Below are 63,540 nucleotides of genomic sequence, written 5' to 3'. Positions count from 1 at the left end.
GAAATTCTTTTGGTGTTGCTTGCTTTTATCTTACTTATGCATATTGTCAATCTGTTTAGCCCAAAAATAAAATTACACTCTACTTCTATTCCTCTTTGTTTTCTGTCCCACTTGCAACTGAAGAGAAGTTGTTGTAATGAGAAATCTATAGTTTTTTTTTCTTTTACATTTAAAATAGCTGTTTCTTACAAAGTTAGAACAGGAGTTTAAAAATTTAGGATCAAGTGCTAAAATATCAGACAGAAAAGTACAAATGAAGTGAGTTAAAGAATTTTAATTGTTTTAGAGTACTTGAAAATAATTAGTAAGTCTTTGAAAATCCAAAGCAAAGTTGGGCTCCAATTTTATTTCTTATCAAGTGCATACATTAGGAATTGTTCAAATAGGCAGTATGTTACTGTCTTGTTACCTATTTTCTAAATCTGTACACCATATGTTTTAAAGCATTTTTTACAATTGATCATTTTATATTTAACTCGTTGTATTTGTTGGTGGGTTGGAATGATAATTAAAAACTAACTGTATCGAAAGCCAATGTATTGTCTTTTCTCTTCCCACACTCTTTTTCTCTGTCAACATCTGTCATTGATTCGTCAAATCAAAAACAATTTCTACTGTACATTATCTTAATTTGCATATTATCTTAATTACAGTATATAACTTTAAAAAAGTTTTGTTTGCCTATTTCTGTCCTGATATTTTTGTAGTTCCAACTACATCTTATAAGGCTTCAAAATGCAGAACTTAATATCTATTTTTCAAACTTTCCTCCAGGGGAGAAACACCCGCACCCCCTACAATTGGGGATATTCTATACTCAACTTAAAGAGGAGTCCTGGGTCTCCAGCTCTTGAAATCATTCCCCCTCTTAAGGCCAATCGCAAAAGGACACCAGGGAAAAGCAATCAAAAAAGCAAAAGTATTGCTGTATGTAGCAGATGAAAGAGACAAACATAGTAAAGGAGAAAAAAATTAAAAAATTGTATCTTACACCACTGAGAGAAACATTGTCCAAACTACAACAGGTGACCCCATACCTGAAACAGCTTAGGGCCCCGCTAAGTCTAAATCCGGCCCAGGTTATTTGTATAAACTAAAGCAAAGCATTGCTTAGGTTTAGACTAATACAGTGTGTGAACTTCTGATTTCAGTGATGTTAAAGGGATGAAAGTCCATTCACAAAACCAATATTTAGTGTCAACGAAGCCTACGCAGCTCCTTTTAAAAAAATTTCATGTTGCAGGCAAGCAATTTGCGTCAGCAATAAAAAAATTCATTACTTTGGAAAAAACTCGCCTTATAGTCATTTTGCGAAAGTCGGATGGCGTTGTTGCGGGATCCGACTGCATATATGTGTTGCAATCAGGGTTGGGTTTTGGACTGTCCAAAACTGGTTTAGGACAGGACAAGTGGTTTTTATTGTCCAAAACTGTTTAAAACTGTCCGAAAGTGTCTTACTGCCCAAAAGTATGCTAAAACTAAAGTGTAATCTAATCAATTTGTATTTACTGCAATATTCGTGATGCATAAATATAAATATTAATTAGTTTTAATTAATGAGTATTTGATAATATTTTTCTTCAAAATGTTCACTTACGAAATATTTCACTTAAAAAAATTTTGCAAATAACGCTTTACATAAAAACTTTCTTATGTAACAGTTAGTAGAGTAATGAAAGGAAATTCACAACAGTATCAAGATAACTAATTTCAGTTCCATTAAAACTCGAAAGAATGTTACTAAATGTGTGAAGTAAAGTGTACAAAGAAAAATCTGATTTTTTAAAATAGTTTTTGCACTTAAGTTTTATATGAAGTTTTAATGAAAATTCTTTTTTCAATCATACATTAACGAACAAGACATTGATCATTAAATATATGCACTTGAGTGGCCCTTAGCTATAGGACATTTTTCAGAAGTTAAAATTGCATTGATACCCACCCTCTTATTTTGTTCCAATGGACAAAAGAACAGCCTGTGCAAAATTTCCCTTCAATTGGACAATTTCTAGGGGCACCTCAAATGCCTTGTTTTTGATATTTTCTCACAAAATACAGTTTCACTAAAAATGCAGTTTTGGACAGAATGGTAAAAACCATGGTATTTACCGTAGTGTCAAAAACCTCGCCAACCTTGGTGACAATGTTATTAAAGTAAGTAGTAGATTTTAACTTTCAGCTCAAAAGTCAGGACTTAGCAAAAAGGTCAATTGGACCAGAATTGAATTAGAAAAAAAAAAAGCTGTTTTCAATGTTAAGGCAATAAAAACTACACTTACACCTTTCTTGAGTGTGAGACCTCTTTACAAGTATTCACAGCAGTAGATTCCTCTAGTAGAGATATCTGACTGTCGCAGGAAATTACAAGAACCAGTTTTATTTTTCTACAATTAAAGTAAAGAGTGAATATTTAATTTAAATACAATCATAGATATAAATATGTTAGTAAGGAAATAAATCTGGCATACACTTACACTGACAGAATTTATTCTTAAATTGTTTCATGGTAGCACATAGTTTAAATTATCTCCTTCAGACCCAAGCAAAGAATGAAAGCTTAATATTTTGTACAATGAACTTGAATAATTGTTTTGATTAGTACAAAGTAAAAAAGAGTAATGTTTTTTTTTTCTATTTGAGGGTGGGCTTAGGGGGGATGTATCACATGTGATATAGTAAGAACTAGACACTACAATCAGGAGTGTTTTATTTCTGAATAAGATTTGACTAGTTTGTTTAGTTATAGTGCTAACGACACAATATATGCACAGCATAAATACTAGATGAAAATAAGCTTTATTTTTATGTTGTGGTAACGTTACATGATTCTTTTTACTTTCATGAAATGGCTTAGAACAACTTCTTTTTGCAATGAGACAAGTCAAGGAAAAAAAAAAAAAAAACTTGCAGTCTCTACAATGGGTACAGTGGCGGATTGGTTGAAAAAATCGGCCCTGGCATTAGGAGATGTCGCGGCCCCATAGTTCTTATAGATATATTAAATTTTACTTAACGATTGGGCTATCACTCAAATATGAGGAAATTATACTTAACAACTAAATATATTTAAACAAAATTTAACAAATAGGAACACTTCTACGCTTTAATGGTGAACAAACTGATACAGTATTAGATAAACACCTTATTTTGGGGGGAAATGTCATTGTAATTGTCCATTTATTTATTTTTATAGATCCCGGAACTTGATTGAATATTTTCGTAATGATAACACTGCTTGGCTAGTATGTCCTTTTCTGCAGTCATAATAAGTAACTTAATTAATCTGTTTTATGAAACTGATCTAGCAATGTTCATGGGTGAAGGACTAGGGCCGTCTTAGAACGTGATGTGTCGACACAAACATACATTACTGGGCCTTGTCATAAACCTTGCCTTTTTTATACTGCCATACCCTGACAACACCCAGACTCAATGCGAGGTCAAAAACCTGGTGTGAGGTGTCGGGTACGAGTTTGGTAGCCCCTTATTAACACGCTTTTATTAGCTTCACCTGTATGTATGTATGTATGTATCTTTAACGGAATCTTACAGCTCAAATTTTGCCCACTTCCTGCGATCGGATTCTTTTGAAATTTGGCACGCGACCTCAGACCCGATGACAATGCAATATTCTATAATAAAATTAATTAATTAACTCTTTTAATTGTTAGTTTCCTCCCATTTTAATCAATATTTTGGCATAAATCCAACAATGTGAAAAAGGAAAAATTTAAAAAAATACATTAAAAAATGCTCGCAAAAAGTATTTCAAAATATCTACAAAAACCTTTAAATTTTCTGCATCAGACAAAATTTGTTCCAATGTTCCAAGGTAATTAGAACATGAAATATAATCGTTTTTAACTAATTTCATGCCAAAATTTAGGTGAGCCTTCAATTGGAAATTCATTGCTGATCAGACCATTGCTGAACAAACTTTTATTCAAATGCATCTCAAATTTTCAAAGTAATATAAATATGATTTCCGCAAACATACATCGATGACTCACAGTAGCTTCCCATCGGGGTGTCCTTGTCTTAACTTTAAGATATTACCTCGCACTCGTTTTATAAATAATTTCGTCGCCTGAAAATTCTCCAACATAAGAGTAAAAAACAGAAAAATAAAATAATAGTTTAAAAAACTAAAAAAACACGCTTTTGTAGCAAAATGAACTAAAAAGTGAAAAATAATCTTTGGATGATAGTAGTTGACCAATCACTTAATTTTAATGTAATACAAAAAAGCGTGGGGGGCTTCTTATCAGTTGTCTTGAATTTCTTCCATTTGTTGTCCAAGCAAAAATGTAAATAGACAGCACCCCACGCTTTTTTTGTATTACATTAAAATTAAGCGATTGGTCAACTACTATCATCCAAAGATTATTTTTTACTTTTTAGTTCATTTTTCTACAAAAGCGTGTTTTTTTTAGTTTTTTAAACTATTATTTTACTATTATTTTTTTCAAACGGATGTATCAATACAAAGACATAAAGTGGACTTAAAGAGCTTTCTGGCTTCTGGGAGTCATTAAAGTATTTGCAATATGAACTTAATGGAAAGATTAACATTGAGTCTGAAATGGGAGGTCCGGGGGTCCTCTCCCCCGGAAACTTTTTTTTAAATTGTAGTCTTAAAAACCCAATTTTAGACAATATTTGGAAATGTCAGGGAGCATAGGTTCGGGGTTTCTCCGGCTGCAATATTTCGGAAGTCGAAATCCAAAAAAAAAAAAAAAAATATTTTAAATTATCTTCGAGTATATGGTATAAAGAGCGGTTCCGGGGGCTCTTCTCTGAAGTTTTTTTTTTTAAATATTAGCTCTGAAAATGCAGTTTTAGAAGATCTTTTGTGATTTTAAGTCGAGATAGATCCCAAGGACATTCATCAGAAAATTTTCAAATTTAATTTTTGCTTACCTTCAGTGATGTTAGGAAAAGGAGTTTTCAGGAGGCTGATCCAGGAAAATTTTCGAAATTGAAGCACTAAAAACGATATTTAAAACGTTCTTCATTGATGATGCCGAGAGAGAGAAGGGGACAGAGCACTTTCAAGAAAATTTTTGATACTGTTAATTTAAAAACACAGTTTTAGACTATCTTTGGGAATGTTAAAAAAAATGGGAGAGGTTTGAGTACGTACCTCCAGCAAATTTTCGAAACTGGAATTTCATGTTATGGCGGGAGTGGATTCGACTGTTCTCTTATGAAGTTATTCAAAATTAAAGCCCAAAAAATTAAATTTTACACGATCTTCGATGATATTAGGAGGGGGGGGGGGAGGTTCTGGGGACCACCGGAATTCTTTCGACATTGGTTTCTAACAACTTATTTTCTTTTTAAACTGAGGGGTCCGAAACCGCGAGTTTGTACAGCGTACAGAATACTTTGTTTCGTTAAGAAATGTATGAAACTCACATTTTGGCGGCCTTTAGCCTTTGATTTGATAATCTTAATAATGTAGAGTCTTTCATGCTCCTCAATGGTATTTTAAGATTGCATTTTTTTAAAATAATTTATGGAAAAAAATATTTTGTCACTTTTATTCCAATTGCTATAAACAGGGTTGCCGAGAGCAAAAGCGGATCCTGGAAAAAAATGACATAGGTCAATTTTTTTACAGGCCCCCTTCTACACCTTTCACCATTAGGATATTTTACTCTCTGCACAAGTTCAATTCCTAGCCGGGCCCCTATTCTTTAACTAAGCGGACATGACCTCACGTCGGTCCTTGTTTTAAGTTGCATTTTATAGCAATTGTGAATAATCATTTATAAATAAAAGTATCAAAGAGACCAAAAGTATTTTAGCTTTTTACGACCGCTAAGGGTTCCTTGTTTTTTTTTTTTTTAATTCATTTATTTTTTATTATACCACTAAAAACATATTGGTAGCTTCAGGGTCCGAACAACTAGAAGTGAGGCCCTAGGCCCACATTAATTTGGAGGCCCCATGAAGGCTATGCAATGTTTATTTACATTTTTAAAGCATGAATGCACTTTTTGGAGGCCTCTTTGTCTAATCACACAACTATGCATAAATCACTTATGTGCATTTATGAATCCCCTTTGGGCCCCTTCATAATCTTGACCAAGTAAATTCGTTACTGGCAGAATGATTAAAAATTCCCCTTTAAGTTTTTTCTAAATAATAAGTCATAATTTTTTATTTAAAAAAATACATGTATTTTTCATATCGTTGCAATGCTATGCATAATTATTTAAAAAAATTGAGGCCCCTTAGGAACATGGGGCCCCAGGCCTAGGCCGACAGCCTGTGCGGTAATCAGGCCCTGGGTAGCCCCATTTCAGGAACCCTCCCCCTCTCTTGGTGACTGCCCTGCTGCCTCCCTCCACCCGCAAGCTTTAGCGTAAAGAGGAGCTGAGGTTGTGTTTTGCGAATTTGCGTTATTTTAAACACAGCGCACTAAATTTACATTTTGCTGTTAGCAGACAGGCCCGAAAGACTTTGCTGTAAGTTGATCGGCCTGAATCATGACCGGCCCACCGGGCAAATGCCCGGTTGCCCGCCGGCTGTATCCGCCACTGAATGGGTATAGTACTTTGTCAATTATCTGCAACTGAATGAGCTCCAATTAGAATCATAGTGACTAATGAAATCTAAAATTTCGACCAGTATTAAAATTTTACTGAGTAAAAAGTGGAAATTAAAGAAAAGGGCATAACAACATATATAGCAAACAATTCCAGTAAAAAATTAAAATGAATTGAAGGATTCGGAGGGGAGGGAGTTGGTTTTACTAACCTTAATTGCTTACATCAATACACCTCTCCCCCCCCCCCAAAAAAAAACTGAAACTGACATAAAAGTTATTTCCAATAGCCATCAAGTCCCATTGCGTCATAAATATACAAATAAATTGTACAAGCTACTGTGTGGTAATATTTCAGAGAAATTTTTTTTCTTTGGCTTTAAATTGTGCAGAGTACCAGGCCCGTGTCCAGGTTTTCATAAAGGGAGGGGTTTTAAAGTTTCTACGTCCTTACCCGAGGGGTAGGTGGTGGTGGTAGGGGGTTGAATTCCACGGAAACTTGAGTTTTACGCTGAATTGCCGATCTCAGTATGGCGTTTCTACACCTTTACAGACTGCTGTAACCCCTGCCCACCCTGGAAGGATAATTCTGGCTGCACAAGAGACTGCAGTGTACCTTAATTTTACAGACTTTTTAATTGAATCTTGTTTGTTTCTTTAAAAAACATCTGCTGCTTTTTAATCAAATATTTTCACAATGTGGTATATTGCAATAAGTATTAATAAACTAGAAAATCGCCCGTAAAGGTATGACGGGTGAAAATTGCTTCTACATTTAAACGAAGCCATTGCCTGTTTGGTGATATTTTGATAGTTGAAATTGTAACTCTAACGCCAGTGAATGAACCCTAAACACCAGTAGGTAGCGTTCATTGTAGACCATTTCTTCTTTCCCGTGAAATGACACAGTCTCACCAGTAAAATAGTTAAGTTACCGGATTGAGTTCAGCCTTGTCACAATAAAGCCTTACCCTGCATGTTAAACATTACCAAAACATATTATCAAATTATATTGGCATAACGCGAGTTTCATTGTTGAAACTCGCGGGTTACTCGATCATTGGATATTATATATATGAGGATGTCCACAGATTCTTCAAATCTAAATATATAAAGGTGACGGTGTTTCTTTCTTTCTTTGTTTGTATTGTATGTACCCGATGGCCAGAAGACCCCATAGCACCTACAGCCCTGAAACTTGGCACAAAATTCGAATGTACCGGGGGTCTGCACACGAAGCCCGAATTCTACATTTCGAATTAGTTATTTTCTAATTAATTAATTAAGCTAAAAATTCACATGTTTTGCCAAATTGGTGGTTGAAAAAATCCCCCCACCCCCTAACATTATATATCGTTGTAAAGGGGTTTTTTTCTGTTTAAGAATGTGTTTGTTTCATTTCTCTCACTTAATTAGAACCGGAGATATAAGCGATTCTAATTGAGCCAATTTTCAAGGCTTCTCTTTCGAGAAAAAGCTATAACACTAGCTCCACTTTCCAGACAATTTTCAACTATAACACTAGGTTCATTTTCCAGACAATTTTCAATTACTTTCTTTTTGAACATTTTGGGGAAAGTTGCCTTTTTTGCTTATGAATAATTTACTGTTATTGCTTTATCTTAAATTCATTTTGCGTATGTTAATCGATTTTCTTTTAAATTAGAAAGTCGCTTGGCGAATTTGGCGATGAATTTTGAGTTGCAAACTATTTTACTGCAAATGTAATTTTGATGGAATTTTTATTTATTTGGTAAACTATTTTAAATTTCAAAGAATTGTACTTTTAAAAAGGTGTACGCATTTTGTTAAAGAGAAATGATGATTTCACATCAGGGCAGGGGCGGATCTAGAGGGGGCCATGGGGGCCATGGCCCCTCCCAAAGCCTTGTGATTGTAGGATTTTTTTTTAAAGAAAAAAAAGATCGAAAATATTATGAGAAAATAATAAAATTTAACACATGTTTTTTACATTAAAAGAAATTTAAGCCTTAATTGGGAGAGAAATTATATCTCTCTCCTCGAAAAAGAATTATTATTTCCAAAATTTTACTCCTTCGTTTGCATCATATCTAGATTCCAACTTTAGACACTTGGACGCTCTCTAAATGCTGTTGTATTGCTCACGAGACCAAAGAGAGCCTAAATTTGCGTATTTATGGCTTTAATTTCGAAATTTTTCGGAGGGAGAGCTCACAAATCCTCCATCGCTTTCTCTAATACGTGCAAAAGTAGCTTAAAATTAGATTTTTAGATCGTTTAAGGTAAAATATTAAGGAAGGGGGTTTTCCAAACACCCTCACTCTCTCTTTAGAATCATTCATTTTAATAATGTTTCTCGAGAGTTTGTTCAAAAATTTTGGATAGCCCCTCCCAAAATGATCGGCTAGATCCGCCACTGCATCGGGGGGGGGGGGGGGGGGGATCGTCGATTATTTTTTTATTCAACGGACTTCCCTTAATTTTTTAGCGCGGGCATCGCTGTGCGGGTACTGCTAGTTCTTAATAAACTAAAGAATAAAGAGCTTATTGCAGATGCAAATTACGTTTCCAAACTCAATCACTAATGGACTTTCATAGCTGCAACATAAGCCAAACTCATCATTACATCATCCTTTAGCAATATTAACGCAGTTAAGGCTTTGTCTTGACAAATCACTGAGGGGTTCTTCCACCATAGTGTAAAAATATTCTTCTAGTTGGTAAAGCTCTAACACTCGCAAATATCAGAAAAACTTCAGTATGAATTATAAAGAAGCGGTGCACACTAATTTTCACAGAAAAATTAAATAAAAGTCAAACATACATATTCTTCATTTGATTTATTATTTTTCTCCAATGGGAGGGGTTTAACCCCTAAAACCCTCCCCTTGGACACGGCTCTGCAGAGTACATATGAAAAGGAGGTCCCCCCTCAAACATGTTTCTCTCAACTACAGCATTGATTATGCTTAAAAAATTTATTTTTCTAGTGCTTACTAAATAATTTTATTCTTGAAATCTTCATAACCTTTATCCTTGCACTATAAATAACTCAACGAAATACATATTTGACCTTTGATACAGCATACAAATTTAGCATAGTGAGTATTAGAAATAATAACCACACATTGATATTCATCGAAATAATTTGAACGAATGTAATTGTAGAACTAATACTTCTTAATTCCTTACTTCTGAAATGCTTACTAATTTGGAGCAAGGACCCATTGAGATTAAATCTCTCATCCCTCTTATATGATAAAGATCTGTTAAGAAAACAATTAAGCCATGGTTGTCAGCTTTGGTACTAAAAATGCCAGTGTTTAAACCGAAATTACTAATATACACCAGCAGGCTGAATTTGCAAAACTTGTAACTGAATAATTACTAAATTCCGCATCTAATGTAAACTCCGTCCAAGTAGCAAGTTTCCAGACTTTACCGCTCAGTGGATTTCCAGTTTTGGTTTCAAGAATGAGCGGGGGGGGGGGGGGGGGGGGGGGGGGCTCTGGTCACAAGTCAGAAGTTTCACCAATCAGGCCACCACAGTCCCTAAATAACAGGTTGATGGCATCCCTCCCTCCTGCAGAAACAACTTAAGAATTCAATTCATCCCTCTCCCCCAAGGTAATCGCAAACCCTCTCAAATGTTACAGATTATTCATTTAGAAAGAGACTGATCTCGCACTCAAAAATAAGACAAAACAACCCTCTCAAAAAACTGCCCCTTTAAATTTTAGTGGTGCTGTTTGTGCTATAGACCCCCCCCCCTCCTCTTTTTAGTGGGCACCTCTATCGAAGTCAACTCAATTTTGAAAAACTTGAGTTTTAATTACTCAAAAACGCAGTTTAAACATTTCAAGATCTCAATTTGAAACATTGTGAGATATGAATTCAAAATACCCCAGCAGTCAATCACTCGAGTTCCCGATTTCAAAAGTTCTGTCATGAATCACTCGAGTTCTCGTTTTCAAAAAGTCTCAATTATCAGAAGTACTTGATTCCCGAGATCTTGATTATACCCATCACTAGTCTTTATGGTTAACTTAACAAAAGAGCTTGATAGGCCGCAAGCAGCCTATCAGCTACTGATCCGGTACTGCTGGTTTAGTCACCTGCAAGATTTTGAATGCATACAATGAGGATTAAAAATTTTTCAGCAAAAATTATAATTGACTGGCAAGGCCGCTTAAAAAACTTGTCGCTTTATGCTAAAATTATTGCTAATTCATTCGAAAAACATTCAGCATAACATGTATAATTGCTTTAATTCCTTTTCTGCAATGGAAATTGGATAATTTCTCATGCTCCTTCTTTATGAGGTTTTTTTTTTGTGACCCTCTTTTAAAACAAGCCTGGTTTTTCATAACCCCTTTGAATAACACCACTCCCTAGCACCAACAAATGACCACTTCTTTATACACATACATTTTCCAGATGTGCTAACTGAAATAGTTTGTCAAATGGTTAGTATCATAAAAAAATTAAGATTAAGTCAGTAAACATGATAGTAAGATCATGGGTTATCAGTCAATGGTAACTGTAGGTTATTGCCATGGATAGATCCAGATGATTACCTTTCAATAAATTCCAAAACCTCCGCCCTTTAACATCACCGATGATCGTCACAAATTAAGTTTCTTTTGCTTTATTTCTTTTTGTTGGGAGTGGATTGGGACGTCCTGAACCCTTTCCTTTAACTAAACGTCATCAAAGGTGTCCTAAAATTGCTTTTTTGAATTTCAATTTATACTTTCTGGGGGTGATCTCCTGAACTCCATAATGTCATCTAGAATAGAGTTTTTGGAACTTTGAAAAACTACCTGTGTTCCGATTAATATTACTAAAGTGTTAAGCAACATTCTACGATTGCATTTTCAAGACAACAATTCTAAAAAAATTCCCATAGAGAGCCCACTTTTTCACAACATTATAGATCATCTAAAATTACATTTTTGGAACTCGAGAAACAAAAATAGGTTGAGGGACAGTTCCTGCATCTCGGCTCAAGGAGGAGCCGATCGTTCCTCCCTTGCATCCGTCCTTGGTTATTATAGAACCATATCATAAAAATCGGCACTAAATAGGTAATGTAAGGCTTACTTATGGCCAAATATCTGTTCAAACAGGAGAGTATAGCACAGCAAGACTCGGGAAAGCCCCGACTATTGTGGCAATTACGTAGTGAATTTCTGTTCTTTAATCCATGACTGAGGAGAGAAATCTTGAAATGTCTCTGAGACTTTGTAGTGGCTTTTAAAAAAAAAAAAAAAAAAAAAATCAGGACACAAAATTACAAAAAATCAGAACACTTAACATTTTTTAAAGAGTAGTGCACATATATCTTATTGCACTCAGTAGCAAAATGAAATGTATATCATCAGATATTGCAAAAAAGTTTAGTACACATGTTTTTCATTTATTATTATTATTTTTTGCACTGGAAATTTGTCATAAAAAGACCAATGCAAATTGTAGGGCTCACAACTGGACACTGTTGCAAGTTTCTAAAAGTCCATTTTTTTTTCAAAATCAGGTCCTTGTTAGCTTTAAAATATTGGTTCCATTTCGAGTTTTACTCAGTGATTCCTCTGTCCCCTTCTATTTTTTTCTCAAACAAAGTATTTACAGTGGCAGATACAAGGGGAGAGTCATGGAGGCTGGAGGGTCATACCCCCCCTAAACAATCGAGAACTTTATGCATAAAATGTAGATGATTACAGTATCTTAACATTTCATTTATTATTTTTAAAAGTAAACATTTGAACTACTTCATCTCATTCCTCATGAAATCAATTTGCAATGTTTTTCCCCAGTTAGGTGTCTTATTCCAGGCTGATTTGATGCTTTTTATTTACCCGCAAGCAGTTTTTGAAATTTTTCGTACCTAAAACCATAGGTTCATTCACGGGGGTCGTCATTCTTCAGCTAACCCTCCCCCTCAAAATAGTTTTCTGTATCAGCCCCTGAGTATCAATATGTTGTTATTAACATTACCATACTTGACAGTTATGAATCAAATGGTGAGAGAACAGCTTGATGCAATATACCAACTGGAGTTCAAAACTATTGGTTAGGTGTAAATAATTCATTCAGCATAATTCAATAAGCATTGTTACATCCTCTATGCGATAATACTTTTAACCAGTCATGTTTTTTCTTTAGGGGTATATATACTCCCAGTAATCCATTACGCACAATGTGTATGCAATCATATACATAATATATCACAGTATGAAAATTTTTGAAGCTTGAGGGTAAACGCTATATGTCTAAAAAATGCTTGAGAGTATATAGCGTATATGGAGAACACTGCTTTTAACATGAAAATGTTTGTACTGATTAATCAGTTTCCAATGGCGGGTAGGTAAATCAGAAAAGCAGTGGATTACCAATTACTGCCGGAGTCTACTAATTACTGCTGGTTAACTAGGGAATTGCTAATTTTAACCTTTTGAAGTTCAGATTAAGGACCATGAAGAAATTAGGTACTTTTCCCAAGGAACAAACTGAAAACCTGTTGGGATCATCAGGACCAAAAGTTAATACTCATGACAAAATATTTTTTATCAGGATAATCAGGACAATTAAGAAGACTGCTGTAAGCAATTCAAGTAAACAAATGGAAAGCCTCATTTTAGTGTCATTCCAGCACTAATAAAAGGAATTGAAAAAAAATAGGCTTCATTCAGAAGTTTCAAGTTTATAGACTCGTTCGTTCACAAACAAAAGAACAAATTTGACGGTAGCAGTAGGTAATCACAGAGTACAAACCTGTATCGGTTCAAACTATCATGAACTTGTCGATATTTTTATTAAAAAAGTAACATCGAATTATATATACGAATTGATACGTAGCGACAATACGACTTCCAATCTGTAAACAAACATCTGTTCGGTTTCCGCTGCCGTACAGTGACGTGAAAAACCCGTCAAACAGGTCACGTGAACCAGCCGGCATCCTAGCTGTGGAGACTAGGCTGCCAGCCAGCCGGCAGCCAAGTCTCGGCCTATCGCGATCGCGATTTTGTTGATAAACAATGAAGTTTAGAAGAAGAAGTGTTAGTTTTCTCAGTTCACCACATTTTAAAAGGAAATGAATTTAAAAAAAACTCACCTCAAATCAACAAAACTTTAAATTAAAAGAATTTTGCCACAGAGACCTGAATATAAACAAATCAAGTAATATCCAAAAGTCAAATATCTAGCAGATATCCATAAATGAGACTTAGATGGATATTTTTTTTAAACATTCAGGTTATTGAACAGCCATCCACAAGCTATCCAAATATCTATATCCAAAACATGTAGAAATCTGGATAGCTAGACGACTTGCGAAAATCCATATCCAAAACCTGGATATCCATAAGCTATCCGAATATCCACATCCAAAACATGTAACCGTTTGGATGTCTTGAAGATATACCAGAAATCCATATCCATAGACATAACCAGATATGGATATCCATCAGCTGTATGGCAAATCCAATGGATATTTGGATATGTCATGGACCTTTTTGGATGTCTAAGAGACATTTGTGGTTGTCTGGGTTAGACCACTCGGCCACGAACACTCATAAAGTGGTGGAATGTACTAACAGTAATAAGCCACCAGCTCTTAGTCCAAAGGAGAGTTACTCACAAACATAAAAGTGGAGCTAATAAAAGCGTGTTAAAAAGAATAGTGTTTATCCAACTATTTTTTCCTGATTACAGCACTTCATTTAAGGGTGACTAATTGATTTTTAAAACAAAGGAATAAATTCGAGGCCAAGGGTTAGGAGGGGTCAAGGACCATACATGTGGGTACCAGAGCAATAAGGTCTAGACTGAGAAAGGACCCAAAGTGACCAAGATAGCCAAAAGCTCCCTCCTCCCATAAAATTTATAGTACTCCGATTCCTCGTTTATTGATTTGCAAATTAAATACCTCATATGTTTGATGAGGCAGAAAATTTTTCTTTTTATGCATGTCTTTAAAAACTACACCAGTAAACTCATTTTCTATAACTTTTTCTTACTAAAGCATTTTAGCAAATGCTCTACTTCTAATAAGGCAGAGTTATTGCTGTGGAGCAATGGCGCACACAGGAATTTTGCAAAGGGAGGGTCCAAGGCCGAGAGCCTCACTCTCATATCATAGCGCAAAATGCATCGTCAAATATACTGACTTGATTTTATCGATTGGCAAGAACGAAAAACAGGAAAAAATAAACTATTGGATAAATAATTAGCATTATGTAGTAAAATATACTTAAATAAATAAACAGAAAGCAAAATAATTTACTCTTTTACTTTTCTCATAATCAAAAAAATGGATCCAAATTCATAGAATCTCATTTTAATATGTAATTACAAAACTAAAAACATGATTATTTACTTTGCAATCATTTATAATCGACATTCTGCTTCTTATAGGCAATTTGTCATAGGAAAAGTGCACAATATTTTAAACTCTTTTAACCTGAGGATTTTATTTTTTCACCTATTATAACTGAAATTATTGTTACCTTTGTTTGAAATTACTCTACGTACAAAATACATTTTAACGTAATCGATCGGGGGAAAATGCAAGACCTATGGGAGGGGTCCGGACCCCTCCCTTGTGTGCGCCATTGCTGTGGAGTCATGGAATTGGGCTGAATTTGGAGTAAAGGAATCACAGTCAGTCATTTTCCCTCTGACTACACTCCCATGCAGAGAAGGCATCTGCCCCAAGTGGCTAATTTTTCTTGTAAGGGGTTTAGTTCGGCTGTCAAAGATGGACTTCTATGGAGATTGATCAGAGAGAGTGGAGCAATCTTCAGGTCAGAAGCGGTACTGGATTAGAGGGGGGAGGGGCACGAATTGGAAAAGCCCCCCCCTCCCAAATTCTGTAATTTTTTTAAAACCAAATGTGAGGACAAACTATTTCCCCACTCAATTTTTTTTTCTCCCTGCGACACTGATCGACTTCTCGCCTCTTGGTAGACACTCCAATTTCGTCCTATAATCTAGGTTTCTCTTCTTGTTTATAACGAAATTACAAGGGAAATTTCAATACATCTTTCTGAGAAATAGCTTAAATTGCATGGAACTTGAAAATTTTAATATTAAAAAATATCTGTTTGTTAAACTATAAAACTGTGATTGCGATTTTTATTTGCTAAATTTACATTTAACTTAGAACAAAGCAGCAAAGATTTAAAAAATCTCAAAAAAATATTGAGAGACTTCTTTCATTATGACAATTTCTGACCCACCTGGAAAAAAATGCACTGCTCTGATCTTCAAACTTTTTATTAAAGTATTCATTCTGATACATAGGCTTTGAATAAATGCAGGGAAAAACCTACAGCAGATAAAGCTCCTTGAATATTATTCAAGCAAAAAATAACACTTAGTGAAAATGTGAAACTAGTCACACTCCAAGCAACCTATGCATTGCACAAATAAGAAATTAAATAATTTTCAGGAGAATTTTTAGATCACCCTTTCCAGATAGTATCATTGGAATTCAACAAAGAAGATTGTTACACTGTTAACAGTATGAAGATGTTGACAGGGGAAGAGAGCAAACTCTGGGTCCATTCGTCACCTATCCTAGAATTATAGAAATTCGGCTCATTAGATCGCTGATAACTTTTTAAAATTTAAAGAAATTGCGGTGGAATTTTTTTCATGGATTGTAGGATGTATCTGAGCTTTGAATTATGAACGTTATAAATTGCTATCTTTCGTGCATGCGCAGTGAAAAATTAATAGCATTAATTGTTCATATTTCAGAAAAATTTTCAATATTTTAACTTCAAATTTTATTATTATGTTTCTCTAAAATGCTGTCAAATATTCTAAAAGTTTAGTAACGTCTGACGAAATACTCTGCGTAATATGAGGCGAAAACCGTCAAAATTTTTTTTGCATTTTCGGAAGAAATGCTTATATTTCCATGGGTATAAGAGATATTTTCACAAAAATATAAAAATAAGTTTTTGATAGATTTTTAACTCATTTCTGAAAATTATAGCTTATTCCCAGCAATTTGCAATGAAAAATGCTCAAAAAACTTTTTTCCTCAATTTGTTGTCGGTCCCCTAAATGAATAGCAGACTTAATTTTTATTGGAAAATGACAACTAGAGTATACATTTTATGCGAAACAAATTATAGAGCAATTGGTCTATTATTTCTCGAGAAATCCCTAAAAATGTGAATTTTTGAAAGTGTCCCAATGCTTTAGGTCATATAGTGTATATAGTGCTTCTACTTCAACACATTGAGTTTTTATTAAAATTTCCTAATAAGTCTTGTGAGTGTCTGATCCTCGTTAGTTGTCATAATAAATATTAAGGGTTGTCCTTTTTCTCAGGAGGCAGGAAAATATTACCTACATGTATATCTGCCTGAAAAAAAAAAAAAAAAAAACCCTCGAAATACTTAGGTGAAAAAAAAATCTCCACGCCTCGCTCTGCCAGATTTTAAAGTTTTTATCGCTCTGCCTCGTTTTTATGCATCTTGCATTTAATGAATCAATAATGAAAAATAAAAAAAAAAGGCAAGAAACAGATTTGCAGGAAATACATAAAGTTAAAACAAAAATGAAAATGAACAGCTTACATTTAGGAAAGCAATTATAAGTGCAAGTAAGGGTTCACAATTTAAAAAGAAAAAAAAATCAAGACAAACTTTTTCTTTTTAAGTTCTGTGTTACGCACTTCTGTGCCGAAAAATTATCGTATCGTGTCTTCAGTCACAGAATAAAATGAATGTTCTAATCAAATGATTATCAAGTAATTTTCATTCGTATAGAACAAAAATCTTTTTTGAGATCCCACGATTTTCTATTCTATTGACTCCTAATTCCTAATAATATGTAAATACAGCGAGAGAAAGGATTTAGCTTCTTGTTTAGGAGAGGGAACCATTTCTATATATAATTAACATGATCTTTATCGTAAGCATACTATTTACTCAGAAATACTCCCTATTTTCCCAAGCACTCTGTTTGGGGGCTATGCCATTTAATTTTCACGAAAATAAAATTTTCAAAATGCACTTTTAGACGAACTTTGGTAGTATTTGGAAGTAAGTAAGAGGTCCTGTGATCTTCCACCAGCAAATTTTTAAACTTGAAACGCCAAAAACACAATTTCAGGTTCTTCAATTATGTTAGGAAACGGGGAGTTCGGAAGCTTTCCCCGAAATTTTTCGAAATAGTCTAAAAACGCAGTCTTAGTGTGATGTTGGGGGGAGGCAAAATTTTCAAAGTGTTATAAACATGATTGTAGGCCATTTTTAGTAACGTTGGGGACATTCAGGTTTTTGAAATCAAAGTTCCAAAAATGCAATTTTAGACGACTTTTTTTTTATGGTCAAAGAAGGACTTTTCAGAAACTCCTTTCCCGAAATTTTTTGAAATTAAAGCCATAAAAACGAAATTTAAGACGATCTTTAATGATGTTTTTTGAAGGGAGGGGGGGGGGGGGGGATGTGCTTATGTGACCTGAAAACCTTTATGCCTGTAATTAATTTTTTCTACATTGCATTAAAATGCTGATCTAACTTCTGAGAATGAAAATAGAAAACAGTGAAAACTTGTAACCTTCATTGTATATTGTTCACATCTTAGTTAGCTTTGTCAGCAACATAAGGCTGAAAACATCATTAAAACTAATACATACAATGCTTAGTAATTCTACCACGGTGCGTTTTTTATATTAACCGAATCATATTAAATTGCTAATATGTTTTTCATGATTTTCTATGTATTTAATGAGTATGTTGATGTACGGAATGTTTTCCGCAACTGAATAAATGTTTTTGAAAAGTATTTTTATTCTCCAAAAATACAGCTTCCAAATTCTTATAAAGATTAAAAAAAAAAAAAAAAAAAACTATTTCTATTGTGAAAACTTTCTGAAGACATCAGAAAGCCTTCTGTATTTTTGTTTTCTTGTCAGTCTTGAATGTCGGTATTAGTAATCTGGAAATTTTGTATTTGGATGAAATTTTGCTTTTTAATTTCATCCACATTGATGTTTTTTTCCTGAAATGTAATTTTACACCCACCCCCCTTTTAAAAGTAAAATCTACTTAAGTTAAACATTGAATGAACACAAACGATTAGTAACCATGGCGACGAAAATTTGACTTCTTAGTAAATATTAAAACAACGAGCTAGAGTTATTCTTGTCATCATGACAATCTGAAAAATCAGAGCAACATCAGCTTTGTTCAAGTAAGGATAATAAGCATTCGCAATTGCTCAAAAAAAAAAAAAAAAAAAAAAAAAAAAACTTATTTTTTTCTGGAAGAATAAATATTGTCCTGAATTTTAGTAGTTTTCCAAAAATGATAGCACTGTTGGAGAAATAATATTTAAGCAACGTACTTCAAAAAATATAAAACATGTTTTTAAATTGTAAATACTATTTGTGCAAGCTTGATTCGCTCTGAAAAGTATGGAATAACACAAGTACATGATTGCTTGATTAAAACATTCAAAACCTGCAGTTAATCACAATATCCATATATTTAAGCTATTTCCAAAACAGCTAATTAAAAATAAGTGTTTTAACTTTTTTTTTCATTGTTTCTGGCAATAAATAAAAACTTGGGGTAAAACGCAGGAATTATGACACAAAATGTGAGCTAGGAAATAGTCTTTAATAAAAATAAAATTAACCACGGTTCGCATTGCTGCGCTGGAAAATAAAAATTATCCTATTTTGTTTCTCACGTAATGTTTTAAAAACGGTATAATATCGTACATGTCTTAAAAGAAGGAGTAATATTGCGACCCCATAAGAAACGTTTCACGATTCTATTTGGGATCAAATTATGCATCGTTTTCCTCCTTAGGAATTTTCTAATGAGAAATACAGTAAAATCCTATTACAACGCATACTAATGCAACGAAATACTTGTTTCAACCAAATAAATTTCCAATCCCGATTCCGAAATTCGATGGATTTTACTGTATATTATGAATTACATGTTCAATGTGTATCTACCTTCTAAAGAAATTTGACGAGTCTGGCTTTTAAAGACACAAATAATTTTCAAAAACGTTTGTTGAGCTGTGGAAAGCACTTTATGTGTGTACCATTTGTAGTAACATAAAACACATGTAAAAACGATGCAAAATACCTAGTATCTGGAATACGATTTAATCTATATATAAAAATATTTTTCTACTGGAAGGGAAAAATGTCAACTTTTCGCATTCGACAGCATTGTAACAATATTCATTATATTGTAAATAAACAATTTGACTCAGAAATATTCCTTTCAAATCTATTTCTTTTCAAACCACAAATTTGAAAAAAAGCAAATGTTGCTAATTTAACAGCTAATAGCACGCATCTACATGGATTCACTTTCAAAAGCACTTGATTCTTCACGAAAGCCTTAGGAAAAGAGGAAAGAAGAAAGGACGTCCAGCTAAGGTCATTGAGGGGAACTAATGAGAGGGTAAAAAATCTTACACCCCATTAGCGTTTACCCCTCAAAAAGGGGAGGTTACTATTCTAAGGCGGGGCAAATGCAAAAAGTGAACGTATTTTGAAATTTTTTTCAATAGTTAGAACATGATATTTGTTTAAAAAATGGTCGCATTATTTCAAACAAGATCTCAAAAAAGAGCTGGAAATATTTTGCGTGTCAGGGCGTTCTTAAAATTTCGATAGCACGAGTTGCAGATGTTTTACAGAGCGAAATGTCCAACAGTACCTCGTTTTCGAAGAAATTCATTTTTTCTCGAATTTTAAAAAATCGGAGAATGGACACATCAAAAAAGTAAAAACTAAAAGAAACAGACATGGTCTTGAAAAATACTCAGAAAAAAAAAACGGATCCGAAAACTTTACAGGAATTTGTAAAACAAGCTCCAACTTTCCCCGTAGGTTAACATTAGATCCGAATCTTTCAGACTCTCAGTGAAGAGCACCCTTAAATAAGTTTTATGCTATGTTATATGCAAATACTTTGTTCAAATAAATAATTATTCAATATGTTTAAGCAATTTAAAAAATATACATCTCCTACTACAATTTCAATCAAAGTGGAAGGTCGCACCTTATTAATTCCATAGTGGGATGCCTGATTAGCCTTATTAATATATTTTTGAATGTCATTAGTTGCTTGAAAGTTTAAAAAGCAATCTTTCTTTTAGTGTGTAGAAAAGTAGTAGTAGTTGTTCTATTCTTGGAAAAAAATTTCTACTCCTTCTACATATCTTTCGATGCATGGTATTTCTCCGAAGTAAATCATTCATATCAAGTTTTTCGGCAAAGAAAAAAAAAAGACCTGCTGTAATTTCAGAAAACTGCCCTCCAAGTCTGTTCAAGAAAAAACCAATCAAGCATGATTCTCGCCTTTGGATTTTCACACTTGCTGAACAATACTTGAAACATCGTAAATAATACTGGCTGATAATATTTGGAGCAGACAAAGTAGTTACAAGACAAAACAGACAAATAGAATCATAGAAAATAACTTTATTATATTCCATATTTCCAGCATTGTATAATACAAAGATCCCAGTACTTGAGGTTTTTTTTTTTTTGGTGATTTACAAAATGCACATTTTCAATCCGATTGCTCTTTTAATCTTAATAACATCCCCCCCCCCCCTGAAACGAACATTTATTAGCACATTCAAGATCCCTAAAATTGATATAAATATTGCTTTTAACAAAGATGAGAGATATTCACAGCAAAATCTTTAATTGGATACTCTGTTTGAAGGCAAAGCCATAAAAGAACCTTATAGTATAATCTTTTCCATAACACAATTATAATTTACAAAACTTGAAAATCTTTTAAATTTTTAGTGTCATTATATACAATAGAAAATATGCTCAGGCTTCAATAAATTAGTCAGTACATTAAGAAATTTTCTTCCAATAAAAATATTTTATACAGTCCAAACATAAAAGCCTCCAAATGTGAGTTATATGATGTTCTCTTTCAGGAAAACAAATCCAAATTTAGTATTTTCGCTCCTTTAATTCTCGGGCTGCCCAGCAAGTCCCGAGCTCATTATTATGAATTTGTTTTATAAAAGAAGGTTAAGCTTCCAGCGCTCATCACTCATCATCTAAGTCATCGTCTGAGGCAAGATCGGAGTCTTCTACAGCGCTCTCTTCTTCATCCTTCTCCTCCTCTTCTTCGGAGACATCCCACTGTACTTTTGTCAGATCGATTTCCTTCGCTTCCTTCACATCCAGCTAAATAAGAGGGGTGAAATAGGAGTGTACAATTTTTAAAACTTGAGCAGGAATTAATAATTAAAATGAGCAAGCCTGATCATTGGTTTAGGAAAGGCTGAGGCAAAGATCCCGAGTCACATGGATCAACTGTGACAAATGGGAGACACATTTTGCTTGAAACTAGTAAAAGAAACTAGATTTCATCCAATACTTTGAGATCATTGCTTCAAGATTTGAAGGCATACCTGCCAACCTCCGAGAAAAAAAATCCGTAAGATTTTTTTATTTTTATACGCAAGATTTTAACGCAAAATAAAATCAAACAGGACAATTACCCTCTTTACATTTAACAATATGATATTAGTTATGAATTTCATATCAATTGAACTTACTTCCGTTTAGTAAATATTACTTTTATTGCTTTCTTTAAAAGTTTTGAAATAACATTTACTCATCCTTATCTTAAAAAAAGAACGAAGCAAAAACAGCTCGAACGAGAAGATAATTGGCGCCGAAATTGTGTCCCTAGTTGCCCGCCGCGACGCTTGCTTTGATTGGATCCCGATGAAATCATGCGCTGTATCACTCGGTGACGTCATAATCTTGTCTCACTTCTTCTCGTGCCATTCTCCTATGGCAATCTTTCCTTGGCTACTTGGCCTAAAACGCAGTGCCGTGTTCCACAAAAGTATCGTAGCGCCAAAATTGGCGAAATACATTTTTTTCCTACAAAAAGGTGAAAAATCCGGAAAATTTTGCTCATAACCGGAAAAAGACATGAAAATCCGTAAAAATTCCGGGCAATCCGGAAGGGTTGGCAGGTATGTGAAGGTTACAATTTCTCTAGCTTTTAGCCATTCTTAATGGCTAAACACCCAACAGAAAATGAAAATCTTCAACAAATTAGAGCAAAATGTTAACATTGAATAAGGTCTTGATGTGTAAAAAAACATGCCTACATGAGTCTAACATGAGGGGTTGTTAACACAAGTGGTTGATTTTAAGCCAAAACAGACACAGAAAACAATGTAATTTGCTTGAGCCTTAAATATGTCCTTTGGCTTTTATATCTTGCTTAAATCTTGGGGGAAATGCTTAAAAATCACAATTAAATTTTAAGAAAAATAGTTCTGCCAACCTACAATATTTTTGTTGAAACAATGGGATTGTTCAAAAAAAAAAAAAAAAAAAAAAAAAAAAGAAAGAAAGAAAGAAAGAAAAAGAAAAAAAAAAAAGCTTTTCAGAAGAGTCACTGAAGACTTTTTAAAAATGAGAGAGCAGAGAATAACAATCAAATCACCAAAATCTGAAAAACTGAGAAATCAAAAGCATATAGAAAAAAAAGGCTGCTTACTTTTATCGTTTTGATGACATCAAAATCAATGTAAGAGTCACTCCTGACGATGACAGAATAAGTATACATCCCTGGTCGAGGAGGAGCAGTGAACTTGAGTTCTACCTAGAGGTGAAAAGATTCACTCCATGTTAATTCAAGACTGAAAATAAAACTTGACAATAAAATAAATGCTCTTCATAGGATTCTCAAATATGCATTTTAAGGTAAATTCAGAAAAAATTAAAATTAATTATTTAAAAGCTGATACTGCAATCTCGTGCAGCAATAAATCGAATTAGGGCTTCTTTTTATAAATTATAAAATTTTAGGTTGAAGTAACAGTTAAAAGATACAAACCCAAATTTTCAAGTCATTTACTTAATTAAGAGTAAGTTATATGCAGAAGAGAATACATTAAAATAAACTGGTTTTAAATGTTTTTTGTAAATTCCTTTATGTAAGTTAAAAAATATTTGAAACATATGTTCTCACTCAATCAAAACAAATGCTACCCAATACGTTTTTCTAGTTTCTTAAGCTTGAGATGAATCTGGTTGAACATTCTCAGACATTAATAAAGTCACTTCTATTGATTTTAATGCAAAACTGCATTGTTTATATGTCCTAAAATATTGGTTAAATGTCATTTTCATTTCCTTAAAAAACAAAAACCTGCTTTTGTGTAACTTTTTCGGTTTCTATCGAGCGGTTTATGCTCTCAGATAAGGAAGGTTGAACAAGGAGGGGGGAAAAAGCTTATTTGGTTTGTCAAAGCACTAGTGGAAAAATATTTAATAAACGTAAATAAATTCCTAATGCTATGACCAGAGTGCAAAGGCTATTATCATGTCAGTTTTAAATTAAATGCCTGCATGTACATTTAAACATATCCAGGGGTGCCCACCGAGAGGAGAGGGAGTTATAGCACAGACTGCAGCATTGAAATTTTTAGGGGGAGGGGGTTAAGGGATATTTTTCACTTTTAAGGGGGATCTCTTGCTAGGGGGATGATTTATGGTGTTTGTAGGAAGGTGCATTGCTCTTGGGGAGGCTGTGGGGCACCCGACATATCGGTGATATATTTGCATTAATAACTAGATATATGCTAGTTATTAAAATACAGTACAATGACGGTGTTTATTTCACATAAAACTTTTACCTAAGACTTGAATTAATGTCGTAAGTATAAAATTACTGCAGACTAGTTACATGAAAAACTTCATTAGAACTTAACTGTACAATTTGCACAAAATTTAAATTAGTAGAGCTAAACTTGTCAAAATCAAAGCAATTTGCAAATGTTTTGATTTTGTTGTCACGTCAGTCAGCTGAAAGACCTACAAACGATTTTTACTGTATAAAAACTAAAACTGCAAAGATAATTCGAGTTTTCTTAAATTATTTGAAACCAAAATGAATGCTTTGCAATTTGTTCAGTTTCAAAGCTTTAAAACTAGACCACTCATTTTACTTTATCTAAAGTTAAAATGTAATTGTGAGAGAAATAGCACATGGTGAATCCATTAAAAAAAATACTGAATATTTGTTTTAAAAAACTGCATGCATATTTTGGGCAATTATTTATACTTCATCCTTTATTTACTGTCACACTTCTAGACTTCTTCTACATAAAATAATAACAAAGAAATCTTTCCAGGCTTAGCAAATTGAACTTACTGCAGTCCATTTTCTTTAGTTGCACATTTTTGAATTTAAATATCAGTTCATGAAGCAATTATAAAAAACAAAAATTGGATGTAGCAAAGCTTTGAAGTAATTTACACTTTCATAATAAACATACAATATACGGACAGCCTGGTTACAATTAGGGCTCGACCGATGGCATTTTTTGGCCAATTGTTCAAAGATGGCCGATGGCCGATGGTTTTCCTCCAAATGGCCGATTGCCGATGGCCGATGCCGTTGGCCGATGGCAAAAAAAAAAAAAAAAAAAAAATCTAACGGAAATAAATTGATAAGATTGTCAGAGATTTGAAGGATCATTTATTCATTTCACTTTACTTCCTTTCTACAAATAACTTGTAATCAAATAAAAAAAATTTGAAAAAAAAAAAAAATAGAACCGACTTCAAAATTGCTCTAAAAAGTGAAAAATAATTTTATTCTTTAAACACCATCGATAATACTTTTAAACATAATTTTTGAAGTTGGCGCAAAAACGATCGATAAAATCATTCACAGTCATAACTCAACTACAAGTATAAATTTAACCAGGTCTAGTTTCTTCACTACCACATGCATTACGCATTGATGACAGCATATTTGAGTAACGATATAAATGTTTCGTTCCTAACTTTGGATGATTTTTTGATAAAAATATGAACGAAGCATGGTTACAATGGATTTTACTTTTTGTTTTTGCGCCAACTTCAAAAATTATGTTTAAAAGTATTATCGGTGGTGTTTAAAGAATAAAATTATTTTTCACTTTTTAGAGCAATTTTGAAGTCGGTTCTTTTTTTTTTTTTTTTTTCAAAATTTTTTTATTTCATTCTTTTTAGTGCAAATGCAGATATTTCAGTAAAAGTAAGAAGTTCGGCTCTATATCACTGTATTGCTTTAGAAAAGACTTTATTAAAAATTATCATTACAATTACTATTAATGTTACTGTTATATAACAATGAGTTTCATATTGTCGCGTAGATGAAGATAGCGAAGACATTGTGAAAGCCAAATGAAGAGAATACTCGTTAGTCTCACCTCGAGATCTTTATTCAGAACCACGAATGAACGTTACATCTCCTTATATACAACTTGAGAAAGTGCTGGAACTTTCCAGACTTGGAAAGATACAGAAATTAATAGAAGATTCGAGAAAATACGGGAAACAGTAGAAACGAAATTTTAGTAAAATTCACTTTGTCCTAGTCGGGATTTGAACCCGGGTCGCTCGTGTGGGAGGCGAGAATTCTACTATTGAGCCACCGTTATCCATGGATGAAAAGTGCGAACTTCGCTACAATATCATTTTAATCATTTAATAGGGAAATTGCATAAAATTTACTGTTTTTTTGCCCATAACTTTTTTTTCTAAAGAACAAATATGGTCAAACAAAGTAATGGGACCTAAGTTGAGCCATTCCTTATCCATTAAAAAAAGAATCATCAAAATCGGTTCACTAGGTGAGACGCTATGAGTGGACAAACAAAAAAACAAACATACATATGGTATGAATTGATAACCGCCTCCTTTTTGAAGTCGGTTAAAAAAAAAATCTAATTTCGACCCAGTTTCTATTTTACGATCACCCAATTTAAACTTCACAAGGTCACCTGCTGATTTTGGAGTAACTCACAACATTAAACTTCGCTCCCAACTTCGGCCTCATTTGTTTAGTACAGAACCGCTACCACCAACGCCTCGGAAGAGTTTCTGAGTCGACTTCAGCACTTCCGAAGAAAAAAATTCATAAGTGCCTTTGATTTCCGAATTATTTCATCATTCAAAACGTCTTAAATCAATTTCTTACATTAATGCTCTAAATTCTTCCTAAACAATAGATTAAGTTTGAAAAAAAAATCTCTAATTTTATGAATGGTGTTAGTTTTAAACAACTCGGAAGTGCAACTAGAGTTTAGTTTCCGAAATACAGGGAGAGGGAGGGGGGGCACTCAAGTGTTTTAAAAATTACCGTCGTTTCAACGGGACTCTAACAAAATGACACAAAAACCGGTTTCGCCATGTCATATTTGTTTCCATGGTCTCCAATTCGGCAATATACACTCTATAACAAAAAAATCGACGCATCAAGAAGCAATCATCCGATTGTTTTAAAATTTTGTATGCATGATTGTTTTGACCAGATGTGCAATGAATAAAATTTGATGTCCAATAAATGAATAGTTTGATCTCCAGCGCATCCAGCAGATGTATATAATGAGCAGTTCTTCAACAGTTGTTAAAACTTACGGTTTGATTGCGGTTCAGATTACCTTTCAACAACTTAAAAATGCCTCACCGCATGGTTCGTTCATTAGATTGAAAGAGGCCGCTTCATCAAATCGGAGAATCGCTCGTCATTTGAGTCGAAGCAGCGATGCGAAGATGCTGGCAAGGATGAGTGGAAAATGGCAGAGTTCAGCGTCAGGATGTTAGCGGTCGACCTAGGGTCACAACAGATTGTGATGACAGAGTGATTGTCCGATCAGCTGTCACAGCGCTTTCTTCATCTCTATGAACCATCAGACGTTCAACCCAAACACTAGTGATTATCATGACCATTTACGGACGGTTGGGACAACGAAATCTACACTCGCGCCGACCGTTATGCCACTGACGCCTGCACACTGCCGAGCCAGATTACAGTGGTGCATGGCTCGATCAGGTTGGAATGGTGCCGATTGGGGATGTATAGTCTTTAGCGACGAATCCCGCTTCCAACTGTGTCATGAAGATCGTCGAAGACGGTTTGGAGACACCCAGGGCAGAGGAGGGATCCTGGTTTCACTTTTGCACGCCACACTGGCCCTCAGCAAGGTATTATGGTCTGGGGTGCCATTTCTTTTGATAACTGGACCCCTTTGGTCGTAAGTAGAGGTACATTTACTGCACAGTGGTACGTCGACGACATCCTAAGACCTGTTTTGTTGCCGTTCCTTTTGCAGTACCCTCGGCTGGTTTTCTGCAGGACAATGCCAGAGCATGTGTTGCTATGAACTGTCTGCAGGCTTGTCAAACTCTTCCGTGGCCTGCCAGATCGTCCGATCTCTCTCCCATCGAGCATGTCTGGGATATGATGGGATGGCGAGTGTATCTGGCAAGGAATGTTGATAACCTCGTCCGACAATTAGAGCGAATTTGGCCGGAAATACCACAGGACAACCTCCGGGAGCTTTATCGGTGTTTCTTACGTCGTGCTTCAGCTTGTATCTAGGCTAGAGGCGAGTCAATACCTTATTGAACTTGTTACTGTAACTCTGACATAAATTAATATTTCTAAGAATTTAATCATTTACTATTCTGTCATTTACTATTCTTCCAGCCACCAATTTTCGTCTCAATCGGATCACTCCTTCTTGGTGCGTCTTTTTTTTTTTTTTTTTTGTTATAGAGTGTATCACCAAAAATGATCTTCAGTCTGAGACACTATATTAGTTTTGTATTGAAATAAGTAATCAACAGCCACAAAAAAAAAAAAGAGTAAATAAGCTTTTTAGAACTCCCGATCGAAAACAAAAAGAATGCACAACAGGAACGTACGCACACCCCACATGTCTGGGGGCCACAACCTTTCTACAGCTTACCATTTTTGAGTTATTACTTATGAGAGATACATACGTACATCCAGCCGCAAGAAACAAAGCAATAACTAAATTGTTTGGTACCTGAATGCAGTATTAAAAACTCTTTCAGAGGTGACTAAAATAGAAATTCATACTGAAGTTTAAGTAAAAAATTTTATATGAAAACAATAACTCCCTTTACTTTGCATTAAAAAGTAAAACAGCAAAGGTCTTTTTTTTTCTTCGAAAACATCGGCCAATTCCATCGGCTTTTCGATGTTTTTAAGGCCGATGGGCCGATGTTTCCTGCAAGTTAGCATCGGAAGCCAATGCCGATGCCTAAATTGTTGAACCATCGCCGCCGATGTATTGGCCAGGCTGATGCATCGGTCGAGTCCTAGTTACAATATCCAGAGATTTGTTTCATCCTTGTTATAGACTCATCAGTTTGGAGTACTCGTAATGGAATTAGAAGCAGCTGTCTGCTCATTGAAGCTAAGATATCCTTCAAACTGGTGGCGGAAATTACTTTGGTACACCATGGAGCTATTAATTTTAATTTCAGCTACCAGTTTGAAGGTAATCTCAGTTTTATTGAAAGGCATCTGCCTCTAGCTCAATTATGACTGATCCAGACTGATGAGTCCATAATAATAACAAAACATTGTAACCAGACTGTATGCCAGGTTTATTCTTGCTGTTCTGCCATAGCCCTGGTTTGAGTGTGGTAACTTACAGTTTAATACATTGGAAAGTTCTAATGCACAAAAAGCTGACAGCATCATACAGTTTTTATTTTATTACTTTAACACATGAGCTCTTTATCATCGTATAACTTGTTATGAACTGTTTCTTCTTTTTTATTTTTTTAAATTGCTGGCTGTTTAAATCATTTGGTAGAATTTTAAGGTACCTATAGAGTATATATTTTAAAACTAAAATTCAATGAAAATGAAAAGAAATTCAATTTAGGTACTTCATAAAAAAATTCGTTTTTTTTTTACAAAAGTAGGTTTTTTGTAAAAATTCTTGAATTTTTCTTCTCAACTTCTTCAAAAAAAAGAAAGAAAAAAAAAAAGACTGGGGTGACTACAAAAGCAGAATTTTGTGAATCTAAAGATTGAATTTGACAGAATTCTACATATCAGTGGCAAAAAACATACATATAAATAATGGTTTTATGAAGAAATTCCAAGTAGACAATAGAACAATTAGAATTAGAGCATTAGAAACTTATACCTCCTCAGTATCAACTAGATTCGTAACCAAATATGGAATGGTGATGAGGGCATGCCTCTTCTTGTCAGCCAAATAGCACCACCAATACTCCTGCTTATCCTAGAGGAGGTGAAAAAAGATCCGACTTTTTACATCACGCATTTATTTCATCAAAGTACATCAACATAGTAAAAAATACAAAAATAAAATATTATTTAATATTTAATATTAGTCAAATATATACAGTTAATTAATCTTTATTCAAAATTGTATGTTAGCTATAACTAGACATGCATGAAAGTATTATTTTAAAAATTTTAACTCATATATTAATTCTTCTAGTATGGCCATTTTTATATTGTGGATCGCAACACTAATTTTTTAAACAAGAATATTTCTTTAGTACAAGAGCGCATTAAAACAAATCTAAATGTTTCGTGTCTTCAACACCTTAAACCTTGTAATAACACTGATTCTGTTTTGAATTTTAGATTACATGAAAAGTGACATAAAACTCTATATACCCATATTTTACTAAGTTTAACTTAAGCAATGTTTTTTAAAGTTATTGAAACATCCTTTTAAAATAAGGCACCCATTCCCTTCAACGTGCATATTATCTCGCATTGAATAAGTATTTTTTATTTTTGGCAGTAAGTTTGTGCCTCCAAAAAAAAGGTGATAATTTTTCATCTTTTCTTTTTCCATGGGGCAAAGTGAAAAAATTTTTTCTAATGAAAGTTTTTAAATTCTATCATTAAAGGTATCTTTTGTGAAAAAAATTTAAATAAAAGAATGAATGAGTAAGTGAAAAGAAAATGAAGGAATAAATGAAAATAAATTAATCAGTGAATAAAATAGCGAATTATTAGGAAAATAAGTAAATAAATAAGAGAAGTATTGTAGAAGGAATGTAAACGAACTAATTAATAAAAGAATACATAAGTGATTTGATCAAAGACTGAATATGATACGAAATATTTCACTTTGCCCCGCATGGACATGCTTAATTATTCAAGCATTTATAATACAAATAAGCTTAATACTAAGCAAATAAACACTGCACTGAATATTAGTAAGTCTCAATCAATATTTCAAATGTTAAGGTGGCGCTAAAAGTAGAGTAAATATTTCACCATTTCACTTTTTCTCACATTCTCCTACATTTTAAGTATTTTTAAATGGTAAGTACTGGATCTACCCATCAGTTTGAATTTAAGTTAAGTACAGCTTCAATGCTATGATTTTTAAAATGAATTTTCACGTAATTTTTTGAAGGAAAATATTTACTATAACTGTTCAAGTATCATAATTGTAACATTTATGTAAAACAATTTTCAAAAACCTAATGAAAAAAAACACCAATACAAATTAAGAAATCCATAAAATTTGCACTGATGTTAACTAGTTTTTTTTAAAGTGTAATTGAAAATTTTTGAAACAAAATAAATAGAACAATGAAAAGGAATTCCCATATTTCTGTCGCCACGATTGCAAATGTATTTACAGTGACGAAGCCTGACGTCACGAAATTGCAGCTCCCTCATTGGTTCTTCTGTAACTTGCCTAAAATTAGCGGCAATTTTTTTCTAGCGGAGAAAAAAATTTGCCCCTATAGGAGCAACTGCAAATTTCAATAGCAAATGAGTATTTTCGAGCAGTCGTTGGGGAACTGAGTAGAAACCAGTTCCAGATAGCGTTGACAGCTGCTATTGCGGTTGCGATGTCCTGAAATTTCTCTCGTGTGATATCCCCTTACTGGATTACTGGGAGTATACCCTCAGAAAAATTGATGGGAACATCACAGTATTAGAATATATATTTATCGAAAACTGATTGCCGGTGCAAAACTGTCTGCATAATGTTCTAACACTGAAACAAAACTAATCTTATCCAACTTTGTTATAATGAATACAGCAAGTTTTGAAAAGTCACTACTCAAATGAGAGTGCAGGTACTATTTTTAGGAATATCTTATTCTGATTCAAAGTTTAAGAATATATATTTATTTTCATTACCTACCACCAGTCGTAGGATAATTTTTTAGAGATTTTTCTCTACTATTTTTGTCATTTTATTTATCTTCCTTATTGCAATGATATTTACAATTAGAATAAATTAACATAACCAGATTAAATTGCTTAATCAACTCACATTTTTGATTTTACAGGCTAATGCATGTCATGGTATTAAAAAGGTCATTTAATTGTGATGATTAGAAAAATGTGTAAAAACAGATTCTGCTGGTTTTGATACTACCAATGCTCGAAAAACTCTGTCAAGTACATTCACACAACTTACCTCTGGAAAATAAGGGCAATGCACAGTGTGTGATCTCTTCGATTTGGTCTCCAGGACTTTCTCCTTCTTGGTCACCCGATCTTGGAAGCGCTCCCACTCCGCATCCTCTCCATCCTCCTCCACTCTGTCATTCCTCTCCTCTTCTCGACTCCTCTCCTCCCTCCTTTCTTCCGATCCTGAGCGACTAGATCCATTATCTGACTCTGAATCGCTCTCGCCCACTGCGCTCTCGTCAGAATCCCTGGCCACTTCCTTGCCAGGCTTAGACTTCTCTTCCTATGAAACACATACATTACTTAAGGGAATACTTAAACAGGCTTAAAAGTACCACTTTGATTTAAAAAAAAGTAGAACTTCGTCGATCAAAAGGTGTTGCAATAAGAACGCCTATAATTAGATACATTTTTTGGGACATTATTAAATGCATTTAAAAATATTTTAATATTCATAACGTGTTTCGTACGCATACCAATATATTGCTGTAAGCTTCTAACTCACTGGACCCCGGATCGAGTCCCGGCCAAGACATTTTAGGCATATTCACAGAAAATTTATATTTTAATAAAGAAAATAAATTACAAACAATGACAAAGCTAAACAGTACTCGAAATGCGTTGGATGATCACCATGCCACTGAGCACATGCATAACCTTTCATTACACAAAACAACTGTCACTTCCATCATAAAAAAAGCTTGCCGATCAGAATTTCAAAGTCTTCGCCTAAAACGTTTCACTTCAAACATCACATTCAGAACCAAAACAATATCATCTTAAGCAAAAATGACTCACTACTTTGACTTGAGGTAAAATTCCATTGTTTGGAGGGACACCGTTCGCAGTCTTTTTGGTGGGTATAGTTGCCTTGGACATAGTAGAAGCTGTAGCTTTCTTTTTCACTTTGCCACCTTTACCTTTCTTTTTCTTCTGCTTCTCCCATACTTTTGGCTTTTTAGTTTTCGGAGAAGCCTCGCTCGTCAACGCCGTGGTAAGCTGAAACAGATTCTTTATCAGTGAAATTTAGGATTTATTTTAGATATCTTACTGTTGCTCGGAGACGCGGATGTGCTCAACAATACTCCATGTTTTTACAGGACCCTTAACAAATTTTTCTTCCAAAGAAAAGGAGGGAGGACCATTTATAACTAAAAAGAGGGTGTCGGAAAACTCTTTATAATTAACAAAAAATATATTTTATCTTATATCTCATTTTTACTGTAAGATATTAATTTTCTTTTAAATTAATATCTTATTGTAAATGTTATAGTCTGCAATCTTTGCAAAAAAAGTCCCTAAAAATTCAGTCCAACAGATATTATTTAGATGTGACTAAGATAGAAAAAATAAATCTTATTACAGGGTCACTCTCACTCAAGAAAAAATATTCAATGACTTTTTGTTATAAAATTCAAGGACCATAATTTACATATTTGACACAAAAAACATGACGGGGGAAGAAAAAAAAACCAGATTGCACAGTAAATCTCACTGGGTGGTTATTGTAACCAAAATTTTTTCAAACTATTTTTTACCACTTTAAAGGAGGCTAAACAGATCAAGACATTTAAAAGTGGACTAAAACAGACTTGAGAAAAAAAAAGAGGACACTATAAGTAAAATAATCATCTGAAAAGAATGTTGGTTTACTGTAGCAACTAACACTACTGTTCTGCATTCAGCATTTTTCAGTTTTATAAGTTTAATTTCCACACGCTTTGTACTATGTAGTAAGTTGAAAACTTTCAGATATTCTATCGCGCACAAATGATTAGAAGTTATGGAAAAAAAAAGAAGTATGCAATTTCAACAAAATTTATGGTCTTTTAAAAAGTGAAGATTACTTTACAACAAACAAAAAAATATATACATTTTGTACAATTTAAAATCAAGAAAATTCATAACAATTACCTCATCTTCAATAGTTTCTTCAGATGCCTCAACTTCGTGACTGGGCTCTTGATCGAACAGGGATGACATGTTCCGCCGATAGAGAGTGGCAGTCACCGTGACGATCGCACATGCAGTAATTGTACAGGAATCTTCGTCATCCAGCACTTAAAAGAAATTAATAAATAATTTTCAAATAGTGCATAAGGTTTACCATAACAATCACAAATTGAATCCATAAAATAAAAAAAAAATCTTTGAGGCATTAAAAAATCAAATGCCTCATTTTCTAATACATGAAAACTGTTTATTTGACTGACAAACACATAACATTTAAAGACAAAATTTTTAAGCTTTAAAAATGATTTTAAACAAAAAATGAGATTGAATAAAAAATTACCCCCCCCCCTCTCCCGATCTCATATAAAGAAGTTTATAAGGCAGAACACACACACAATTTAAATATATCTTCATTTTTTCTAAATGAGATGGGGAAAACATGGAAAAAGAAAGGTAATCAACGTTATTAAGTTTTGCTAGCATCAAAAGCAAGATCAAGAAGAAAATATAAAATCTTTTTACAAGCCTTAATACTAAAATAATTGCAAAATTCCTATTAGTATGAAGGTTTTTAAATAGACCGTTCACTGGCAACCAGATCAAAATTTTAAATCATTGAGCTTTCCCTTTTTATTTCCCAACAATGAAATAATTACAAATCTTGTGAAAAAAGCCTTGGTTTTATAGTTAAAATGTAATAAAAGCAGCTATAATTCAAGTACTATATAAGTTGAATGTTTCAAATACATTTCTTCAGCTGAAGGAAAATTTGTTTTTTCAGCTGGTGCTAATATTTTAAATGTGCGAGTAAGTTTTAAACTACCAAAATTGTTAAACATGCAAATTTTTATAGTTGGTAATATCCTTGGTAATGAAAGTGCTACAAAGAAAAGACCAAGCTAGAACAATCTCGATCAAGTCCTTTCAAACAAAAAATAATTATCAACGGGGGTTAAAAACAACCTTTCTTTAACATTCTTAACTTTTCTTATTCCTTTTTACTGTGAAAATTAAATATGATCTGTAACTGAAATTTATAGTAATATTTTTCCACAAAAAACTTCTTTGCACTCCTTTTTACAAGTAAATTCCATTAATTTTCAAGGAATTTTTAAGGAACTAAAAACAAATTTTTAGGAATCATTAAACTGATTCTCATTGCAGTTAAGTGTTGAAGAATTGCTTAGCACAATCCTATTTTATCACGAGATTTTAACCTAATTGTCCAAAAGAGAAAGTAAACAAAATACATTATTCCGGCTTAGGTGTTTATCATCTAATTCCGACATATTAGCAGCAAACTGACTCTACAAAAGAAAAGAAATTAGTCAATGGTAGCAAGCAATTTAATTCTAAATTAAATAGAATTATGTAGGGGAAATTTTTTAAAGATACAGTGGAGAAGGTACAGAGGAATTTAAATTCTTTTGCTTGTCGGCATTCTCCCACTAATGATCGCTCATGCTTGTCATGATGTGTCGCGTTAATTTTAGAAGATTTATATAGAATTCAGCAAAAGGAAAGTGTGGAAAACGCCCAAGAACTGAACTGAACTGAGTAGTTAAGTTTCGATAAATTAGCCGGACTCGCGCACCTCGTGGCAGTTCTTATCGCAGTATGTAATAGTTCACATTTCGCGCGAGTTCGTTACAGATATCTTCATTATGTTGTGTTTATTAATTAACAAGTTTTTATTTGCAACTAACATTGTAGTTTATTGTGCTATAATTAAATTTTTCTAAGTTAAAAAGTTCAAGTGTTTGTGTCACAATTTCTACACGAAGGAATATCTGAAGACTTCAGTACAAATGATTTCATTGCCCCGCGACTTTTGGAAGCGTTGAAGAAGTTAAATATATGGTAAGAGTTTTTGAATTTAGAAACTTACTTTGACGCACAACATGGCATCCCTGCCGGGACTGCAGTGAAGTTATTTGATTTGTGTTTAAAAGTTAAGAACTTTGTTGAAATGTCTAAAACAAATGAAGATATTCAATCTAAAATGTCAAAAGCAAGTGTAGAAAATTTACGTAAAAAGCGTGCTGTAATGCGAGCTGCTGTAACAAAAGCAGTAAATAAGCTAGAAACAGAATTGGCAAAGAGTGAGGTGGATGCAAACATCGTGGAAGAACTTGTAGAAATATTAACTTTAAAATTTGAAATGCTAAGCGCTGTAGATATACAATTAGAAGATAATTTGGAACCGGACGAACTCGAAAAAGAATATGAAATTTCGGAAGAATATTGCGAGAAAGTGACTGTTTGGAAATTTCGAGCTACTAAACGAATTAATGAAATGCGTCAGAATTCGTTAGAAGTGAGTCGCATCAGCGAAAATCAAAATAGAAGCTTTGAAACAACCAGCAACAGTACTATACGAGTTAAACTTCCGAAATTGACTATCGCGAAGTTTTACGGAGATGTGAGCCAATGGTTAACATTCTGGAACAGTTTTGAATCTGCAATACATAAAAATGAACTTTTGAATAATGTTGACAAATTCAACTACCTAAAGGCATATTTAGGTGGAACTGCCATGAACACAGTTGAAGGATTTCCAATTACAGCTGAAAACTATGAAAACGCGATAAAAGCAATGAAGGACCGATATGCTCAAACTGACTTATTAATTAGTGCTCATATGAATAATATCATCAATATGCAACCTCTTAGAGACTCTAATGATGTTCGTGCATTTCGAAGATTTTATGACAACTGTACAACGCAAATACGGTGTTTAGAAGCATTAGGTTTGTCATCGGAAAATTATACTAGTGTATTATGCCCCCTGCTATTAAAAATCCTTCCTGCGGATTTAGTTTTAGAATATAACAAATTAGAAAGCAATACCCATTCAAATCTGACAAACTTACTTGATTTTCTGTCAAAATCTTTGATGTCGCGAGAAAGAGCAATGCATATTATGTCAGTTAACATAAATCAAATTTCTCCCAGCGAGATTTTCCCGTCACATAGGCGAAGCACTGGCAAAAACCGGGTTAGAAATGATTCAAGGAAGAAAAGGAAACAAATCGCTACCGCGTCTGAACTGATTTCTACCGATGAGATAGAAAAAACCAGAAAAATTAAATGCGTATTCTGTGATTCATTTACCCATTTTAGTTCTGAATGTGAATCCGCTAGTAATTTGTTGCTAGAAGAACGGAAAAATATCCTGATGAAAAAGGGAGCGTGTTTCAAGTGTTTCGAAATTAGGAAGCATATTTCTCGGTTTTGTAAAGCAAACGTAAATTGTAAGCATTGTAAGGGAAAACATTCTTCTTTAATGTGTTTTACTAAATATAAGCAGAAACTTAACGTAGATAAGAATGTCCCTTCTGAAAATTCCGTCCTCTCAAACCAATCTTCGTCGAATGAAGTTTATTTGCAAACTTTAATTGTGCGTATTCGAAATCAAGGTTTAGAACATTTACTGCGTGTAATTGTCGATTCAGGGTCACAAAAAAGTTACATTTCGGAATTTGCTGCAAATAAAATGGGGTTAAAGAGTTCGGGAACTGAAATTGTTAAGCATGGGCTTTTTGGAGGGATAGAAACTACAGAACAGCATAATCGTTATTCTGTGCTCTTGAGTAGTCTTGATCGGAAGCATAGTTTTCAAGTTGAAGTAATGGATCAGAAGAAAATTTGCGCTTTTATTCCGAAGGCTAAGACAGGTCAGTGTATTAAAATTTTGAAGCGGGCTGGTATATTTTTGAGCGATATATCGTCAATGAGTAAAACATGTTTGTATGAAGAAAATAATAATGAAATACACATGTTGTTAGGAGCGGATATAGCGGATAAATTATACACGAATGGAATCAGACATTTTTCGAACGGTTTAGTCGCTGTTAAAACTAAGTTGGGATGGACACTCATGGGAAAAGACTCAAATAAAGCTAACGTAGATAATTCACTGTTACTGTTATCTCTTCATGTTAATAACGCTAAAATAAATGATTTGTGGAATTTAGATTCTTTGGGAATTCTTGATCCAAGTGAGAAAATAAATAAGCAAGAAGTCCAAGAATTGGCGTTAAAGCATTTTAGAGATACAATAGGAAGGCAAAAGGATGGGAGATATATTGTTTCTTTACCATGGGTAAGAGATCCCCATTTGCTAAATGATCATAAAAATTTAGCGGAAAAACGTTTGAAAAATACGGTAAAAAATCTAAAGTACACAGGAAACTTAGGGGATTATGAAAAGGTCTTTTGTGAATGGGAAACAGAGGGAATAATAGAAAAGATTCCAATTTCTGAAAATAAAACTGAAACTGCTTCTCATTATCTCCCACACAGAGCAGTAATTAAGGAAAGTTCGACTACTAGAATTCGTCCAGTTTTTGACGGATCCGCTCATTTACCAGGAGGTTTATCTCTTAATGATTGTATCGAGAAAGGACCTAATTTGATAGAATTGATCCCTACCATCTTGAACCGTTTCAGGATTGGAAAGTTTGGGGTGGTTGCTGATATTCGTCGAGCTTTTTTACAGATAGCTTTACAATCAGTCGATAGGGAATTTTTGCTTTTTTGTGGTGGGCAGAGGGCAATCCAGAAAAGACACTAATTTATCGCCACGCTCGTGTCGTTTTTGGCGTAAGTTGCAGTCCTTTTCTTCTGGCCGGTACAATTGCTTACCATCTCGATCAAGCCCCAGATGAACTTAAAGAAATTGCTCAAAAACTTAGAGATTCTCTTTATGTGGATAATTGTGTGGCCAGCGTAGACAGCGTAGCAGAATTAGAAAATTTCCGTGAACATTCTTGTAAACTTTTGTCATCCGCAAAATTTGATCTTAGAGGTTGGCAAAGTAATGCATTAATTCCTGAAATCGCTAACTTGGAGAATAGTGAACCAGTGTCGGTTTTAGGACTTTTGTGGAACACTGCTGAAGACACGCTGTCGTGCGATGTCAGAAAAATAACAATAGATGGACCAATCACAAAAAGAACTATTTTGTCCGTTACACATCAAATTTTCGATCCGATTGGTTTTACTTGCCCAATAACTTTGATACCCAAATAATTTTACAAGAATGTTGGAAAATCAAAGTTTCGTGGGATTCTCGGCTTCCCGATGAATTAGTGAAGCGTTTCGAAAAGTGGAAAAATGAGATTGCAAAATTGTACAGTCTAAAAATATCCCGACGTTTATCCAAATTGCCATTTACTCTTAAAGACATAACTTTACACATTTTTTGTGATGCTTGCAAGACATCTTATGCTACGTGCATATATTTTAGAGTGAAACAGGTTGGATCCCCAGTAACTTGTCATTTGATTGCCGCTAGAGTTGCTCCTTTAAAAAAGATTACGATTCCTCGTCTTGAACTTTTAGCTTGTTCGATTGGAGCTAGATTAGCAAACACCATCATATGCGACTTACGTCTCGAAGCCGTAAAAACTGTCTTTTGGTCAGATTCTATGGATGTGCTATTTTGGATAAAAAAGGAAGGCCCGTGGGCAACATTCGTAGAAAATAGTGTTCAAGAAATCAGAAGACTGACAAAAATTGAACAGTGGAGATTCGTACCAGGAGTAATGAACGTAGCTGACATTCCGTCCCGAGGATGTACCTTAGGAAAGCTATTGCGTACGGAATGGCTGTGCGGACCGGACTGGTTGAAGAGATCTGCCGAATATTGGCCGAAAGACGAATTTCTGCCTGACATGGAAGTAGTGAACGCAGAAAAAAAGAAAGTTATAATCACAGCTACTAACTCCGAAGATAAGGGAAAATACTACTACAGATATTCTTCTTACGTTAAACTACTACGAATCACCGCGTGGATTTACAGATTTGTAGAAAATTGTAAAAAATCCAAAAAAGATAGACGACTTGGTGTTCTTGACAGTAAAGAACTTCAAAAGGCTGAACAAGTAATTTTAAAGCAAATTCAATCAGAAGCTTTTGGAAGAAATCCTGACGCAAGATTAAGATCGATCAATACAATCGTAGGCGACGATGCCTTGATTCGAGTGAAAACGAAGATATTTTTTAGAGATGATGACATGCATTTTCGGCTTCCAGTTGTACTTCCCTCTGAACACCCGGTTGTCCTTAGTCTCATTCGGTGGAAACATAAAGAGTTAGGACATTGTGGCGTACAACTGCTTATGTCAGCGCTTCGACAAAAGTACTGAATTTTGAAGAGCCGGAAAACCATTAAGAAGGCAATCAAGTCCTGTATTGTGTGTCGAAGATTCAACTCTAAACCGCCCGAAGTTCAGGAAAGTGTTTTACCGGAAAATCACGTAAAAGATGCATCAGTTTTCGAAATTCTAGGAATAGATCTAGCAGGACCCTTGATCCTCAAAGATAACTCAAAGGTTTGGATTTTGATTTTCACCTGTGCTGTTTTTAGAGCTGTTCATTTTGAGATGTTGACTTCAGTGTCTACAGATAACTTTCTTTTGGGGTTGAGGAGATTCATCGCGAGAAGAGGCAGACCGTCAATTATCTATTCCGATAACGGTAAGAACTTCGTTGGCGCAAAAAATAAATTAAGCAAGATTGATTGGAAAAAGATTAAAGATGAAACTACTGCTTCTTCTATTGCTTAGATTTTTATCCCCCCTTCTGCTCCATGGTGGGGAGGATTTTGGGAAAAGTTAGTAGGAGTTTTGAAGAGAATTCTAAGAAAAGTTTTGGGTCGAACATCATTGAATTATGAAGAGATGTTAACAGTCCTCTGCGACTGTGAGAGTATCGTAAATTCGCGACCGTTGACTTACGTAAGTGATGACGTTCAAGATCTTACCCCGATTACCCCTTCTATGTTTTTGCAAGAGATTAGAGAAATCGGTGTTCCAGACTTAGATGCGCTGGATCATCAGAAATTAAATAAACGTCACGCGTATACACAGAAAATACGAAAAGAGCTCCGTTCGAGATTTCGAGTGGAATATCTCGGGCAGTTGCGACAACCTGTGACTACTAGAAATAATTTTCCAGTTCTAAAAGTTGGTGATTTAGTTATCGTGTGGACAGATAACTGTAAAAGAATTGACTGGCCACTCGGAAGAGTTCTAGAAGTGCTCACAAGTAAGGATGGATGTGTGCGACTTGCTAAAGTCAAGACAAAAACGGGTGTCTTCATTCGTCCTGTTAAAAAGTTGTGTTCTCTGGAGTTGGGAGCGGTGTCCTCTTGTGAGCTTCAAAGGTTAAAACCCCCTCCTGTGACTGTTCTTGAGGATTTGTGTTGCACCACCAGTTCATCACCAAGCCTGACAGCATTGAACTTGAGTTCCGGAGTCCTGAGCCCTGAACTCAAGGTGGGGAGTGTGGAAAACGCCCAAGAACTGAACTGAAATGAGTAGTTAAGTTTCGATAAATTAGCCGGACTCGCGCACCTCGTGGCAGTTCTTATCGCAGTATGTAATAGTTCACATTTCGCGCGAGTTCGTTACAGATATCTTCATTATGTTGTGTTTATTAATTAACAAGTTTTTATTTGCAACTAACATTGTAGTTTATTGTGCTATAATTAAATTTTTTTAAGTTAAAAAGTTCAAGTGTTTGTGTCACAATTTCTACACGAAGGAATATCTGAAGACTTCAGTACAAATGATTTCATTGCCCCGCGACTTTTGGAAGCGTTGAAGAAGTTAAATATATGGTAAGAGTTTTTGAATTTAGAAACTTACTTTGACGCGCAACAGAAAGAATTAACTTTCTAGGCTGTGGAAGTATCGCCGCCGCAATAACTTGAGGCCAACGACTGCCTTGAATGCCCAACGAATATTAAAAATCAAAAGAGACTTACCCCCTGATGAGTGTGTGTAGAAGCGAGGAACGAAGCTATTTTATTACCGTTCAACATTTATTGAAGAAGGTCGCTACGTTTCACGTATATGACAACATCGCAAACTGGGTGATCACCCCAGGAATGAAAAAAGGAGATTTACATAAGGAAATGATACTACAAAAGTGGAAAAGTTCTTGAATGTATTAAAATTGCAGCGGGAACTCAAAATTAGATCAGGATACAATTTGGAGGTAAATGCATGATGGACTGTTCAAAAGTGGGAAAATAAAAAAAAGGATCCGGGCAGGGGACATCGGAATGCGCTAGCATGGGTGACAATTTTATGAAAATGGTTCTTTGTTAGGCATAAATGCCTGTTAATAACAACAGTAAATAATCCTATCTCATCACCTCACAACACCAATAGTAAAAGAATGTTTTTCCTTACTTATAATGTATTACCAATCATTCTGCATGACTGGGGTAAAAGATTCTTATCAGCACTCATTCACATTGGTCGAATCGACCGAATGTTTGTTTCACTTTCGTTCGCCCTTGGCGGGAACTCCGTTGTGGATGACGTCATAGAAAGCTTTTAGAAGGAATCTGATGGCACGTGTGCTTAACGATAGCAGTGATGTGTCCGTTCACGTGACTCGGATATGCTAATGACCCGGGGGGATATTTAAACTGCTCGCGGCTTTAGTTCGCTCTCTCTTTGATCATCTCTCGTCGATGTAGGCGGTCGCTTGATCGGTATGTCGAACTTGCTTGTTCGTGCCGTTCGCCCTTTATTAAAATGATTAGCTGGACTTAGCTTATTTCCCAATGGGTCTACTTCATCAAAGTGTTTAGTCAATAGTCATGCAGTTTGCGTTGCACTGTTAGTTATCTCATGCAGAAGTAGCATGTGGAGAGATTATGTTGTTAGTATTTATTTTTATCATTTACAGCGTGTTTTTATCTATTTACATTATCGTTTAAATAAACTTCATGAAAGTTAGAAATAGTTTGTCAAGTTCTTATTTCCGAACTCACTCTGCTAGTATCAAAGAAACATTGGGGAGATATTATTAGATTAGAAATTCTCCCCAACACGGGTTATGGGCCCAGTCCCTTTCCTGTGCAGACCTAGTGAAAATATTTTAGACTTTAGTGATATGACTAGGAAATGATAAAGAGTGTACATGCATCTGTAAAAAGGCGGGGTTGTACTGCTGCCAAAAGTACATGTACCGTTGGATGATGTACATTTCGATATTTTTCAGAAATTTCGAAAATTTTTTTTTGGAAGCTGCAAATTCGATGACCCATCTGAAGATGAAGTTATTGGAATGTTTGAGATGGGGGGGCGACCAAGATAGAAGCGACTTAAAAGATTTTACCAAAATTCAAGAATACTAAAGTTTGGAAAAAAAGAAAAATGGCAAATTTCGCGATTCAGATTGAAAAGCTCAACAACAAGAATTACCTCGAATGGTCGACGAATATGAAGTTCCTTCTCATGGAGCGGAATGTATGGGACATCGCTAACGGAAAAGAGAAAGAACCAGTCATTAATGAGAAGACGAATGTAACAGAAAAAGATGTGAAAGAATTTATTGTGAGGAAGCGAACTGCAGTCTCACTAATCTTCTTGAATATTGAACAAAATCTAAGAAAAATAGTTGAAACTATAGAAGATCCATGCGAATCTTGGAAGAAATTAAAATTACATTTTTTTCCGGAGAATAGATGTATAAGTATGCAACTCTTCATTGAGCTGAATCAATGCAAGAAAGAGAATGGAGAAAAGCTGAATTTATTCGCGGCGCGTCTGCAGAGAATTTTCGACAAAATCAAAGTTGCTTATCCGAATTTCCCAGAGGACTGTATTTCTTTTAAATTACTGCAAAGTTTACCAGAAACGTATGATCATCTAATTCAACAGATTTTGATGAGGAAAGATGAAGATTTTACATTCGAGAAAATCCTGGTTGATCTAATTATTGAAGAAAACCGTCAAGAAATGAAAGAAGAGAAGACAAATGAGATGCAGTTTTTCCAAGTTAAATCTAAAATTCGATGTTACAAGTGTCATGAAGATGGGCATATAAGAAGCAGATGCCCTTATGTCAAAAATGAAGACCGTCAAAGATTGACTTCACAAGAAAGAAATAAAAGGGGAAACCAGCACCAATCCCGGAAAGAATGGAGGGATGAAGGTACGAGCCCAAGGAGTAGAAATCGCTGATGGAGTTCTAGAAGGAAGTTCCAGGAGCGTCGCCGATCACCTTCAAATAACAGATGTGAGTATCCTTTGTATTTCTTGTCAGAGGCAAATCTTAGTCAGACCCAAGATAAAGGGAATACATTTATTTTTGACACTGCCGCATCAAATCACTGTTGCTCAAATAAGAACTGGTTTAGGACATTTGAACCCCTAAATGATGTAAACATGGCTGTTGCCGTGAAAAAGCAAACTTTCCCGATTGAGGGAAAAGGGGAAATCAAAGTTAAGTTCGGTAAAAGAACTGTAATTCTCAAAGATGTAATGTATTCTCCCCGTTTGAGACGAAATATTTTGTCTGGCACCAAGTTTGACCAGGGTGGTGCAAAATTTAAAGGTGGGAGAGGTTTCGTGGAGGTATCCGACAAACAGGGATTAGTTTTTAAAGCTGAACTCAATAATGGAGTTTATAATGTTAATTGTAAAAAGTTTAAAAATTCTCCTAGTTCTAGTCATGTAAATAAAGAACCTTCTGTAGAATGCTGTCAAAGCGACATTGAAACTTGGCATAAACGCTGTGGACACGTCAACACTGAAAGTATTCGTAAAACTAGTAATCTTTCAGCTGTTCGTGGCCTACCTAAGTTTAAACATGTTAAATTAAACTGTGATGTTTGTAAATTAGGAAAATTTAAGCGTGTTAGTTTCAAGTCAATTGATAGAGTAAGAAGTACCCAGCCATTGCAATTATTGCATATGGATGTTTGGGGAAAATGTGAAGTAGAGGGTAGAAACGGAGAAAATTATTTTCTTTCTATTATTGATGACTATTCTAAAAGGTGTTCATTGTATCCTATTAAGTCAAAAAGTCAAGTTCCGGGAATTGTAAAACAACATATTCTGAGAGCCGAAAGATTTATCAGCAAAAAGGTTGTTAGTATCAGATCTGATAACGGGACGGAATTTGTAAATCAGGAACTAGACGGGTTTGTCAGAATATGGGTATACATCATGAACTCACAAATGTGTACACACCAGAGCAAAATGGATTAATTGAAAATTTTAACCGCACAGTAACAAATAGTGCACGCGTTTTGTTAAAAGAAAGTGGTTTGCCAAACAATTTTTGGCCCGACGCGATGTTATATTTTGTATACACATGGAATAGGATTTGTCATTCAAGTCAAGAAAAGACTCCTTTTGAACTTTACGGGGGAAGAAAACTGTCTGTAAGACATTTAAAAGCATTCGGAACTACTTGTTTTGCCGGTATCCCACGACAATTAAGAAAGAAACTAGACCTAAAAGCCGAAAAAGGCGTTTTGATCGGATACGCGTTCAATCGTAAAGGATTTCGCGTTTATCTTCCTGACAAAGATAAAGTCATTGAAACAATCAACGTATCTTTCAAAGAGAATTCCTTTTTCAAGGACGAATTTACTTCCGAGGAGGAATCGCGCGGAAAAGAAAATACCCTTTTCTGGCCTCTTTCGCCTCAGGCAGAAGATAAGAATTCTTCGGAAGAAAGCGAAGATTCGAATCGCTTCAGAGAATTAGATATTGAAAGTAGCTCTGAAGGGGGGCGGAAAGTTCAGACAGTGAGGGGGATGATTCTAGTCGCAAACCAGTGCGGGAAGCTAGGTGGATTCGGAAATTTGTCCCTAGACCTGATGGTTCAAGAAACGACGTATATTATTTTGAAAAGGGGAATAGCAAAAGATTAAGATCGTTGAATGATGTTCAAAAATATTGTCTTCGTGAAAACATAGCGTATGATCCGGAATTATTTAATTTTAACGGCAAAGATGATTTTCAGGGTGAAGTTTCAAATCAATCTAAAATTTTAACTCATGTTTCTTGACTAGACATAGAAATTCAAGTCCCTAGAACATATAAACAGTCATTAAAATCTAATGAAAGGGGGGAATGGCAAAAATCAATGGAAATTGAAATAGGCACTATGCGTAAAAGAAATGTTTGGAATTTAGTCAAATTACCGGAAAATGTTAATCCTATCGGATGTAGATGGGTTTATAATTTAAAGAAAGGGGAAAATGGTGAAGTTTATAAAAGTAGACTAGTCGCACAGGGGACTAATCAAGTGAGGGGACTAGATTTTGATCTAACCTTCTGCCCAGTAGTCTGCTTTAGTACAATTCGCTTTTTCTTTTCTTTGTTGGTATCAAGAGAAAATTGGCTACATATCCAATGTGACGTTAAAAGTGCGTACCTATATGCTCCTATTGATGAAATAATATATATGAAGCAACCCCCAGGTTTTATTGAGAAGGGAAAAGAAAATTATGTGTGCAAATTGAATAAAGCTATATACGGCCTGCACCAAAGCGGTCGTCTGTGGTTTTATGAAATTGAAAATATATTGCTTAAAATTGGTTTTCATAAATTTTTATCATGTAATTGTGTTTATTATACTGATAATGTGATTTTACTCTTATATGTGGATGACATTGTGTTATTCAGTGAGAAGGACAGGAATATTAAAGATGCTTTGAATTTACTTCAAAAACATGTTGAAATTAAAATTTTAGGTAAAACTAAAAAGCTACTAGGTGTAGAATTTGAAAATGAAGGAAATGGCTTAAATTTACATCAAACTGAATACATTCGTGTAGTTTATGAAAGATTTAGTAAATTTAAAATTCCTATTTCTTCTCTACCTATTAGTAAAGGATGTGTTTATTCAAAGTTAAATTGTCCTACTACTCAAACTGAGATTGACGAAATGTCAAAATATCCATACAAGAGTTTATTAGGGTGTTTATCATTTATTTCTAGTAGAACACGTCCTGATATATCATATGCTGTTAACATTTTCAGCCAATTTCAAAGCAACCCAGGAATGGTACACTGGGATGGATTGTTGAAATTACTAGGATATGTTTTCCATACTAAAGATTTAAAATTAAACTTAAAATGTGAAAATGTTCAACTTATAACTTTTTCGGATGCTGATTTCGCCACAAATAAAGATGATAGAACCTCATTAGGCGGTCAACTTGTTTTACTTGATAAAGCTCCAATTGAATGGCGCACGTTCAAAGAACGAAGCGTTAGCCTTTCAACGATGGAAGCTGAATTTATTGCCATGACAGAATGTGCAAAAGAACTCATGTGGTTTGATCGTATAATTGACGAATGCATCAAAATAAAAATTGTTAAAAGTTGTAAAATTAAATCTATTTTGTATGTGGATAATCAGGCTACGTTAGATTTTGTTAAATCGCCTATCGAAAATCATCGTAGTAAACACATTGATATCAAATTGTTTTTCATTCGGGATTTAGTTCATGAAAATATTTTTGACGTGAGATATGTCAAAAGCAAAGATAACATATCGGACATATTCACGAAACCTCTCACCCGATTAGAAATTCAAAGATTTATTGAAAATTTTTTTTTGCACAAATATAATTTAAAAACATTTTTAGAAATTTTTGAAAATTGTTTAATGTACTTTAAATTTTTCTTCTTTGCATCATGTTTTGTGAAATGTTTTTGCAAGTTCTAACAATTTAATTGTCCATCTGAATGTTTCGGTGGCTTTTTCTCCCTATCAACCGGGTTGCGAACAGCTTTTTGTTACGTCTCGTTAAAAGTGAAAATGTAATTGTCAGAGTCTTCCCGGGAGTTAGGATTGAGGGAGTTTATTGTTGCAGGAAGGTCTATCGCGGGTGTATTTGTTTTTCATTTTGTGAGACCCTATTTTGGAATATTGGAAACACCACTTGTTCCCGTTAGAATTTGTAATTTTCCTTCATTGAATAAATAATGGTGCAAAAATGTTATTAAAAAAAAAAAAAAAAAAAAAATTTGAATTGGTAAAAATGAAATTTTAATCAGTTAAAATTATCATACAGTCTTTAAGTATAGAAGGGGAGCATTTTTTTGAAGATTTTTAGTGATCTTTTTGTAAATGAAATTATTTAATGAGAAATAGATAGTTAGTAAAAGAGCTTATTTAAATTTCGTCATAAATATTTCTCAATATATGCTAATACTATACTATTTTCAAGACTGTGATATTTTATATGCTGATTCGAACAGTTACTGTGGGTTTTTTATATTTCAGATTAATCTACTGTCACTGTTATAAATTAAACTGGAAAAATGATTGAAAAATTATAAAGGACTTTGATCAAGAATTTGTTTTCAAACTTTTGGTGAAAACGTACTATGAGTTACAACGTACGAGAGAGTACGGAAGAAAAAAAAGGACATTTCAAGATGATTGTTCTTTGAACTTTTAAATTTTTTTTTTCAGCAATGTGTGTTGCATGTTGTGTTTTTCTCAAATTTTGAGAATCTAGATCTATATTGGAAGTTCGTAATATAGAGTCAAGTTTATATTTAAAAAAAAAAAAAAAAAATTGTTCATTGTTTTTCTCATAGTTCTTAATATGTGGAAATTGCGTTAATGTCTAAATGAAAGTTAAAATTTTTTTGAATGTTTTCATTGTGAGATGATGAGAGGGGGGGCCTTGTTAGGCATAAATGCCTGTTAATAACAACAGTAAATAATCCTATCTCATCACCTCACAACACCAATAGTAAAAGAATGTTTTTCCTTACTTATAATGTATTACCAATCATTCTGCATGACTGGGGTAAAAGATTCTTATCAGCACTCATTCACATTGGTCGAATCGACCGAATGTTTGTTTCACTTTCGTTCACCCTTGGCGGGAACTCCGTTGTGGATGACGTCATAGAAAGCTTCTAGAAGGAATCTGATGGCACGTGTGCTTAACGATAGCAGTGATGTGTCCGTTCACGTGACTCGGATATGCTAATGACCCGAGGGGATATTTAAACTGCTCGCGGCTTTAGTTCGCTCTCTCTTTGATCATCTCTCGTCGATGTAGGCGGTCGCTTGATCGGTATGTCGAACTTGCTTGTTCGTGCCGTTCGCCCTTTATTAAAATGATTAGCTGGACTTAGCTTATTTCCCAATGGGTCTACTTCATCAAAGTGTTTAGTCAATAGTCATGCAGTTTGCGTTGCACTGTTAGTTATCTCATGCAGAAGTAGCATGTGGAGAGATTATGTTGTTAGTATTTATTTTTATCATTTACAGCGTGTTTTTATCTATTTACATTATCGTTTAAATAAACTTCATGAAAGTTAGAAATAGTTTGTCAAGTTCTTATTTCCGAACTCACTCTGCTAGTATCAAAGAAACATTGGGGAGATATTATTAGATTAGAAATTCTCCCCAACATTCTTCACGGTTGGGGCGTTGCTTCGCTACAAGTAGTACTCAGGTAGCTTTGCTTTAGAAGACTCGCAGTTATTGGACATCACACAAACTCGCCGCCCCATGACGAGCATATTGATGAATTGGACGATCATTAGCTTACACAATCAGGTGGGGAAAATTGAAGATGAACGACCGGGACATCATCATCTTCTGGACAGTATTAAGTTACATCTATGTTGAAACGTTTAAAACTTCTTCTCTTCTTGAATAATATGACAAAAATACTAAATAAGGTAAAATTACGTAGATGCTTTTATGTCAGATAGGGCGCTAAGCCCTCAGCTTCACTGATCGCCATTTTGGAACGCTGAGATTTGGCCGCCATCCCGTTAAACTTCTCACTCCACCGATGTGCGCCCTCTCCATAGGAGATCAAGCGCGATGCGTGGGAACCAATCAGTACGTTTGGTCCTAAACAACAAAGGAAAGGATGCTATCGAAATTTCAATGGCCGTTCAAGAAGATGAAAAAGAACAGATTTTCGAAATGAACGGAAAAAAATTAACGCAAAGCAAGAATTGGTGAAAAAATATTAAAACCACATAATTGACACCATAAAATGGGATGCCCGGAGGAAAAAAGGGAATGCACCTGAAAACAAAACAAAACAAAAAAGGTGGAAAAACGATTAAAATGACAGAAAAAATGGGAAAAAGACTTATCAATAAAAATGTGATATGCATTATCACAATGCTTTTTGAATTTAAAGCAATCTGTGTGTAATATGGCATGAATCTTGAAATATTTATCATTATGTTAAATGAGAGCTTCACATATGTAATTCGAAATGCATTTTTCAAGTCATTGAAAAAGAGATTTATCTTCCAAGAAGTGCCTTTTACTACAGGCCAAGAGGAAAGCAAAACTGTGGCAAGCCTAGAAAATGGTGGTTGCACCAAGAAGCCATAACAGGTTCTTAGCCTAGTCCCCCTTAATGATGATGAAAACCACTGAAAAGTTCTGACACTAGTTGACTTTTATCTTATGAGTCTATGAATTCAGGAAAGTACGAGGGCTGTTCAATAAGTAATAAGACTAAATTTATAAAAAATACAGAATAACTTTAATCGTCACAATTTACATGGTTTTTTTAAGAATAACTTCTGTGGGACTAAATGCATTTATTCCAATGTTCTTTCCACTTCTTTAAAACTTGTGAACGTTAAGTTTGTGAGAGCTTTTGCAGAACTGCCTCCGCAGAGTTTAGACATGCTTTGTTGCTTTCAAAATGTTTGCCTCGTAATGGTTTCTTAATGAGGAAACAGAAGTAGTCGATATAAAATAATTCTGCGATTCCCCTTGATGATAATAGCAGCAGTGTTAATCATTGTCTCTGTGAAGGTTGTCCCTCACGTTCAATATCTTCCATATTTTGCCTGCCTTCCTTAAAAGCTTTATGCCAGCAAAAAGTACCGACTCGAAACATTGCTTCATCGTTGAAAACTTCACGTATCATATCAAAGATCTCCGATGCTGATTTTTGCAGACAAAAACAAACTTCAATCGCATAACTTTGTTCTAACGACCCTTCCATTTTGTCACCTGGCTGCGTCTTGTGGGCGCCCGCCAACAGGCTACAATTCAATCCTGTGATACTCAGGAACATGAGTCTGTATGCGCCAACTATTGATAGATTTTGTTAATACAGACAAAAAACATTTTTCATTGCCACAGAAATTAACATTCCGATGAGTGGTTTCGCGACGTGGCCTATGCACACTTGTATAAGAAAACCAGAAATTAAATAAAAAATCAAAACAGAAAAGTATCATTTCCAATACATTATTGATTGAGTTACCTTCAGATTTTACTTCTACTTCTACTGCAGGCATTTTTGCAATGACATTCATGACATCGTCATACTGGTCATCATTTAGGCTACGGAGCATTGCCCGACGGTCATCAGCCTTCATGGCCGCCAAGTTTCGAATGCTGCGGATATTGCGCTGGAAAAAGAAGAGCAAAGTAACTTTGGTTGCATGATTTATAAATGTAATGCAACACAAATAAAAAAGATTCGTCAAAAAGCAATATCTGCAAATACCAATAAAAAATTAGAATATTGATAAACTTTATAATAATTTTAACTGTATGCAATTAATCTTAAGCAATAAAAAAACAAAAATGAAACAAACTAGTTACACCAGCGCCACAGATAAATGATATAAGAAAATTTATTTCAAGTCATAACAATAACTACCCCCCCCCCCCCCCAAAAAAAAAATGTTCATTTTGTTAGGGTACAGGGTTAGAAAAATCTATAATATTTTACATGCCCTGCCGGGCATGTTTGTCTAAAAGATACATGCCCGAATTTTTACATGCCCAGTTTTCCTCATTGTATTGTATATCAATAAAAACATTTGAATTTGTTGTACAGCATTAATCAGAGGAATTATTTTTATATAAATTATTTAAAAAAGTTTGAATAAATAGTACATAATAAACCGTTGTTAAATTTAACAAAATTTAAATTATATAAAGGGAAGGATCTCTTCCACGCAAACCATCTTAGCAGTAGGGCTTGAAATAAATTTTGAGCTCCAAGTAAGGAAACGGTAATTTTTCAATAAAATACGAAATAATAAAGCTTTAGGAAAAAATATATGATAAAAAAAATTCCATGCCCGGCCTGGCATGTAAGGGTAAAAGATTCATGCTCGATCGGAATTTTTACATGCCACGGGCATGTCCTACAGTATAATTTTCGAGCCCTGTTAGGGTAAAAACAAAAGAATGATATTTAGTTTTTAAATAGCTGCAGGAAATGAAAACCTAAGAACTTAATTTGTTTGCTGGAAACATCTCAAAAGTGTAAATATTAAGTAGATTTTAAAAATGAAAATTAGAGCTTGGATGGAAGAAAAAACCTATTTTTTCAATAACAATACTTTGATTTTTCCATGCTTAGAAAACACCAATTTTAATTTACATTATAACAATAAATATTGAAAAACTGACAAAAGTGTTGATCATGCCATAGAGATCTTTTTGATCATTTTTTACTTATTTCCTTTAAAACTTAAACTGTATCAATTTGCAGTAATTCAAGCAACAAAATGAATGTTCTGCTTTCATGAATAAAAGAGAAAAAGAAAAATATGCAAGAACATAAAACTTAACACTCTAAAAATAAAGACTTAAAAACATTAAAAAAAATAATTGCATAAACAAAAGAAAGTGAGTTATAGTGAAAATTCACTAGAACTTATGGCTAGAATGCGTGAAGAAATTCTAAAAGGAAAGAGTGCAAAATGAAGTACAGATGAAGTCAATTAATCCCAGTTTGTTACCTTCCTGGTGGTGAAATGCCTCAACATATCTTCTGTGATGTGGGGCAGCTGCAAAAGAGGGCTCTTATTGTCCCACAGAGCCTGCACAATGCAAGGACACAATTTCATGGCATTTTCCATCGTGTCCAGATTGGGCATGCGGGAAACTAAAAATGAAATACAGACATCACTCGAAACTTCATAACAGGACTATATTAACAGATTTTGCCATTTGTTTGCAAAAAGGAAAAAAAATCATCTTATTCAAGGTACGTTTTCTCACCAAATGATTTTTTTGTTGAAAAACTATCAAGTACTCCAATTTAAATGATCTAAATAGAATGGGTGATAAGATTGGTGGTTCAGAAAAGTTTTGGAATAAACAGAGTTAAAAAGGGGGGGGGGGGATTTAATGATAGCAGTAAAAATTAATAAATTCAATACAAAAAAAATTGATCAGTTTTCTATAACAACCACTAGTATCTACTCAAAAAAAAAAACATCTTTTCAAACATCTGTTTCGTTCATCCTTTGTAAGTGAAACAGAACAAAAATTTGATTTTCACATAACATCCTACATTTAAAAAATTAAATTTTCTTTCAAATCCTTTAGTTTCAAATGTTATTTGAAGTTTTTTTTTCTTTCATTAATAGTGTAAAAACAAGACTGTTTTCTACACTTAATTCAAAAAAGTCATACAAATTGCAAACATTTAAGTGCAAAACTGTGGTCGGTATAGTTTGAGAATTTCAAAAACAATAAATAAAAAGACATTTAATTAAAATTTTTTAGTTTACTAGGGGGCTCTGACCTCTGCTTTCTAACGCTCACCAACCTCCGAAAATTGCTTCGCAATCTTATTTGATTCGCAAAGATTTAAATCGTCAATTAAAAGAAACAGATTGAAAACGCATTATGAGCTCCCTTTGGAACAAACAGCACCCCTTCCCTGGGCTTCAAAATAACGTGTACCAACTTGCAGAGCCATTAAGGGGCTCCTGAGCATTGAAAAACTGCAGTTTTGTACGTTTGAAAAGTCGCTTTCATATTCGTGGTCTCTAGTAATATTGCTTTGCTCTTTAGCTCGAAGCTTGAACCGAGTTGAGCCTAAGATTTTCTGTTAAAATCGAAACCCTTAAAGTTTGTGAATAAGGAAAGACAGAACAAGCGAATTGAAAAGACGTGACTATAGCAACGCCAAATAAAACATCAATAATTTAAACGGATGTAAGATTATTCAAACTTGATTTTTAACTGCTTGTAACTGTTTTTCATTTGGAGATAGAATCTTAGTTTTTCGACCGTAGATCAAGTTAGATCTGGATTAAAAAAAGCCACTTTTTCCAGTGGTGTCAAAAAGAAAACTGTGGGACAATTCTTTTGCTTTTTACCGATAGATTAATGAAGAAAGTAGTGCCTAAATTTTAGCTAAGCCTAAAACACTTCGAGCTACAAACAAATAACTCCCGCCGTATTCGCGTTAAAGCATTGAAATAAATCGAGTAGAAAGCGGAAAATTCTACTCTTTCCCACGGTATATAATATTAATATATGCAAGTAAATTTTCACCCCTTTTATAGGCAATAACAGGCAGTATATGCGATTTGTGAGCTTAAAAAATTAATTTAAAAAAGAACTAATTCGAATTAAAAAAAATAAAACCCCAGGTGCACACCCCCGGGGCTTGAAGTAATTTTGTATAAAATTTGAAGGCTGTAGGTGCTGTGGGGCCTCCTGGACGCAGGCCCGCCACTGACTTCCTTCCAGAATTTCTTAGAAAGCTTACTTTTTTTACTATAAAGATAAATTGTATTTTCAAAGTTCCTTGAAGAAAGTTTTAATCAATCAAATCAGTTTTCCTTACGTACAATTAGCACTGTATAGGCAAGTATACATTTATAAATGTTACAATTGTTGCGAAGACACGAGCCAAGGAAGAGATAACGAGAGAGCTCGGAACCCCCCTTACCTCCTTCGAGCAACCCCGAGCCCCGGAGGGTGGAAGAGAGAGAGGAGAACTCAGACGGGGTGCGACCGGGAGACCAGTAGCTAGTGGACTCCAGCTGGCTAGCCACGGGGGGTAAGTGTTTCTTCTGGAATTCCTCTTAATCGGTTACTTGTCCGAGTTTGAATTATGTATTAAAATATAGAACGGACAATTTAACTCTCTGTTTATTGTCTAATCTTTGTTCCAACATGTTCGAGCGTTGTTTCATCTGGTGCCATGACCAGGATGCATTGATTTGAGAAAGCATGCGTATATGCATGCAAATTTTTTTTTCTCCTTGCACCATTCTGTTACAGTTTAGCTCTAGGCATTGTTGAAGGAAGGCGTAAACTAAGCAAAAGAACAATTTTTTTCAATTTTGACTTAGTATTTGTGTGTATTCCAGTCTGAGCCACGTGCAAGTTTTTTCAATAATCTGTTAGCATCAGTTGCTGAATTTCAATGAGGTATAAATGTTGTTCTTGATCTTAATTCATAATGTTTACTGTAGACAATTGTACAGTTATTTTGTATATTTCTCAAGACGTTGCAATTAGCAGCACAAAATTTCTTGTGTCACGTGCTGCTAATGTTGGGTATAGCTGACGCGAAATTTCTAGTAATTTGTTACTTTCACATTGTATTGTTTTGTGTGCTCACAAATATTTTACATTCTTGGTTATTAATGTGGTCTTGTTCCATTTGAGAAGTTAAAATGAGTCGGAGGGGACGCAGGCAAAACAATAATACCGTATCGGGAAATTCGAGAGCTTCGTTAACAATGAACGCTAACTCCACGGTTGAACCAATTCCCAATATTTCTTTACTGGAATTAATTCCTAAATTTTCAGGGACAGCGGCGCTTCCCGTGAGGGCATTTATAGCAAAAATTAACGAGATTTCTCAAATAAGCGGGTGGTCGGATACACAGAAACTAATAACAAAACTAAAATTGACTGATGGGGCGGAAAATTTTGTGCACGCGGACCCGAGGGCTTCAACCACACGAAGTTTCGATGAATTAGTAGAAAGGTTGCTATACAGGTTCGATAATCCTCTCCCCTTATCAACGTATCTAAACGAGCTCGCAACTTGCGCTCAACGTAGAAAAGAAACAGTTCATGACTACTCAACGCGGCTAAGAGTGTTAGGGAGAAATATAGGTTCAGTTCAGGGAACGAGGGAAACGTTCCAACTACCTGTTTTCAAACACAGTTTGTACATTACTCAGGACTTTATGTACAGGACTTGGGACATAACTCAGGACTTTATGTACTCCTGTAGGCTAGCCAGTTTATTCGAACAATTTTTTCTTGGTGCGGAGGAGTGTCGCGAAGACACGAGCCAAGGAAGAGATAACGAGAGAGCTCGGAACCCCCCTCACCTCCGAGCAACCCCGAGCCCCGGAGTGTGGAAGAGAGAGAGGAGAACTCAGACGGGGTGCGACCGGGAGACCAGCAGCTAGTGGACTCAAGCTGGTTAGCCACGGGGGGTAAGTGTTTCTTCGGGAATTCCTCTTAATCGGCCACTTGTCTGAGTTTGAATTATGTATTAAAATATAGAAAGGGACTTTATTTTAATTAATTTCTTGAGAAATATACAAAATAACTGTACAATTGTCTACAGTAAACATTATGAATTAAGATCAAGAACAACATTTATACCTCATTGAAATTCAGCGACTGATGCTAACAGATTATTGAAAAAACTTGCACGTGACTCAGACTGGAATACGCACAAATACTAAGTCAAAATTGCAAAAAATTGTTCTTTTGCTTAGTTTACGCCTTCCTTCAACAATTTAACTCTCTGTTTATTGTCTAATCTTTGTCCCAACATGTTCGAGCGTTGGTTCACAATAAAATTAACTTTGTTTCAAGTTCTTGCGACAAATTAATGTTTAAAATACTTATCTATAGAATTTGAAAATCAAATTTTTTTTAAATACCATAGTTTAATTTTGAATAACATGTTTACATATGATATGTTTCTACAAATTATTCAGAAGATCTAAAGATCATTATGAATCTGTATTAAGCGTGATACTAACAAGCTACCCAATAAATATTAATCAAAATAAAAATGCTTACTTCTGCCAGTCAAGGCTAACATTGTTAACTGTGAGGCACACTGGACGAATTCCTGTAATAGGTAGGGGCACTTTTTCACAATATACAAACGATCTATATTTTAAAAAAGGAGAAAAAAAGTAAGTATACTGAGCACCACATACAGCAAGAATATCCAAGGAAGTGAGCAGAAAAAACAAACAAACCTTCATCCAGTGTATTAGGTGGAAGCTTCATTCTGGACAGATGCGCATGAATCAATGCTCTAGCCTTGATGCTGTACCCGAAGCAAAGTGGTTTCTCTTTATTCTTTTCTCCCAAGTTGGGAAGGTCTTTAATGAGTTGTGGCACCTCGACGTTGTCACTGGGACGCTCCACAACTTCTCCGTTGTGGCTTTTCTCAAACTCTAAAGAGGCTGCCAGAATCATAATCACTCCTGAAAGCAATCAGAACAGTTCTTTAACTAACGATTCTTCATCAGGTTTTACAGGAACACAGAAACCTTCGGAGGAATTATTTTTTCTGCTCATAGACAGAGACCCACCTCACAGAGGATATTTCTCATTTATCCTGGAAGGATCGCGGAACACAGAAGCCGCCAAGAAAATACTTGCTGTTGTGCTTTTTTGAGCAATCACGATTGCTTATTGTTCTCACTTGACTGTTTTGATGTGCTATCATTTTATTTTCCCGCCAGCACCCTCTGCAGCATCACCGTCAACCGGCTCCTCACGATGCTGCTCCTATAGCGAAAACAATCTCCAGGTTGCATCCATATCCTACACACACATGCATACATACATGCACGTACAAACAAACACATACACAAACGCATACATACAGAACCTACACATTCACACAGACACACAACTACCCACACACTCATGCCTGCACACAGACACATATGCCTGCACACAGACACATATGCCTACACACACATACACATTCCCCCCTACCAAAAACACTCATACACACAACTACCTACACACTCATACCTGCACACAGACACAAACACACACGCCTACATACACACACACTCGTGATTGCGAAAAACATAATTTGAATTCCAAATGTCAAAATTCAAATTAATTTTTAAAAATTTTTTTTAGATATCCCCTTTTCTTCAAGCAGATTATATTAACATTACTTTTTTTTTTTTTTTGATGAGAAACTTAAATGACAAAATTTGCAGCAAGCTCGCACTGCTACTTATTTTGTAAAACCCATCTTATGGAGGTTTTTACTATACATAAATTTTCTTATAATTCCTTCATTATCATAAAACCTAAAATTAACGTAAAAAGAAAAGCTTCTACTTCTCTTGAAGCAATGGCATAATCATGTAAAATCTTACTAATCTTATATATATGCGAAAGTTTGTCTGTATGGATGTATGGATGTTTGTTACTCTTTCACGCAAAAACTACTGAACGGATTTTGATGAAACTTTACAATAATATAGCTTATGCATCAGAATAACACATAGGGTAGTTTTTGTCCCGTTATGGGGGGCAAAACCCCCCTTAGGGGGGCAATAAAACACAATTTTTGTATAAATTCTCTAATATGGGGATGAAAAAATGCTTGCACATATTAACATTATATGTCCATCGAAAGCTCTGATTTTTCTGCTGAAGATGGCACCTGTTCGAAATTTCTAAGTAGTATAAAAAACGAGTTATGAGCTTTTTAGATCCATGTTCGAAGGCTTTCCTCAACTCAATACAGTATTTAGTGTATCATCTCAACTCCCTGTCGATAGCGACAATTGTTGTATTGTTGACTTTCTTTGCTTTTCGTGATTGTTCAAGGCTTTTCTCAAGTCAAATCTCGAAGTAAGATTTTTGCACAAATTGGCAAATAATACATGATTTGGCTGATGATTTTCCATTTAAACGGAACTTTAATGTAATTAATGGTTTTTATTATTATTTATGCTGATTGAACACTTACTCATTATCCAAACAACCAGCAGATCGCCAAAATGTTTGCAGAAAGATTTCCGTAGCTGATGCATTTGGCAGTTTTTTCAACGTTGCTGTTTTTGAAGCCGAAGACTACGTCATAATGTTTCTCAGCTTTCACCATGTAAACAAAATATCGCCAATCAAAGAATTTTCAAAAGACTTTTTTTACTGTGTTAAATAATCCAGCAACTAAATTAGGCAAATCCATAAACAGCACAAAAACTTCCATTAATTTTCCTTTTTGCACAATTTCAAACAATCACCAAATTTTATTACTTATTTTGGTAACATTTCGGATGAAACTGTTTAGCGCCATTTTATGGTGACCAAAAATATCTCAGCATCTGGCGACGATATCTCTGTAACGAAAATTAATATCATATCGTTTTACAAAGTAAGGAAAGAATGGGGGAGCATCATCGAAGGTACCCCGAAACGACTTTCGCAAATTCGGTAAAATCGCACCAAGAGCCCACAATGATTGAAATTTCCCGAAATAACTAAAGCAAGTATAAGGGGATTACGAGCGCAGCTACTTTTTTTTAATCACTTTGTACTTCATTAGCCATACAGAGAAGGTTTTAGACTCCATGTTAAAAAAAAGTATCAACAGATTAATCTTTTTAAACATGAGAAGATTAATTTCATGTTTTTTAAATTTGTATATGCTTAAATATAGTGCTTTCGTTTCTAAATCAATACTACTTTGTTCTTTATACTTACTGCTATTTTAGTTTTATGGGTAAGGAAGAAACTCGATTTTTAATCACGTCAAAAAGATGTGTTTTAAATTCTTTCACTTAAAACAGAAAACAAAAGCAAGTAACGATTTTTTCTAATAATTATTACTGATCCAGGCAACGCCAGGTATTTTTGCTAGTATTACATATTTTCTAAACTTGCTCTAATATTTCAATATAATGGTTATAACTCATACTTTACTTTACTCTTACTTTAGCTACCTTTTCATTATATACATAAAACCAATAATAAGAATACATATGTTAATTTACATATTTTTAAAAATATTTTAACAAATGATAGTATGAAATTATCTGGCAATATTTAGTATCATTTGTTGCCCCTTCACAAGCTTTTCATTTATTTTTTCATTTAAAATACTTTTTGTTTATTACTTATATTTAGTTATTTTTTTCTTGAAAAACTTCAGTAGAGAACTTTTACTGTGAACTTAATTTCATCACAAAACTGAAAACTAATAGTGAAGAGATATTTCCTCCCAATATATCATTTTATATCTACAAGAAATTTGGTTCACAACTAAAAAACAAGTAAAACAAAATCAAAAAGGAAAAATTTTATTTAATCACAATATATTAAAGGAAAACAAACTATTTTTTGAAGAAAAACATGAAAGACACTTAGCTACATACTTACTTTTATATATCATATGTGGAGTTTTATAAATAAAATAGTAATATAATTGAGTTGTATCTAAGAGAACTTGATCACCGCCAAACTTCACTGAACGATACCACCAGATACCCTAAAAAATATGGAAACAAATACTACTAATGTAACAATATTTTACCAAGAACAAAATATACAGTAAGTTATGCTTCATTGCATTTAGTGAATATTTTTAAGCAGAAATGAACCCTAGGTTCAGAAACATTCATCAGAAATGAATTTTTAGGTAGAAAATAAAAGTTCATCAGGTAAAGTTTTAAAAACAATCTTTTAACAATAAAAATAAATCTATCAATAAAGGCTTGGGACAGTTCTTGCTTTAGTTAATTTCTGCAATGATACTTTATGTGCTAGGAAACCTTTTTTTTTCATTCATATGTACAAAACATACTAGGCATCATAGGTCTAAGCCAAGGATTCTGGGAAGGAATGGCTTTGACTATCAAGCTTCTGATACTCGGAATGCCACTATCTATATATATAAAATTGAATGTTTGTCTGTATGTCATCCATGAACTCATTATTTTTGGTACTGGGAATGTTTATAGACCAGTTCGAAAAAAATCCGATCGATAGTTCCTTTTTTATTCCAATTTAAGTCACAATCCATTGGATAAATATGAATAAAATTATCGGCTGCAGAAATTAATTCGCGTGAAAGATCTCATTGATAAGAAGTTAGCTGTTGCCATTTTTCTTGAGTTTGAGCAAATAAATTCTTTCTTTATTGTTTTATGGCTTTTCATGCAACGGGGGGATTTAAAACTTTTTCTATTTGATATTTTTAGCGATTGATTGATCTTGCAAACTGCGTGAGTACAAAATTTGAGTATAGTCACGGCTTCACTTGATACCTGGACCGATTATTATGAAAATTACTATATATATATGTATTTTTCCACGGAGAAGGTGCATAATATGCTCATTGAAGCCACTCGCCACCAGGTGGCACTGCAGAGTAGCAACTTCTGCCCCGTTCAACCGATTGTCATGAAAATCAGTATAATGATGTATCTTTCTTGTTGGCAAAGCAAAGCGCGTCGGGTACAGCTAGTTAAAGATAAAAACAAATGGCAACTGTAAAGTATTAGTGAAACCAAGAACTGTTCTATTGATTTTTTTTTAAAAAAAAGGAGTAATTTTCTAAAATAAGAGAGTTAGTTTACTTTTTAATTAGAAGTTACAACTGTCTTTTTTCCTGTACAGACATGCAATAAGAGCAATCCGAAAACAACCAGCTACTTTGCTAACAGGTAAAGAATAAAATCAAATGTATGAAATCAATAAAAAATAACAAACTTGAATATTAATTAAATGTGTTTTGGAAAACTATATCACCATAAAGGGTATTACAAAATATAGCATTCAGTAACTTTAAAATGTAAAATTTAAATTTCAACTGTTTCTTTTTAGTTTTGTTATTATTTTCAAAAACTATGAACATCTGGGTCAGTCCAAATAGTGTTTGCAACTAAAGTCATAGACTGTATATTTTAAAAATAACTATCTAAAATCAAATTTTAAATCATAAAGCAATGGTGGTTATTTTGAATTTGCATGAGTATTTTTAGAGGTATTCAATACTTAATCGGAAAATTGTTATAACTCACATTGCAGACTCTACAGTGCAAGACTTGATAATGCCTTTCATATTTGAAATGACATAAATTTTTTTGATGAACTTTTACTTTAAGTCGAAAAACAGGAAGAGTATTAAGTCACTCACAATTTTTCAGTTAAAAATATGAATTTTTGTTTGTGTTATAAACTCAGAAATATGTATCTGCAGAATCCAGCACAAATATAAAGATTTTTTTACATTGCTTTAAATAAGCACATATCAATAAATATTTTTATTTTCTAATTTTATGCACCATTTGACACAGTTATGCCAAAAATAAATAAATCAGCAAAAATAAAATAAATATCAGTTAATAAACATCGTATTAACGGAATTCAAAAAGTGTGCTGGACTCGACATTTCACTTCAGTAATTCCTTTATTTTACTTTTCCACAAACGTTTTTTTTATTTGAATTTGTTTGCATTTTTTTTTTGTAGACATTTTATTTTTGTAAAAATTATGGTATAGGCATCTTGCTTTGTTTTTCTATAGGGCCAATTTAAGAACTAAGCATTAATGAAACTATTAGCTCTGCTCTAGTAGACAGGGTTGGTATAAAAAGTTTTTTTTTTTAAAAACCGGGCTGATGAGCACTTATAAGCACCAAAAAGCAGTCCTCGGCTGGAATTGACTGAGCTGGCAGTGTATTTCATGTATTTCTGCCTTAGCCCTGGCTATATTGCGGTAACTTACTGAAATTACCATGCCTTGCCTTCAATCTTCGAGTTGAACCGAACAATTGTTTTGGTCACTCGTCTGGTCAGTGTTAATTCTGCATTAGCTACAAGTTTGACACTCTAGGCTTCCTTAAGAGGTTTTCCACCTCCAGCACAGTCACTCTTATGCCGGGCTGATGAGTGCTAATAAGCACGAAACTGCAGTCCTTGGCTGGAATTGACTGAGCTGGCGGTGTATTTCATGAACTTGGAACAACTTGTTTGCCATAACTGTTCAATTTACTGTTTGATTAGCACAATATTTATTTTGAGTTTGTGTTGGTAAGACGTCTTACACTGGCAAAAAAAAATAATTTCAGCATGTGGATAGAATAAATATTGCGAAACGGCCCTTCTACAAAAATAGTAACAATACTTTTAAGTCATTTGTCAAAATAATAAAGATGTGTCTGAACTTAACATGCCCCAAGCACAAATATTGAATGAAAGGTCATTATTAGAATAACATTCAATGTAGAGTGCATAACAATAAAACTGCATATTTAGAGCTCTGAGAGGAGTTCCAAACATTTTGTGAAGCAAGAAAAATGTGACCTTAATGTGCTTTAGAATGAGCTTGCTCATTATATTCAATATTTTTTTTACATTTTAACAAGTTCTGCATAAGACATACATGTTGCAAATACCTTGAAATGATAATAAAGAAAAAAAACATGGTCATAAAAACTATGCATTTTAAAGTTTAGAATTTTTTTTATTTCAAAACTTTGAATTTTTTCCCAAAGAATAAAAAACTTACCACTGCAACTGGCAAAGCCACCATAAAAACAAGGGCATACAATCCAAGAACCTAAAAGAAATAAATCAAGCAATTTTATGCAAAAAGCATATTTAATTTTTAAATATATTTTTTGCAAAGCATGATTTTAAGCATTGTAAATAACAAAAATGAAAATTTTGGGAGATTTTGTGCAAAGGATATGAGAAAAGTCTTTGTTTTACCGCAAACAGATGTTGGTAATAATCCTAAGAGCTGTTATTCAGATTGGACTGAAGGAAAAACTTTTTCATAAAAGTTAATGAGTGATCTAAACTGCACACTCTTTCTGCCCCAAACTTCCAATTTACATCCCACTATTTCCAACAGCCACAACTATATTATCCAATTTAGTGAATTACTAAACCCAAGTCTCAACTCAATGCAACTATCACAGCATGCTATTACCCAAGCTGATGGGGGGGGGGGGGGAACTAAAGCTAATGAAATGTTTGATAGCATAGCAAACTATCTCAAAGGCACCAAAGTAAGGAAGTGCAATTTTATTCCATTTGATTTAATAAATTCATCAACTGTTAACTATTGTTTTTTAAACAGCCGCAGTTTGAAATAGCTGTTTTCTTCTGACCAAAAGAATTTTTTTACTCTTAGATTTATATTACAATTGTATGCTTTATTATAAGTAGCCTTAAACCTCACTTTTCAGATGTTTTGACAGTA

The 63,540-nt window shown here is 34.2% G+C and overlaps 1 protein-coding gene and 1 long non-coding RNA gene across 2 annotated transcripts; both read right to left on the bottom strand.

The window, feature by feature from the left end:
* Window positions 1-11,638: 11,638 nt before the first annotated feature.
* On the bottom strand, window positions 11,639-13,461 carry LOC129232249 (uncharacterized). Its single transcript, XR_008581329.1, has 2 exons — window positions 13,310-13,461; window positions 11,639-11,788 (listed from the first exon to the last, which is right to left on the bottom strand). It is a non-coding gene; the product is annotated as an uncharacterized LOC129232249 (long non-coding RNA).
* Window positions 13,462-20,995: 7,534 nt separating this feature from the next.
* On the bottom strand, window positions 20,996-62,892 carry LOC129232250 (translocation protein SEC63 homolog; the record flags this gene model as incomplete). Its single annotated transcript, XM_054866456.1, has 12 exons — window positions 20,996-21,743; window positions 23,080-23,184; window positions 29,546-29,644; window positions 31,826-32,092; window positions 32,626-32,817; window positions 33,733-33,878; window positions 50,813-50,960; window positions 52,308-52,453; window positions 56,365-56,457; window positions 56,550-56,780; window positions 59,710-59,818; window positions 62,842-62,892. Coding segments are annotated over 12 exons (1,728 nt in total), but the record flags the coding sequence as incomplete, so codon positions are not given.
* Window positions 62,893-63,540: the final 648 nt, after the last annotated feature.

Source organism: Uloborus diversus, unplaced genomic scaffold (genome assembly GCF_026930045.1).
Source record: "Uloborus diversus isolate 005 unplaced genomic scaffold, Udiv.v.3.1 scaffold_1115, whole genome shotgun sequence".
Taxonomy (NCBI): Eukaryota; Metazoa; Arthropoda; class Arachnida; order Araneae; family Uloboridae; genus Uloborus; species Uloborus diversus.
This window is presented reverse-complemented; position numbering and strand designations above follow the sequence as displayed.